At 51.3% G+C, this 69984-nt stretch overlaps 2 protein-coding genes and 1 pseudogene across 2 annotated transcripts; all 3 read left to right on the forward strand.

Annotated features, from left to right (window-relative positions):
- The first annotated feature begins 5265 nt into the window (after nucleotides 1–5265).
- Nucleotides 5266–18610, forward strand: KRT8 (keratin 8). Its single transcript, XM_073318533.1, has 9 exons — nucleotides 5266–5679; nucleotides 9079–9287; nucleotides 9864–9924; nucleotides 10016–10111; nucleotides 10757–10921; nucleotides 12917–13042; nucleotides 14214–14434; nucleotides 15779–15834; nucleotides 16728–18610. Exons 1-9 carry the CDS (start codon nucleotides 5341–5343, stop codon nucleotides 16916–16918), a joined length of 1464 nt encoding a protein of 487 aa, XP_073174634.1. The 5' UTR covers nucleotides 5266–5340; the 3' UTR covers nucleotides 16919–18610.
- A 6868-nt stretch (nucleotides 18611–25478) lies between these two features.
- Nucleotides 25479–42821, forward strand: LOC140901039 (keratin, type II cytoskeletal 8-like). The gene is made up of 9 exons (XM_073319207.1): nucleotides 25479–25811; nucleotides 30988–31196; nucleotides 33415–33475; nucleotides 33707–33802; nucleotides 36067–36237; nucleotides 37041–37166; nucleotides 39298–39518; nucleotides 40816–40994; nucleotides 42778–42821. The coding sequence occupies exons 1-9, from the start codon at nucleotides 25479–25481 to the stop codon at nucleotides 42819–42821; spliced, it is 1440 nt and encodes a 479-aa protein (XP_073175308.1).
- A 24664-nt stretch (nucleotides 42822–67485) lies between these two features.
- Nucleotides 67486–68159, forward strand: LOC140900934 (lipid transferase CIDEB pseudogene; annotated as a pseudogene).
- The last annotated feature ends 1825 nt before the right edge of the window (nucleotides 68160–69984 follow it).

Below are 69984 nucleotides of genomic sequence, written 5' to 3' on the forward strand. Positions count from 1 at the left end.
AAAGGGAATGGGTACTTGTCGGACCAGTCCCACCCCGTTCTAGGTGAACTGTGCCTGGCCAGGCTCCAAGGCCCCACTCCCTCTGCAGTATCTCAGCAGGAGCGAAATATTGTCGGAGTGGCAAATTCTTTCCTGATAAGAAAGGAGGGGATCCCCATAGCAAACCTCTTCCCCTGACTTTTATGAGATGTGAAGGGGAGAGAGAGGAGGGAAGCCCGCAGGGCTTCTTCCTGGGCTGGGGGCCTGGGTGTGTGGTTTCGGGCTGCAGAGCTTTCTCAGCAAGGGAGGGGTCTGGGATTCTTTAGAGCCATTGTCCGTGCGCTGCAGGGCATGACAGAGGGGTCCTCCAGTCCCCGGCGCTGCAGGGCATGACAGAGGGGTCCTCCAGTCCCCAGTGCTGCAGGGCATGAGTGCAGGGGACTGGACTAGATGACCTCTCAAGGTCCCTTCCAGTCCTATGATTCTATGACACAGGGGTCCCCTGGCGCAGCAGTGCATGACAGAGGGGTCCCCCATTGACACTGCAGTTCATGACAGTGGGGTCCCCCAGCCCCTGGTGCCGCAGTGCATGACAGAGGGGTCCCCCATCCACTGGCAAAGGCACCTCTTTCCTATAGATCTTCAATGCTTGGAGCCTCTCCCTTCCCAAATCCTCAGCGCTGTGTAACTCTCCTGCTGCTGCTGCTGCTTTCCTACCCTGTGGCCTACAGCAGGTTCTGTAGGGATAGACCTGTACATGGCTGTGCATGAGGGGCCCAGTGCTCCAAAGTGCCCTGCACCCAGCAGCTGCCATTGAGAACGACTCTGTACCCCCACCCCAGTTGTTCTCAGTCTGTCTATTATCAGGCTGTCTGTCCATTCATCCGTCCCCGCCTTGCAATAACAATCTCCTAAAACAGGTCTTTATCCCCCACTTACTACAGGGTCCGTCCCCTCCCCGCCCCCCAGGCCGCCCAAATCCACTGCAATATACAAACAAGGCCCATGTAGGTCCCTGGTTTTTATCCTCCGGCCCTGCGGTTTCAAGCTCAGGGGCAGGGGAGGTGCTTTGGGGCTGGAGGAGACATGGATGTGCAGATCCATGGTGTTAGCGTTATGTTGTCATAGACTGAGGCTACTAGGGAGAATCCCAGTTCAAGGCAGACCCTGGATAAACTAATCAGTAGAGGCCCACAGACACCCCCCTCCCCGATCTGAGACTCGCATGCGAATGAACAGCCAGCTGTAAACAGCCAACAGGTGGGAGGCAGCCATGATTTCAACCCCTTGCCCTGGGGTGTGGCAACTGCCCTGCTGAACAATGGCTGTGAAATGCCTGGCACAATTGCTGGGGAGCCAGGCTTCCCTTGCATGCTGAGTGTAAACAGGGCTTGGACCTTAAAGGGTGTGTCTACACTGCGGTAAAAGACTCGCAGCACAGCTGGCCCACTCACCTGACTGGGACTCAGGCTGTGGGGCTAAAATATGCAGGGTAGCCGTTCGGGCTCAGGCTGGAGCCCAGGATCTGAGACCCCACGAGGAGGGAGGGTCTCAGAGCCCAGGTTCCAGCCCCAGCCTACGCTGCGGTTTTTCGCTGGGCAGCCTGAGCCTTGCAACCCCGAGTCAGTTGAGCTGGGCTCTGAGACATGGCGCCGCAAGCTTTTGATGACAGTACCCGTAGATTCTTCCTTAGTTTGTAGCCAAGGATTTCTCCAGCGATGACAGCAGACTCCCGCTAACCCTGTGTGCGCTGAAAGCCGAGCAGGGAGTGGCCACATGCCCGACTGGGGATCAGGACTTGTTCTAGGGGCCCGTTATTGGGGGGGTATATTGGGGACCAATGGGTAATTTTGGGGCCCCCTGGATCTCACTATTTAAAAAAACAATCAATCTTCCAGGAACCCAGGTGCTTGTTAGGCCCCTGGAAAATCTGGGATTTGCAGAGTTTAAAAAAGTAACATTTGGCTACTGGGTCGTTATTTTGCTGTGATTTGTCATTTATATAATAGACGAAGATTCTCCAATCGGTGGCTGTTCCATGCTTAACATCTGATAATGGTACATAGTTTGGGCTTTCTGACAATAATTTGGGGGCCCCTTGAAGTTTGTTTTCAGGGTGCAAACGTCCCCGATAATGCTGGGCCAGCTGAGGATAAAAGCCAGGCAACCTCATTCTAACAGAACTTCAGTGTCTCTTGCTTGTATGTAGCAGTGGCTTTGGGGGGCATGGGAGGAGGGGAGGGAGAACTGAGCCTGTAATGTGTGAGGCATAAAGATCTCCCTTCGGAGACCTTTATTACATGGCAAAGATAGATAGATGAATATGGGGTTGGATAGGCATGGATGGGTACACAGATAAATGTATATGGGGATGGATGGATAGATGCATCTGAGGATGGAAGAACAAAAGAACGGCCATACGGGGTCAAACCAAAGGTCCATCTAGCCCAGTATCCTCTCTTCTGACAGGGGCCAATGCCAGGTGCCCCAGAGGGAATGAACAGAACAGGGATCCATCCCCTGTCACCCATTCCCAGCTGCTGGCAAACAGTGGCTGGGGAAACTTCAGAGCATTGTTTTGCACCCCTGCCCATCCTGGTTAAAAGCCATTCATGGACCTATCCTCTATGAATTTATCTGGTTCTTTTTTGAACCCTGTTATAGTCTTGGCCTTCACAACATCCTCTGGCAAATGTGTACAGGCATAGGTGCCAACTTCTGCTGGCGCCGGTGGGTGCTCAACCCCCCTCTGCCCCCAGCCCCACCCTGACTCCACCCTCCCCACCCCTGCCCCGCCCCACCCCCATTCCAACCCCTTCCCCAAAGTCCTTGCCCCAACTCCGCCCCTTCCCTGCCCCTATTTGACTCTTTCCCCAAATCCCCACCCTGGCCCAGCCCCACCTCTTCTTCACCTCCTCCCCTGAGTGTGTTGCATTGCTGCTCCTCCCCACCTCCCTCCCAGAGCCTGTAATACTGCAAAACAGCTGTTTTGTGGCGGCAAGTGCTGGGAGCTAGGCAGAGGAGCGGGAACCTGGCGCGCTCAGGGGAGAAGGCAGAGGCGAGGTGAGGTGAGGCGGGGAGAGGAGCTTGGTTGTCGGTGGGTGCAGAGCACCCACTAATTTCCCCAGGTGGGTGCTCCAGCCTCGGAGCACCCAGGGGGTCAGCGCCTATGTGTTCAGGGATGGATGGATAGATAGATTAGATTTGTATGGGGATCCATAGATGGATCTGTATGGGAATGGATAGATAGATATGGATGTGGATGGATGGATAGATGTGCATGGACGCAGATAGATGGATTGGATAGATGTATATGGGGAGGGATGGATAGATGTATCTGAGGATGGACGGATGGATGGATGTGTATGGGGATAGGTAGACAGATGAGTTTTCTCCAGTAGAATCCAGCTGTTTTCTCCAGATTGTGACTTTCCATGTGTAATTTGTGAGAAGATCAATTCCTGGCAGACCATCAAAAGCAGATGCCTCAATTGCTGCCACTTAAAGGAAAGGGGAAAAGCCCTGCCTGAGGGTGCCTCACCCTCACTCTCCTACCCCGGTGCAGTCGTTTCCTTTAATGAGGGACAAGTTCAGCCCTGAGGAGCCTGCCTCATTATCCTTCCACTGTCTAGGCTCTAATCCTGGTGTTCACCAGCTGCCAAGAATGTTCCAACCTGCTGGTTGCAGTCATCCCCGTTAATGAGTGGGGAGCCACAGGTGCAGAGGCCCTGCCCCAGGCTTAGTAAAATCCCTTGCTAGGTTCTGCGTGTGTGTGTGTGTGGGCGGACCAATGATCATAACATGTGCTATGGGCCAGTTTTGATCCTAAGCTACACTCCATGCAGGCTAATGGCTCTGGGTTGTGGGGGAAGGCTGGGAAGAATAAGAACACAAGAACGGCCATACTGGGTCAGACCAAAGGTTGGCATTTTCCAAACCAAGAATTCCAATTTGGAATGACTTATTGTTTCGCAGTGTAAGCTAACTCAAGTAAGTCTGTAAGCCAAAAACGTGGTCTGGATGAATGGAAAAGCTTTGAGAATTTGGAACAGGCTCAGTTGACCCAACTCAATGATTTTTTTCCAGATTTTTGGTTCATGAAAAATTCTCAGTATTTTGACTTTTTTTCTCCTGGATTTGCGACGAGAAATTTAAAAAAAAATCTCATAAATTCTGATGAAAACTTTCCCCTGACCAGCTCTCGTCCTGACCTGCAGCCCCCATGTTAGTCTAGCCCAGGACCCTGCAAATCTGCCAGTAACCCCCAAGGCTGGCCTAAAGCACCTCTGCCAGGCCAGCCGTGCATACGAGCTTGCACAAGTCTGGAAGTGCACATCTATCCTGTGTTGTCTGCTATGCATGCTGTGTCCATGCGTGGATATTTTTGCCGCTTGTGACAGGTCACCACTGTTGCAACCACTGGGGGACATTTACCCCCTCAGAGCATGTCTGTGTGACCTGATGCTTCCAACAGCATCCGCACTACAGCGTATAGTCTTCACTAGTGCTCCCGGTACTGCATTTGCTGGTGAAGTTATAGTGGTGAGGACAGCGTAGCATCAATTCCCTGTTGCACAGAAGCCCTGAACCTCATGTGAGAAAGGACCTAGGACCTCAGGTACCTGCCATTGCAAAACTCCTTATTGTCTATCTCTCCTCGGCTTTTTTCTTTTCCTTTTATTTTCTGGGCACCCGCTGATAAAACAAGCCTCAACTCATGCATCTTTGGTGGCTTCCCTAATGATGCGCAAGGTTCTGGTGGTGCAAACCCGGAATGTCTCCAGCAAACCCACACAGTGGTGGTGCTGGCCCATTGGAGGCCCTGAGAAATAATAGTTTTTTTTTGCCCCCCCAACACATAATAAAAAGCCAATAGGGGGCCTCTTGGAGCTGCTAAGCGATTGCTTAATCTGTTTATGCCTAGTGCCAGCTCTGGGTTCACCCCAGTATAACTTAGACCAGCCTGATAGTTGCATTTCTTGCTCTCTCTGGGTGGATCCTGGGTGAGTTCATGAGGCTGCCGCCCCCCTCTGGTATTTTTGCCAGGTGCTTCTCCAAATGGCCGGTCTCCATGCTTCTTGGAGCTGGGCCGGTGCATTTGATTACCCCTCTCTGGCTTTGAAAGAGTTAACTAGGTGCGGCAGGGTGGAGGGAGCAGGTGTTGGCCTGGCTCTGTCGTAGCCCCACCCCTCCCGAGGCCCGTAGCCAGTCGGTGCTCCAGACATGGGATCCCCGCCCCCTGATGGTGAGGTATATAAGCCTGCACACACCCCACTCAGCTCTCAGCCTCCAGAGCCTGTCCTTCAGCTGCTGAGCTTGCTCAACCAGCGTTTCCTGTCTTCCTCCACTAGCCTCTCCAAAATGTCTGTCAGAATAACCAAAAATACCTACAGGAGCACCACCTCTGCTCCCACTCGCTCCTTCAGCAGCCGTTCCTACACAGCTGGCCCCGTGGGCAGCACCAGGATAAGCTCGACCTACTCCAGCTATGGTGGGAGCAGGTATGGAGGAGGCAGCATGCGGGGACCATCGGTGGGCTACGGACTCGGTGCCGGGGGTGGCATCGCCGCCGTCAGCGTCAATCAGACCCTGTTGTCACCCCTCAACCTGGAGATCGACCCTACCCTCCAGCACGTGCGGAAGCAGGAGAAGGAGCAGATCAAGACCCTCAACGACAAATTCGCCTCCTTCATTGACAAGGTGAGTCCTGGCACCGTCCGGGTGCAGCTGGCATCCGCAGAGCCGGGTTGGCAGGGAGAGAAGTGGGTGTGTTCCTTGGGGATGGGCAGAAGTCAACCAGACTTGTCCTGTTGCTGTAACACCTGTAGGCTGGAAGGAGAGAGCAGATTCCAGACTCGGTTACGCCCCATGCCACCCACAGTGACTTGAGTAGGGTACAGGGGTGTGTGCAGTAAACATCTCGGGGTCTCTCCGCCACGTAGCATATAAGGGGAGCAGTGATCTGCCAGCCAATATCCCTGCAATCGGAGGGGAATCTGAACAGCTCTGTAGCCAGATCAGATCCCTCTGAGCCACTCCTGAGCCAAAGGCTCCTCCTACAGGTGCATGAGAACATGGAGAAAAATTTCCTCTGCTTGTCTTAGTTACAAAGATTTCCGGTCACTGCACTACCTGGTGGGTTGAAAAAGCCCCTCGCCCAGAGGTGGGGGAGCAGAATGGAGAGGAGGCCCAGAGGTTCCCCATTGGGACGCCTGCCAATACAGCCCCGGAGCGGCTGTCAAAAGCATAGGCACCGGAGAGCAGCTTTAGAGCTAATGGGGAAGTTGCCCGCACCTGGCGGGGAGGAAAATGTGCCACCTTGCAAAGCACCCCTGCTACAGGGCGTGGCTGGGGGGGTTCTCCATTGCTCTCAATGGGGGCTGCTGGGGGCTGAGGTCAAAATGGGGCTCCCGAGCTAAAAGTGGGGGCTGATTCCAGGTGCCCAACTTGGTGCCTGGTTTTCAGAGGGTGCCAGGCACGGGCAGCTCCCGCTGAAACCAGCGGGGGGTCAGCACCTCTGTAAATCAGGCCCCCAAAATGGAGCCACCCAAAATCTTGGGGCCGAACATACCTACAGCCGGGGAAACTCCAGAGCTGGGATGAGCCAGAGGGAACGCAATGGCTCTTTCCCATCCTCATGCGCCCGTGATACCAGCCTGGAAAAAGATGTAACCCCTGCATGCGGTAAGGCCGAGAGGGGCTGCATCAAGGCTTCTTCTCTCCTTCAGTATTTCCAAGGCCCTGCAGCACAGTGGTCCCCACTTGCAGGGGACAGGTGTTGACTTCCCTTCCCCCCTGCTTGCCCCACGGGCAGCCTGCATCTGTTCCTGTTCCACCCTCACCTGGGCTTTTGCTTCAGAGGCTAGTGCCCTTCTGCCCTTTCCCAGCGTTGGGCTTAAAAAGCTGTGTGTTTTTTGTTTTTTTTTAAATGTCGGAGGGGTAGCCGTGACAGTCTCTATCCACAAAAACAATGAGGAGTCCGGTGGCACTTTAAAGGCGAACAGATTTATTTGGGCATAAGCTTTTGTGGGTAAAAAACCCAGATTTATTTGGGCATCTGGGTTTTTTACCCACAAAAGCTTATGCCCAAATAAATCTGTTCGCCTTTAAGGTGCCACCGGAGTCCTTGTTTGCTTGTGGGTTTTTTTAAAACACACACTGGCTGCCAGCTGGAGGAAATGCTTAACTAAAGGCAATGTAACAATCTAACCTGAAAGCCTCTCCCACCACACCCATCTAGGGCAACTGTGTCGGGTTTGGATTTAAACAAACAGGTTTTATTGCCGGTTAGCAGAGGTCTGTGTTTACATCTCTTGTTATCTAAGGCTGGGCCATTGGTAGGAACAGCTGCCTCGCCCTGCCCTCCAGGAGTCCAAGGGTCCTGGCCCCTCCTTTGGCTCAAGGCCTGTTACAAATCCTCTTGTACCCCCTAGCCCAGATCATCCAGGCCAGGTGGCATCCCTTCCTCTGTACAGTGGACCACCTGGTCATCTGACGCTGGTGGCAATCCAGAGTAACTCCACTGCGCCCGATTCTTCTCCCTCTTACTAATTCGACACCATTGTTATGCCATCAGCTTCAGTGGCATTACTCCTGGTTTCCACCAGTGTGGCCAGAGGGCTGCATCATGCCCTTAGCCCGGCCACACGCTAAACTGGACAGCTTTTTGCACATGGTCCAGCAGCGTCCATGGTTCTTAGTGGGGGCCGAATGCTTTGGTAAGTCTAACCCCATGTGCTAAATCATGGGGAGTTTTGCCAGCGAGAGACCTTTACTTCAGCAGCTCTAAGTCTGCAAATAAATGCTAAAGGCATTTGTAGGCCTGTGGGCTAAATCCTGCAGTACCTGTGTAACCCACTGGGGGTGTGTGTGTGGGGGGGGCATATGTTACAGGTCTCCCCCTCCCTGTGCCCTGAGGGTATGTGTTGTGGCAGCCCCATTTAAGCAGCTTTGACTATTTAGCTCAAGCCATGGCTGCTTGCCCTTTTAGCTCAGTTCAATCCCTCATGTGTCTGTTAAGATGGCAGCTGTCACACCCACTCAAGCGAAACCCCCTTTGCGGTGAAGGGCAGTTACATCAGTGTCAATCCACTTACTCTGACTGGGCCTGTTTCTTGTCTACACTAAGGCTCCTTCACACCCCCAGCATAGGGATTGTGACTTCTCTGCTGTGGCGTATGGTAGGAGGAGTTGTGACCCTTGGGCCCTGTATAAAAGCAAGGTGGGGTGGGCTCCGGTAACTGACTAGATCAGGTGGCATTGGTGTAAACCCTGTGATGTGTCTCCGTTAGGGGTTTGCACTGAGGGAACAGTCTTGATGCAGACAAGTCCCAGCCTTTTAGACTGGTTTACCTTCACTTTTCAAGAAAATTAATACCAAGGGCCAAATCCTTCCCCTCCGTTACATAGGTGTCAATGCACAATGACTCCACTTACTTTCTCTGGCTTGTTTCTCATTTACACTGAGGCTGCTTTACACCCCCAGAGTGGGGAAAATGGGCCTTAGTGTAAATAAATCAGACGCACTTTATTGCAGTCCAGATTCTGCTCTCTGTTATACTGGTGCAAATCCAGAGTCACTCCACTGAAACTAATGGAGTGACTCTGGATTTACTTTGAGAGCAGAGTTGGGCTCAACAGGAAAAACCACTCCTTCCGATACCTAGACTCATCTCTCATTGAATTAAACGGTGCACACGTCCAAAGGCAGAATAAGTCTCTCTGGCACAGAGTCACTTACACAAGGGGAACTCTAATTGCTGTGAAGCTACTTTGGATTTATGAGTGGAGGTGGGAGCAGAATCCGGTTTGGTGAGTTCTGTAGGTCTGGTTGTCTTCTCACTTACACCTGATTCTACCGGGGAACTCCATGGGGAACTCCACTTACTTCCACGGAGATACTCCTGATTCACACGGGTGAGAGAACGATCAGGATCTAGTGGGAGGGATGGTAGGTGATTTCAGGAGCATGAGTGGGAAGAAGCTATCCATGCCCAACAGGTTGTAATTCTCCCAGCAGGAGATTCCTGCCTCCCATGGCCACTGAGCTCTGCAGGTGTAATCAGCAAGGCTCTGCTTCTCTGCCTCACCTCCCACTAGGTCCGCTTCCTGGAGCAGCAGAACAAGATGCTGGAGACCAAGTGGAACCTGCTGCAGGGCCAGAAGACCACCCGCAGCAACATGAACAGCATGTTCGAGGCCTACATCAACAACCTGCGCAGGCAGCTGGACGGCCTGGGCCAGGAGAAGCTCAAGCTGGAGGCTGAGCTGGGTAACATGCAGGGCCTGGTGGAGGACTTCAAGAATAAGTGAGTCCAACTAGGGCCAAAGCAGGGGTGGGAGGGGACACACACCTTCCCATTCCCTTCAAAAGGAAGTAGAAATCCCAGGCACACCGAGGTCTTGGATTGTACCCCAATGTTCTAACACAAGGAGGCTCTCCAAGGCTACTCCAAGGCTACGTTCATTATCAGCATGGTGCTTCCTTCAGGGCATTCACTGGATCTGGCCAGGTTATCAACACCTGCCCGGCTTGTGTGCTCCTTGCTTCTCTGCACAGAGAGCTTCTCCTGGGAGGGGATGGTTCTCAGCTGCTCTTGGTGGGGAGGGGGTGGGATGGGCATCATTAGGGGTTTTCATCCCTCACTTCACATATAAACCCCAATGCACAATCCTGTCCCACCCAACCGTTTCCCAAACACATCCTGTTTCGCCTTCCAGGTCTGGAAGGTCATTGGTGGGTGTCTGGCTAGGGGTCTCCCTGCCTCCTGGCATCCCCTAGATGAGTCCATCTGCCCCCATGATGGTAGCTACGCCTTCGTAGCATCCATCAGAGAATGACTTCCCAGCCCTGCTGCAGACCTGACAGTTTCCCCCTCCCTCAGGTACGAGGATGAAATCAACCACCGCACTGAGAAGGAGAACGAATTTGTCCTGCTGAAGAAGGTGAGTCCACAGTGCACCTGGGCTCGGCTGCGCGTTGCAGGCAAAGAGGGCTGGGGGTCTCTCTAATGGGGTCTGTGCTCTGTTCCTGCAGGATGTGGACGAGGCCTACATGAATAAGGTGGAGCTGGAGTCCCGGCTGGAAAGCCTGACTGACGAGATCAACTTCCTGAGGCAGCTGTATGACGAGGTCTGTGATGTCTCCCTTTGGCTCAGTGCTATAGCCCTGGCCTTATAAATTCCTTCCTGACCTGCAGGGGGAATCCCATTGAATAACACTGAGTTCCTGCAAAGACAAGTGTCTTCTTGCAGGAGACATGGGATTTTTAAAGGGCTGGGACTGCTTGCACATAGGGTGCATGGTGACACCCCTCTTCTCCCCTCCCCGGATAGCCAAGCCATCAAGGCATCTGCTGCTGCCCTCTGGCCCTTTGAGGTTGGTGAGTGGAAGGAGGGGGATCTCAGCCAGCTGCTGGCAACATCAGCCCCAGTGGATTCAGTGGCTGGGTCAGTCTGGGCTAGGGTTACCATTGGTCCTCCAATCTCCATCCGGGCGGATTTTTGAAATCTGAACGAATGTCTGTGATTTGGTACGATCACCCTTAGTTCTGCGCTGTCTTCAGAGCTGGGCAGCCGGAGAGCAGCGGCGGCTGCTGTACCCCCTCTCCCATTCCTCCTCCAGCTTCCCCTCCCTTCAGCAATGTCTTCTATTTGGGAACTTGAAATATGGTAACCCTAGTCTGGGAAAGGAGCCAACTGCAAGGCATTGGGAATGCTGGCGAGTGCACCGAGTTCTCCATGCTGACAGATGATCCTTATGCTTACCCACACCCAGGAGCTGCGTGAGCTGCAGTCCCAGGTCTCTGACACCTCTGTGGTCCTGACCATCGACAACAACCGCAAGCTGGACCTGGACGGCATCATCGCGGAGGTTAGAGCGCAGTACGAGGAGATGGCCAACAGGAGCCGGGCGGAGGCTGAGAACATGTATAAGATCAAGGTGAGTTGCCCATCTGTCCCACAGAGCTGCTGGGGCTGCAGCCAGCCTGGTCTCTGAGCTGACGCGGGCGGGTTAGGGCGTGAGGCACTGCCCATGGGAACGTCTGCTAGGTGGCAGCTGTCCCATTCCTTCCCTCCAGCTGGTGAGCTGAGCACATGAAATATCCCCGGCAGGAGAAGCCTTCCTTAGCAGGCATTGCAGATGCATGCGTAACTCTCCAATGCAGTGGGACTCATTGACCCCCTCTAGTGGCTGGAGTCACAGTTCAGGGCAACTGCACCTGTGTTCCCCTTTTGTGGTCCAGCAAGGACACCTGCTCTTAAACTCCCGGATCCTCAGCCGTCCCCTCTTTTGGGCGGAGAACCCCGTCTCTCTCCCTCCTAACTGGGGTTATCCAAGGCTGCCCAGGGCCCTGCCTACCCTCAGAACACTTTCCCATGTCTCCTCCCAGAAGAAGTTACAGCCAATCCCCCAATAATACATCAGCTTTGCACTTAATACAATGGACTCCAAAGAGACTTAAGCTCAGCTGAATAAAGCTTTTCAAGGCTATTATGGGGATTACCGTATCCGCCACAGCTGGGTCACACGTTCTGAGAGTCTCAGGCCGCAAGGAACCACTGTCTGTCCTTCCTGCGTACCCTAGGCCATAGCCTTTCCCCGCAGGAAGCCTGCTACAGCCTTGGCTTCATAGACCTACCTTCTCTAAAATGGGGCACAAACAACCTAACGCTGAAATCTGAGGCTGTAGAATCGTCTCCTGGGGGAAGCTCCATAACTTGGGAACATTTGAAACCAGACTGGATGATACAAGCCATATTCTAGCATAAGGAACAAACCTGTCCTGGCAAGAAGATGGGACTTACATAGACAGTTGCTAGAATGCAGTCCACATAGACATGAAAGCCCAGGCCTGAATTTCCTTGTCTATCTAAGATCCTCCAAAGTTTCAATACATTTATCCTCACCACATCTCTGGGAGGCAAGGCAGGGCTGTCATCCCTCTTTCATAGATGGGAAACTGAAGCACAGAGGGGCTGAATGGCAAGCCAGGAACTGGATCCAGGTCTCTCGTCAGTGCCCTACCCATTGGACCAGACTTCCCTTCCCTTTGATTGTCCCAGGTGGAAGCCTCACTTCCAAGGAATGGCAAGTGCTTCTGACGCGCCGTTGGTGCTTGCCACCTTCCCCTGGCAGTCCAGCCTTGGGCTCCCATGCAGCTCATGCATCATTCCAATCCAGACCAGAAGCACCCCATTGTTAGTTCTGTCCCGAGCAGCCTCTCGCACCTCCCAATCAGCCCTACCTGCAGGACCGGTGCTGTTCCACCCCGGAGCAGCTGTCTCTAATCCTGCGGTGGTTTTGCAATGTGCACTCTGAGTCTTTGCACAGAGAGATTCCACACTGGTTCCTCCGCCCCTGGAAGCTGGGATGACACCCTTAGCTGCAGAGCTGACTGCAATTTGCATAGCCATATACACAGGGCTTTCTAAGCAGCACTATTACGTGGTTTTCATTCTGATTTCCTTCTGGCTTCCCTTCCTGACCCATGGAATTTAATCCAGCCTTGCAAAATCCCATTTCCTCCTGGGAGGAGGATTTGACTGAAGGGGAAGTGAAATGCCACCAGTCTCTTCATTTGCAATCTCTGAACCAGGCCTGGTGAATTTTCCGGGCAAATTTGCAAGGCTGATTAAAGCTGTTAAAAATGGAGCCTTCCAGAGCTGGGACAATTGTGACAGGACCCCTGGTTTATACTGTTTCCCTGGTGGTGAAGAGCCAGGATTCAGCTGTAATGATAAGGGGATTCCTTTATTGAGACTGCTGGACACAGACTAACCCTGGGTGTCTCTCTAGCTCCCAGCCTGGGCTGCCATCTCTCCCCACACAGGATCTCCCTAAATCCTGGCCTGGATCCTGCACTCACGGAAGTGGGACAGCTGATGACACTGTGCGCTCTGTTTTGAATTCTTTGTCTCTCTCCTTCTCACGCAGTACGAGGAGATCCAGGCGGTGGCGGGGAAGCACGGGGATGACCTCCGTACCACCAAGACCGAGATCAATGAGCTCAGCAGGATGATCCAACGGCTACAGTCGGAGATTGATTCTCTGAAAGGCCAGGTCAGAGAAACAACCGCTGACTTCTCCAGAATTGCACCAGACCCTTGGTTTCTCCTTTTGCAGTTATTTGGGGGCACGGGACCTGCCCCCGGAGACCTGGGGAAAGGATTCCCTCTTACGATTCTTAGCTTGCCAGTCTACAGATCCCTTTCAATCCACCTCGTAGATCTTGGTTTACAACTGCAGCTATGGGGCAACACAGCCCCATTCTCTAGTGTAGGTGGGGAATTTCCCATGTGCCCCTCAACCTGTGGGCAGCACAACTGTGGTTTGAAGGCATAGTTAATATCTGTGTCTCTGGACCAGTTTTTCAGCTGGCATAATCAATACAGCACCACAGAAGTCAAGCTCTGTCTTGACTAGACAGCAAATGTGAAAAATCAGAACAGGGGGTGGGGGGGTCATAGGAGCCTATATTAGAAAGAGCCCAAAATCAGGACATCTGGTCACCCTATCTCTGCCTATTTACTTCAGCTGATGATCTGGCTTTTCTTTCTCTTTAATCTCACTGACTCTTGTCGCTGTAATCAATCAATCTCTCTCTCTCTTCTCCCCCCCCCCCCCTAGTTTCTTTTGCAGCTCTCGGGACTTTAGCAGCTGAGCACCTCACCAATCCCACAGGTCGCCCTGCACTGCAGAATGGGGCAGTGCTTAGAAACAGGATCAGGGGGCATGTGTTGTGACAGTGACATGCTTGCAGCCATGGTGTAGACAGGAGTCTGCTTCCCTTTCTTCCTGAGGGATTTTCACTTCCCTGCTCCCCAGTCTCCTTTGGAGAAGCCTGTATGATGGGAGAAAGCAAAATCTGAATAGGATGCAAGAGCTCAGGGCTGGTCTATATTTTCCATCCGTTGGTGCAGACTATCTGCCATGGGTGCAAAGCAGGGCATGGACCCACGTAGTTTACTCTGGTTTGAAATGGGGGTAAACTGCCCAGTTGCAAGCCCCTGCTTGGCCTGGGTGTAGTGCATCTACATTGGGAGTTTGCATTGGTGCAAAAATTTAGACCAGCCCTTAGTGTGTTGGATGTATAATGCCCCAGCAGATTTCTCCTGGGAGCTTCACCCTCCTCCTCTGATAAGGATACTGGGAGAGGCCCCTGTTCTGGGAGAAACCATCTAATGCTCCCCATCTTTCCTCCTCTTCTCCCCCTACCCCCCCCCCCCCCCAGCGTGCCAGCTTGGAAGCAGCCATTACTGAGGCCGAGGAGCGTGGCGAGATGGCCATCAAAGATGCCAACGCCAAGCTGGCTGAGCTGGAGGCTGCCCTGCAGAGAGCCAAGCAGGACATGGCCCACCAGCTGCGGGAGTACCAGGAGCTGATGAACGTCAAGCTGGCGCTGGATATAGAGATCGCCACCTACAGGAAGTTGCTGGAAGGAGAGGAGAGCAGGTGGGTGTGGGAGGCCGGCATCGTGTGTCATGATTGGACGGCTTCTCCCTCTCTCCGGAGGGAGGACCAGTGAGAGAACTGAGGACAATAGACCCTCCCCGGGGGCTGGAACTTGGCTCCAATGTGGTGCACGTCTGTCTCGGAGCAAGGTCTGTAGATGAACCCCTTGTGTGCTGAGCCTTGCTGACTTCTGAGTGCTTCAGGATTCGGGTGATGTGATTTTTACAGGGACAGTCCTGATATTCGGGGCTTTGTCTTATATGGGCACCTATTACCCCCCTCCTGTCCCAATTTTTCACACTTGCTCTCTGGTCACCCTAATCAGGATGTCCTGTTAGTGCCCGCTTTCCAAAGAGCACCCTCAGTTGCTGGCCCTGTAAGGGGCTTCTTTGTACATCCACCATCACTACAGCCTCCCTTCAGACCTCAGTTTTTCAGGGTGACTCCTGCGAATAATCCAAGTAATTGAGTCACAGGCAGACGGAGCTTAGTTATGTGGGGGGCGGGCCCGTTAAGTGGGCTACTGCAGTCCCATGTTCGTCTGTCTAGCGCATCCATTGGTGCCTCCTCGATGATGGTGTCCGCACACGGATGCGGAGTCAGCCCTGCTGCAGCGTGTCAGGCAAAGGCCCTGTCGGCAGCTGTGTGAGGACGGGGGGAGGGAGCTCGGGGCAGAGAGGCTGGGATGTAACTCGGCTCCTAGCAGCGAGTCGGCACAGTGCAGCCAGGGCCGTGAATTCTGAGATGCAGCGGGGGCAGTGTTTCCTAGTGATCAAACCCTTTCCACACACTCACCCATTTTCCCGTACCGGGATATCCCTCCCCCCATCGCATTTCACAATACGGAAATAGCAGGCTGGTCACGACCCCCTGACATCTGTTTGCAGCGCAGCCCCCTGCTCGAGACCCCCTTGTCTATATAGTCAGGAGCCAGGAACGCCTGGGTTTTAGTCCTGCCTGTGCTGACTCACTGGGTGGCCTTAGCTAGGTAAGTGGATAATCTGCAAAGCAAGGGTAATGATATTAGTAACAAACCCTCTGCTTAGGGCTTCACTCTTGTAAACTTCTGGCAGGCTGCAGATGCTCAAACGTTCCCAGGGGCAGCCAGGATAGAACCTGGATCCTTCTGCTTCAAAAGTAACAGGGCCTTATCAATAGAGCTAAAGGAGAATCTCTGCTGTTTAGCTGTATTGGGTCTATGACGCACAGATGAGCTGTTCTGATGCCACATTGGCAGTGGCTTACCCATTCCACGCCGCCCTACATTTGTCCTTCTCTGTGCCCCATCCCCATTCGACACCGTCCGGGCACTGATAAGTCGTGTGCCTCTCTTCTGCTTGGCAGGCTGGAGTCCGGGATGCAAAACATGAGCATTCAGACCAAGATGACTGGCTATTCAGGTAAATGCATTTCATTTTGGGGGTGGGGGTTGGTAATGTGGGGCAGCAGGGCAGCACTCCGAGCTGGGGCAGAATCCGGCCCCCCCACCACCCATGGTGAGGGTGGACTCTGCTACTCGGCAGGAGTTTGACACATATTGGGAGAGCAGAACCACAGAGCCAGGGTCGGGGCTTGGGGAGGAGAAACTGGCCCCTTGCAACTCACTGAGGGTCCTAATTTTCACTGACTTCAGCGGGAGCTGAGGGTACTCTGCACCTAGCAGAGCTGGGCCTGGTCCACCTTCCCCATGGTCGCTCAGTCTTACCGGCACCGAACCAGATGCGTTGGGGGGGTGATTCTTGCTCTGCAGCAGTGGGGATATGTGGGGGCGAGGGAAGGGAAGAGGCAGACAGAACATGCCTAAGCCCTAGCAGTGGGATGGTTTCTAGTGCCAGGGGCTTCTTTTTCCAAGGCTGAGCTCCTGACCTAAAGATGAGGGAAGGAATCATTGCAGGGTTAGATGCGCTGTAATGACATCCCTTTCTGCTTTTATAACGCGGTGTTTGCGAGAGGCTGACTCATCCTGCCCATGCTCTCTCTGTCCTGGGGGAATCCAGTTAACGATTCAGGACCATAGGTTGCCTTCACTCCGTCCTGGCAGCACCTAGCCTAGGATTTCGCCTCCCCGGCTTGGTTCTGAAGTACAGAGCTGCACAGCTGACTCAACTGTAGGAGAGATCTGGGCCAGGTTTTGTAGCAGAGATCAAGCATTGTAGCCTTCCAGGGTCCGTAGTGCTCGGGCCCACAGGATGTGGGTTGAGCCATCCATGCGGTCAGCATTGCCGTTGGCTGGGGAGTCACCAGCACATCCTGTGTGGTCTTACTGGTCCTCTGTCTCTCTCCTCCTGTCCAGGTGGGCTTGGCAGCGCATACGGTGGTTATGGGGGAGGATACAGCAGCTCATACTCGAGTGGCGGCTACTCCCTGAATTCACCCACACTGGAGAGCTCGGCTCTTGCCAGGTCAAAGGCCATCGTGATCAAGAAAATTGAGACCAAGGACGGGAGACTGGTGTCCGAGACCTCCAACGTCCTGTCCAACTGAGCAGCCACCAGATGAGCCTCCACAGCTTAAAAGTACCTTAAGAGATGAGCCTTTCCTGATCAGCTGGGCCACTCGGACTCTGGGGGAGACTGGGACAAGGGCTGGAGCCCAGGATCCCCCCCCCCCCCTCCAAACCCAGCAGCGTTTGCAAATTCTCTTGTGGTAATCGATGAGTCGTCTGATGCCCCAGATGCTCCCCCTGCCTGTCCCTCTCCTTCACGCATGAGGAGGAGGAGCTGAGAACCCACCCATTAGAGTCCAGATGGCCAGGTTTCCATCCCTTGCTCCTTTCTCTTTCCCTTGCTGCTCCATCCAGCACAGTCTCCACTTGGAAGACTGGCTCAGGCCTGGACCAAGCATTTTAATCGGTGTCTCCCAGAGCTCTTAGATGCAGAGAGTCACAAATGCGCCCCGTGGTGCGAGCCCTGTGTGGGCACAGACTTTCTCTTTTCTGGGGGTGTGCGACCCCCCCTTCCCCCACTCCACCCCTTCCATGAGGCTCCACCCCCACCGTGCCAATATTCCAACTCCTTTCCCAAATCCCCGCCTCCTCCCCTGAGTACGTCATGTTCCTGCTCCTCCCCACCCCTCCTGGAGCGTGCTAATGCTGCCAAACAGTTGTTTGGCGGCGGCCGGGCAGGAAACGCTGAGAGGTAGGCAGAGGAGCGGGGACGTGGCGCACTCAGGGGAGGAGGAGGTGGGGCGGGGGGGTGAGGGGAGCTTGGCTGCCAGTGGGTGCACAGCACCCACTAATTTTTCCCCTTGGGTGCTCCAACCCTGGAGCACCCACAGAGTCGGCGGTTATGGCCAGAATGCCAACAATGTGGCATCATAACGTCCCTGCGGCATGATACCAGCCTTACTCATTGGTCTGGGCCCCAGCATCCCCAGGCTCTGAGGTTGTTGGAAAATGGGGTCTTGATTATTACAAAAGGCCTCAATCTCATGGCAGTGGTCCCCAAACTGTGAGGTGTACCCCCCCCCCCCAGAAGGGGTGGGGAGGGAGTGCTCCCCAGCCCCGTTCTGCCCCCGGCTCCATTCCAGCCCTGCCCCCAGCTGCAGTTCTGGCCTCGGCCCCCAACTGTGGCCCCACTCCCGGCCACAGCCCCTGACCGCAGGCTCACTTCTGGATGCAGCTCCTGGGGGGCCGCAAACCAAGTAAGGAGGTGGGGTCCAAGTTTGGGGACCATCGTCTTACGGCCACATAATGCCAGGACCTTAACAGTCAGTCCACTGCTTTGTGGCTCTCTTCATTGCCATAACATGAGATCTCCTTCTCTCTGGGTGGCTGGGAGGGAGGAAACGGGTGGTTCCCCCCCTCCCTCCCCCCCAGCTATCTGGGGGAGGCAATGGTTGGGGGAAGTTGCCAGTTCTGTTCCCAGTGGGTCAGCAATCCAGGCTCCTCTCCAGCTTGGGCATCCCCGGTTCAATGCTTGCTCAGCACAACTGATGGTGGAACTAAAGCACTGAGGCCAACTCTGTGAAATGTGTGATTCTTCCTTTCTCTTCCACCCCCTCAACTGCCTTGTGTGCGGGGGGGGGGAGGGGGTGTTGACATTAAGCAACATTATCTCTCTCTTTCCTCCTTCTGCAGTACAATGTTCAGATGCTAGAGACTGAAGCTGTGTGTTGTGGCCTTTCTCATGGAGAGCCGTACCATCTCCATTTCCTCAATAAAGCTGTTATTGATAACGGCGGTGTCTGTCTTGTGTCCCGTGCTAACTTTTGCTGAGAGATGTCTGCGTTCTGTTCTCCTGGTGATATGGAATCAGCCCTTGTCTTCCTCTTGCCTGACTGCAGGAAGACCAAAGGAGGCACAGAACTGAAGCTTGCCAGGCGAATGCATCAATATGGCCCTTTTTTCTTTTTTTTTTTAGAAACAAATGGGAAAAAGTTTTGAAAAATGTTTAAGAATGTCAAAACCTTTCGATTGCGGGGTTTGAAATGGTTTTCCCATTTGAAATTTTAGTCGTTTAGTTTAGTTTTAGTTTTTTTAAGGTCACAATCAAAACATTTGGAAAGTATCAAAGCAAAATGTTTCAGCTGACCTGAACTAAACATTATTCATGATCCAGTCATCTGAAATTTTCAAGGGTTTTGACTTTTTGTCCCAATTCAGGATGGGGGAAATTTTTTTTGAACTCTTGAAAATCTCATGAAAGGGGAAACCTGTTTCCAGCTCTCCCCATTGTGCTAGGCCCTGTACAAACCCAAAATAAAGAGATGTCCCTTGAGCCAAAAAGCTGACAGTCTAAAGGTAATTTATTTAAGTTGACACTTAACCTCCCATTTCACAAAGTTGATGCTGCGTGTCCCCACTATAGAATCATAGAATATCAGGGTTGGAAGGGACCTCAGGAGGTCATCTAGTCCAACCCCCTGCTCAAAGCAGGACCAACCCCAACTAAATCATCCCAGCCAGGGCTTTGTCAAGCCTGACCTTAAAAACTTCTAAGGAAGGGGATTCCACCACCTCCCTAGGTAACGCATTCAAGTGTTTCACCACCCTCGCAGTGAAAAAGTTTTTCCTAATATCCAACCTAGACCTCCCCCACTGCAAGTTGAGACCATTGCTCCTTGTTCTGTCATCTGCTACCACTGACAACAGCCGAGCTCCGTCCTCTTTGAAGCAGCCTTCAACTACCTGAAAGGGGGTTATCAAATCCCCCCTCCCTCTTCTGCACATTCCGCTGGCGGAGTGCATCCTCAGGACTATGGCTAGCATGGCCTCACGGAGCGATTCACTGTGGGCAGCTATCCCACAGTTCCTGCTGCCGACTGGAATTCTGGGTTAGGCCCCCAATGCCTGATGGGACAAAAACATTTCCGTGGGTGGTTTTGGGTCCATGTCACCCTCCCATGATGCACTTGCCTCTTTCCTCCATCTCCAAAAGCAACAACAAACAATCATTTTCATGCCTAAGCCTGGGTTACCTGTGCAGATGCCATACCATTACAAGCATGGACCCCGCTCAGCTGTACACTGTTGTGAGCATCGCAAGCACTTCCCGCATCAGCCTGTGGTATTTGCAGAGCCTAGCCAGGAGCCGCCACGTGGAACAATGTGATGCCATGCAAATAGCCATGCAGGAAGCCATAGAATGGAGCAATTTGCACACGCAGGCGGTGGCAGGTGGGCTTGTTGACGTGGTGGAACGCCGCTTCTGGGCCCGGGAAACAAGCACAGACAGGTGGGACCGCATCATGATGTAGGTATGGGATGAGGAGCAGGGGCTGCATAACTTTCAAATGCGTAAGACCACTTTCATAGAACTTTGCAAATTGCTTTCCCCAGTCCTGAAGTGACGAAATACCAAAATGGGACCTGTTCTGACAGTTGAGAAGTGTAAGCCTCCATGCATTCAGCTGGGCCCTGTCAGTCTTGGAGGAACGCATCAAATTGCAGAACATGTCTTCCCTTGTCCCCTTTTTTCACCTTCTAATCTGGGACAGCCTTTGTGCTGGTGTGGAGGGAGCACCCGCAGACAAGGTTGCAGCTGCAAGGAAAAAAACCCCACCAGGGTAGCCTTACAGAACATATATGGTTGAAAACAGGTTAACTCTTGCAATGAACGAAACACTTTACAACAGTAAATACATTCCCTGAGGTACACAACCACATTTTGTCTTTTAAAAGGAGGGCCTATCAGTAAGGTACAATGCACGGCAGAGCACTGGGCAGCAGATTTCGGTTTACAGGCAGGCATGGTAAGCACTCAAGAAAGGATAGGTAGTGTCAGGCCACACCCAGGGAGAGATTTTGGTGAGGAAACTCTTGGCACATAAACAGGCTTTTCTGGGGGGCACCCTTTGCGTAGCTGGACTGGTAGCCACTGTTTCCCAATTGTTTTCCTCAGATTAAGCATTAAACACAATTGCATTTAACCCCTGTAGTGTGATTATAAGGGTGCACTCACCAGAGGTGCCTTCCCCGCCGTCATGGTCCCACAGCGATAGGCCCTGAGCGGGGATTGGCTCCAGAGTTAGGTAAAGGTCCTGGCTGGGGGGGAGAATGGATCCTTCCCTTGCCTGCTGTGCATTCTCCTCCTCCTCCTCAACAATGTCCTCCTCATTGTTGCCCATGGCTGCCTGGGGCCCCTGGGAGGTATCCACAAAGAGTGTTGGGGTTCTGGTGGGGTCCCCACCTAGAATTGCATGCAGCCGTTCATAGAAGCAGCATGTCTGTGGCTCAGAACCAGAGTGACTGTTCACCTCCCTTGTCTTCTGGTACACTTGCTTGAGCCCCTTTATTTTCATGCGGCACTGCTGTGTTTCCCTGGTATAGCCTTTGTCCCCCATGCCCTCTGCGATTTTGGCATCGATGTCAGCGTTTCTTCTGCTGGTTCGGAGCTCTGCCTGTATAGACTCTTCTCCCCACCCAGCAATCAGATCCAGTGTCTTCTGGAGCGCGTTTGCAGCCCCGGGCAGGCATGGTTAGCTGTGCTGGTGAGCTTTGCATGCTGCTCAAACAGGAAATGAAATCCAAAAGTTCCCGGAGCTTTTCCTGTGCACCTGGCTGAAGTGCAGTGGAGTTGAAAGTGCTGTCCAGAGCGGTCACATTGGAGCACTGTAGGACACCTCCTGGAGGCCAATCCTGTCAAAGTACACAGCGTTGTGTCTACATTACCCCTAATTCGACCCGGGAAGGCCGACTTTAGCACTACACCTCTCACCGAGGTGGAGTACAGGCATTGATTTTAGATGCCCTTTAGGTCAGTGGAAAGGCCTTGGTAGTGTAGACTCGCACATTATAAATTTGACCTAACGCGGCATATGTCGATCTAACGCCGTAGTGTAGACCAGGCTTAAGTAACAAACTGAGACTGTAGCAAGTTGGAAAAGATTTTTCTTCCTGTTAAAACTTGATGAAAATGAGACTTTTCACTGCAACGTTTCTTGGGCTTTGTTGAAAAACTGAAAACCTAGAAGCCAAATGTTTTTTGGTAACCCCAAACCAAAAAAATCCTGGCCTAAAACCAAAAAAAAAATATTTTTTTTTCAAGAAAATCCCCCAAATTTAATTGAAATGGGACATTACCTATGGAACTTTGTGTTTTGTTGAAAAAGCAGGTTTTAACAGAAAATATTCTGAACAAAAATTTTCAACCAACTTTAAGCAAGACCTTGGTTCTAACATACCTCTCATGGACAAAAGAGTATGGGAACTCCAGAGCTAAATCTAGTCCTGAGAATTATTTCAAGCAGAGAGAGCAAGAAACACAGGGGACAGAACAGGCATGAATATGTTATGGGGGATTTGCTGTGAATCAGGCTGAGTATGGGGAGGATTGGGCTCCGCTCTTTCAATTGGCAGAAAGGTGTATTGAAAACCAAAGGCTCTTTGTTGTGTCACAGTTCTTGCAGTAGCTGTTTAAGGCTCCACTGGATATCAGGTTCACTATTCAAATAGAAGCAGATAACTGAGCAATACACCCAGGTTATTAAGAATACAGGAAATGATAGTACACTGCATAGCTAACCTGGATCATTGCTCCTGATGTGGGGTGAAGTGCAGGAGCTGCTAGTGGGCAAGATGGAAAGAGAAACAGATCATGTGGGATCCAACACCCAATCAGCTGAGGCGAGGGGTATGCAATGTCCCATAAAGGTTTGTAGCAAAGTACTCTTCATTGGAGCAAGGTTATGACTCTGAAACACTCCTTCCACCACTGTAATAGTCATAAACTAGCCCTCAGTCAACATTATTCATTCATATCCTACTACATTCCTGGGAGATGAATTAATAAGAGATTAACCTCATTCTCAGGACAAAGATTAACCCAGAGTAAATAGGAACTAAATTACCTGCAGGATAAGGTAGCTGAATATCATCAACAGAATCATCGCATTGCAGCAAAATGGCCATGAAAATTCCCCAGCTTTGGCACAAAACTGATTTGCCCACCATCTCCGTGATTATAACAATGAGAAAGCGAACTGTATATTACTGGTCTGCCATAAAAATAAAGCTTGTTCTAAGCAAGTGGGGAGGTAGAATCTTGCACAATGAAATTAAGTCTTTGGATTTCTAAAGGTCTTTTAGCTACAGTAAGATAAGTAGAGGGTCCTTTAATAAAGGTGAGATAAGGTGCTATAAGAAAGATAAGGTGCTACTACATGTATGATTATTATTTTTTTTTTTGCAGTTCTTTGTGGTCCAGTATCTAGATTCTACAAAGATTCTGCCAGAAGACTGATGATAAGAACTGCATTTAAACTAGTGCTGGTTGAACTTATTTTTGTTCACAATGTTTTTCAATGAAGAATGTTTTTTCCCCTCAAAATGGAATTGTCTGGTTTTGATTAAACCACAGGAATGTCCATAAAAATGCTGGAAAATTTTGGCCATAAACGGCAACACTTTTTTTGACCATTCCCCCAATTTTTTGATGGAAATATATATTTTTTTCATTTTTGTTGAAATTTTTAAAGGGAACAAAACCCATTTCCTGATTAGCTGTTATTTAAGCACATTTGTGGGCTAATCAAAAGCCCTTGAAGTCAATGAAAGATTTTCCACTGAGCACTGAATTAGTCCCTTAAAAGGTAAACAGATCTGAAGAACATGAACTCAGTGTTAGTTCAGAAGATTTCTTTTATATGTGACACAAATTACAAAGCCCAGCTGATCAAACATGATTGTAAGATACTGGTGAAAATTCTGACAATGCCTTTAGGATCTGATCCAAAGTTTATAGAAAACCATGGATTATTTCTGTTGAATTCATTGGGCTTTGGATCAGCCCCTAGAGAGTTGATTCATTCTGCTATTCTTCTCCATGCAGGTTCCTGTGCTGTGCCAATCGCTGTGGTATCTTGGTTCATCCCAATCAGTTTTTAAAGATACAATTGCAGATGCCACAAAATGCTTTTAAAATAGTGTTAATAAAAGCAACTACATGGATGTATCTGTTGCAGCATTTCCTTAATGGGATAAAAGGCATCTGACAGTGTGGAGTGGTACTAAAAACTGATTCTGAAACAGGGAACTTTGAAGCAGAGATTCACATTCTCTGGAAGGGACAGATATTATTTTCACCATATATTCTGATTACTCTCCTTAACCTAACACAGATTGCTTTCTCCATCAGGTAAGTCTCTAAGGCACCATATAGGGAGAAAATTTCTGATAGCAGAGGGCTCTTTATTTTAGCAGACAAAAGCATACTAAGATCCAGCAACTGGAAACAAAGGGCAAAGATATAATAGGGAGGATAATTAGCCATTGGAACAAGAAACCTAGAAAGGTGATGGATTCTTCATCATTTGAAGTCTTTAAATCAAGCCTGGGTGTCTTTCTAAATGACATGTTTTGGGTCAATTACACTTTAAAGACTTGATTCAGGAATCACTTGGTGAAATTCTAAGGCCTGTGTAATGCAGGAGGTCAGACTAGATGATTTAATGGCCCCTTATGGCCTTCAAACCTATCAATCTAGCCAGCATCACCTCTGCTTTATCTTGGTGGAGCCTCAACCAGCTTGCCTTCATCCATGTCACAGTCTAAACCAGAATCCAGGAAAAACACCTGACTGAGTGATCTGGTTTGGAGAGCTATAAACTTCTCAAGACTTCTCAGAGTTCTCAAGACTCTGCACCCCATGCTTCCTCCCTCTCCCTCCTCATGGCTTCAAACACATGCTGAATAAGTGACAGAGTGGACCTGGCAGAACATCACATGGGACTGGAGTGTCCTTCTGTAGAATGCTCAACATTCCCTTCCAGTGTCTGTCCAAGAGATAAGAACAAAGCCACTTCAGAGAAGCTCCTTGCAAGATCTGCGGGTAAAGGAAGCCAACAGGATCGTATTATCAAAACCAGGATTGACACTTGGTTATCTTCTATCACTGTCAACCAATGAAACAATTCAGCACTGTTCCCCATATCCTCACTCCTGCTGTCTTCTTGCTACATCCACCACAGATCTTCTATCAACCAAGGTGACCCCTGAGAAAAAAATTGGGAAAGAGGACACTTAGGGAGGCAGCAGATAAAAATTAAGTACAAAATTTGATATAGTGATATCTATATATATCGTTGACTATGCAAATTATATTGTCATAGAGTTGTTTGAAAAATGCTAATTATTTTTCATGGGAAATTTAGAAAATAAATTAACTTTTTAAAGAAAATTCTCTCAAAAATGTTCCCTTTTTTGTTGAAAACCCAAAGCTGTTTTCAGTTTAGGCTAAAAATTATTGCTATTCAAAAATAAAGAACCAAAATTGGTTACTTAATTAAAAGAAAAAAGAGAAATTGTACCAAACCATGAACATTTTTACTAAACAACAAACTAAAAAATACTTTTAAACTGGTGTATAGTTTTCTCTTTGCTGGCTCTGAAGAAGTTAACTAGGTTGGGCCCATGTTGATGAAGCAGATGATGAACTGGGTGCACTGAAGCTCTGCCCCTCCACCGCTCCACAGCCACTCAGGTGTATCCCTGCCCCACGGCCACCCTGGATTTAAATCAGCACTGACCTCATACAATTCTCAGCCTTTACAGACCTTCCTCCAGTGCCTACCAAGCACTTCCTCATTCTCCACCGGTGTCGTCAAAATGTCTGTCATCTCCGTCAGTAAGAAGTACAGGAGTTCCCCCCGCAACTTCAGCAGCCAGTCCTATGCCTCCACTGGCTACTCCAGAATGAGCCCCCTGACTTATGCCATCTCCAGCCCAGGTGGCAGCAAATTCAGAGGAGCCAGGACCCCCCTGGGGCTGGGGATGAGTGGTGGGGCCGGCATCAAGGGTAGTCTTGTAGCAGTGAACTTCAACCGGAGCCTGATGAGTCCCATCAAGACTGGGCTCGACCCAGAGATCCAGCTCGTGAAAGCTCAGGAGAAGGAGCAGATCAAGACTCTGAACAATAAATTTGCCCACTTTATTGACAAGGTAAGCCTTGGGTCTTCTAATACTGAGCATTCTCTCCTTGGCAGATGGATCTGTGTTGTGAAGAACTCTGTTGTCCTCCTTTCCTATTACGTTTTAACTCTTCTAAGAATTGGAGAGACCAGCGAAAACTGTGATGAAACAGCCCAAAAGGCAGTGGTGGCAAGTTGCTAATGTCATGGTAGCTGTTGTCAGTGTAATAAGTAAAGGCAATAAAGAGGGTTTAGTCATTGTGCAACCTTTAAGAAATCGATATGGTACAAAGGATAATCAGCCTGAACGGCTCTCACAACCAACACCAGAAGCTAGCTAGGCCTTATCTGATGCTCCAAAGGTTACACTAAATGGGACGCTTTCAAGCAGACCCACGCAGTATCACAATTGCTGTCTATATTTTCAAAAGCAATGAGACCAGTCAGTTTTGGGGTGCTCAGCTTGAAATGCCTCAAAAAGACTTGAGTTCCAGAGGTGGGCGCTTGGTGATTTTGGATAAAATCAACCCCCTTTAAGGGGTCTTAAGTTGGGCATCCAAAATCACTATTCAGGCTTAGGTCTTCTAAACAGATTGGGCAGGATCAAGACTTTATAGGACTTAACTTGGGAAACAAAAGAGGCTTCCCCAAACTCGTCAATATGTATTTTGGTTCATGCTTGGAGTAATCAATGAGCAACCTACAGTAAAGGCCAACCCTCTTTAATGCTTCTTTCTTATTGCTCCCACAGCCCAGTGGCTGTATTGGCCTTTGGTTTTCTAAATTTTTTCTCTCTTAAGGGCTTAGAATGGGGTGGGCAACTTGACTCTGAGAAGGAGCCAGAATTTACCAATGTACATTGGCAAAGAGCCACGGTAATATGTCAGCAGCCCCCCATCAGCTCTCCCACCCCGGAGCCTCCCACCCACCGGCAGCCCCACCGATCAGAGCCTCCCCCTCTCTTCCGCACCTCCTGATCAGCTTCGTGGCGTGCAGGAGGCTCAGAGGGGGAGGAGCGAGGGCACGGCAGGCTCAGGGGAGGGCGTGGGAAGGGGTGGAGTGGGGGCAGGGCCTGTGGCAGAGCCAGGGGTTGAGCAGTGAGCACCCCCTGGCACATTGGAAAGTCAGTGCCTAGACAAGGAGCCACATGGAATCATAGACTTTAAGGTCAGAAGGGACCATTATGATCATCTAGTCTGACCTCCTGCACAACGCAGGCCACGGAATCTCACCCACCAATTCCTGTAACGAACCCCTAACTTATGTCTGAGCTGTCGAAGTCCTCAAATCGTGGTTTAAAGACTTCAAGGTGCAGAGAATCCTCCAGAAAGTGACCCGTGCTCCATGCTGCAGAGGAAGGTGAAAACTCCCCAGGGCCTCTGCCAATCTGCCCTGGGGGAAAATTCCTTCCCGACCCCAAATATGGCGATCAGCTAAACCCTGAGCATGTGGGCAAGACTCACCAGCCAGACACCCAAGAAAGAATTTTCTGTAGTAACTCAAATCCCACCCCTTCTAACATACCATCACAGGCCATTGGGCATATCTACTGCTAGTAGTTGAAGATCAATTAATTGCCAAAATTAGGCTATCTCATCATATTATCTCCTCCATAAACTTATCAAGCTTTGTCTTGAAGCCAGATATGTCGTTCGCACCCACTGCTTCCCTTGGAAGGCTGTTCCAGAACTTCACTCCTCTGATGGTTAGAAACCTTTGTCTAATTTCAAGTCTAAACTTCCTGATGGCCAGTTTCTATCCATTTGTTCTTGTGTCCACATTGGTACTGAGCTTAAATAATTCTTCTCCCTCCATGGTATTTATCCCTCTGATATATTTATAGAGAGCAATCATATCTCCCCACAACCTTCTTTTGGTTAGGCTAAACAAGCCAAGCTCATTGAGTCTCCTTTCATAAGACAGGTTTTCCATTCCTCAGATCATCCTAGTAGCTCTTCTCTGTACCTGTTCCAGTTTGAATTCATCCTTCTTAAACATGGGAGACCAGAACTGCACACAATATTCCAGATGAGGTCTCACCAGTGCCTTGAATAATGGTACTAAAACCTCCTTATCTCTACTGGAAATACTTCGCCTGATGCATCCCAAGACCGCATTAGCTTTTTTCACGGCCATATCACATTGGCGGCTCATAGTCATCTTGTGATCGACCAGTACTCTGAGGTCCTTCTCCTCCTCTGTTACTTCCAAGTAATGCGTTCCCAGTTTATAACAGAAATTCTTGTTATTAATCCCAAAATGCATGACCTTGCACTTTTCACTATTAAATTTCGTCCTATTACTATTATTCCAGTTTACAAGGTCATCCAGACCCTCCTGTAGGATATCCCGGTTCTTCTCTATATTGGCAATACCTCCCAGCTCTGTGTCATCCGCAAACTTTATTAGCACACTCCTGCTTTTTGTGCCAAGGTCAGTAATAAAAAGATTAAATAAGATTGGTCCCAAAACCGATCCCTGAGGAACTCCACTAGTAACCTCCTTCCAGTCTGACAGTTCACCTTTCAGTGTGACCCGCTGTAGTCTCCCCTTTAACCAGTTCCTTATCCCCCTTTCAATTTTCATATTGACCCCCATCTTTTCCAATTTAGCTAATAATTCTCCATGTAGAACCTTATCAAATGCCTTACTGAAATTGAGGTAAATTAGATCTACTGCATTCCCTTTGTCTAAAAAATCTGTTACCTTCTCAAAGAAGGAGATCAAGTTGGTCTGACATGATCTACCTTTTGTAATGCCATGTTGTATTTTGTCCCAATTACCATTGACTTCAATGTCCTTAACTACTTTCTCCTTCAAAATTTTTTCCAAGACCTTGCATACTAAAGATGTCAAACTAACGGGCCTGTGTTACCCGGATTGCTTTTTTTACCTTTTTTAAAAATAGGAACGATGTTAGCAATTCTCCAGGCATACAGTACAACCTCTGAGTTTACAGATTCATTAAAAATTCTTGCTAATGGGCTTGCAATTTCATGTTCCTTTAATATTCTTGGATGAAGATTATCCGGGCCGCCCGATTTAGTCCCATTAAGCTGTTCGAGTTTGGCTTCTACCTCGGATGTGGTAATATCTACCTCCATATCCTCATTCCCATTTGTCGTTCTACCATTATTAACTTCTGAAAAGCCGCATGTGGCTCCGGAGCCACAGGTTGGCCACCCTTGTCTTAGAAGATCCCTTAGGGGCAGATTATTCCACATCTGCTCATTGTGGAGTTTCTTGCACCTTCCTCTGAAGTATCTGATACTGGCCACTATTAGAGATGGGATACTGGACTGCATGGCTGTAGGTCTAATCCAGTCTGGGAATTCTTATGTTCCTAACTGTGGGGATAGTCTTATCCTGGAAAAATGCTCAGTTTTCCATGAGGACCAAGTGTTTTGTCCAAGTGGATGTGTCCTGTAGCCATCTGTGGAAGTGAGTGAGATTTGTCCTGTTCATAGAATCATAGAATATCAGGATTGGAAGGGACCTCAGGAGGTCTTCTAGTCCAACCCCCTGCTCAAAGTCGGACCAATCCACAATAATACTTCCTGAAGCGGAGAAAGATTAGTACATAGGGTATACGTAGGAACAGGTTCTCCTCCCAGGGAGTTATGGGTTAGCATAGAGGAGATAAATTATCCTTTGTGGCTAACAAATAAGGAGATGGGCCCAGTTCTCTAGTGTCAGAGTCATAGACTTTAAGGCCAGAAGTCAGACCAATGTTCTGATCAAAAGTCTCCTATGATCGGTTAATGAGACTGTCAAGAGGGCTATTTTTGCTCTTAATTTGTTTTGAAAGGCAGTGTCTGTTTCAGCACAGTTTAATGCAGAGACGCCGATTTTCAAATGTGCCGGGGGGATGCTCCACCCCAGGCCCTGCCCCCACTCCACCTCTTCCCCAAGGCCCCAGCCCCGCTCTGCCTCTTCCCACCCCATTCCGCCCCCTCCCTCAAGTGCACCCCACCCTCGCTCCTCTCCCCCCTCCCCCCAGCACCTCCTGCACGCCACGGAACAGCTGATCGCGGGAGGTGCTGGGAGGGAGGGGGGGGAGCAAATTGGTGGGGAGGACAGACAGGAGGCGCTACGGGGCAGGGGGGAGGCGCTGACCCACGGGGCTTCCAATGGGTGCTGAGCAGCCACTAATTTTTCCCGGTGGGTGCTCCAGCCACGGAGCACCCACGAAGTCAGCGCCTATGGTTTAATGGTGGAAAGCACTTTTCTCAGCCTGCGTGCAGATTCCCTTGACCATGGACACAGCTGCTCAGAGAGCACAAACAATTCTGTTGGGGCATGCGTCCGAAACTGGGAAAGTGAAACGGTGAAAGTGAAGAATAGTTGGCATAGCTTGGATAAAACTGGAAATCTTGTGGCACAAGGAAAATGTACCTGTGGCTGGAGTTGGTTGAACGCTCTTATTTACATTACAATAAAACTTTCAAGATCAGGGCCCTAGCGTGTCAGGTGCTGTACACACTAGAGCGGAGAGAAATTTTTTAGCAAAAAGAGGCAAGTTCAGTGATGCCAGAACGTTTTGTTAATTCATGTTGATTTCACTGAATGGTTTGTTTAAAAACAGAACAAAACAATTACAAAAATTGGTACCAAGCGATTTGAAGTTTCTGTTTGAAATGACATTTAGTTGCAAAACGTCCTTTAGTTTTATTTAAATTTTTTTTAATGTTTACAAATGGTCAAAAACATTTTAATTTTGTAGAAATTAGACTTCTTGTTCAATCCAGAATGAACTTTTTTTTCCGACTTTTCGATTAGCCAAAAATTTCCATCTGACCCCAAATTAATTTTTTTCGACCCTTTGAAATTGGTAATGAACCAAAAAAAAAAAATCGTAATTTGCCCAGTTCTAGTTCAGACACACAGCAAGAGATAATGCCCACCCCACTGAGCTTACAATCTAAATAATGAGACAGACACAGGTCGGGAGGAGACACAGAGAGGGGAAGTGACTTGCCCAAGTTTACCCAGGTGCCAGCTGTCCACAGTCCTAAACCAGTTGCTCAATCTACTGGAGCACACTGGCTCTTGTAAATCGCCAGTTATATTTACACTCATTTTAATGATGCTTTTTCCCACTGCTGAAGTGAAGCAAAGGGGCTTTAGTGCAGCTGAAAAGTCTGGCCTAAGGTCTCCCATGTGCATAGTCACACCAGTCTGAGGACGCAAACTCCTTATCTCCCCAGGTTCGCACACTGGAGCAGCAGAACCAGGTGTTGAAGATCAAGTGGAGCATGCTGCAGGGCCAGAAAACTGGGCCCATTAACATGGAAAACATGTTCAAGGCATTTATCAACAACTTGCAGAAGCAGCTGGAGGACCTGGGGCACCAGAGGGTTAGGCTGGAATCCGAGCAGGGCAACACGCAGGACCTTCTGGAAGAGTTCGAGCGAAAGTGAGTCCAAACTATGACGCAGCCAATGGGGACTTTCTCACCAGGATTGGGTAAAGATTCCAGGCTAGGGTGCTTTGCACATCCAGGCCTATATCCATTAGCTATGGAAGAAGGTGGTCCTAAAGCAGAGGTGGGCAAAGTATGGCCCGTGGGCCACATCTGGCCTGTGGGACCATCCTGCCTGGCCCTTAAGCTCCCGGCCGGGGAGGCTCGCCCCCAGCCCCTCCCCTGCTGTCCCCCTTTCCCCGCCGCCTCAGCTCACCGTGTCGCCAGTGCTCTGGACGGTGGGGCTGCGAGCTCCTGCTGGGCAGTGCGGTGGCGTAGCTGGCTCCAGCCGGGCGCCGTGGCGGCCAGTCCTGCTGCTCTGAGTGGCATGGTAAGGGGGAGAGGAGTGGGGGGGTTGGATAAGGGGCAGGGTTCCCGGGGGGCAGTCAGGGGACAGGGAGCAGGGGGCGGTTGGATGGGGCGGAGGTTCGGGGGGGGCGGTCAGGGAACAGGCAGCGTTGGATAGGCATGGGAGTTGCGGGGGGGACTGTCAGGGGGCGGGGGTGTGGATAGGGGTTGGGGCAATCAGGGGACAGGAAGCAGGGGGGGTTGGATGGGGGTGGGATCCTGGGGGGGCAATTAGGGGCGGGGGGGTCTCAGGAGGGGGTGGTCAAAACATGACTTTTCAGAAGAACTTGGTCCATTATATCAATGGGCAACATTGCAGTGCGGTTGGTGTCTCCAGGCTCAGTGGGGTAGGGGATCTTTTGCTCCTAGTCACCTCAAGTCTGTGCCAATAGACCTGGGAGAATATTTTTGTTTGAAATGTGATTTGGAGAAAAGGCAGCTTTGGCAACAACTAACTGTGCTGTGAATTTGTGTTGGCTTCATTGAAGTTTCCTTGAAACACAATGCCAACACGTAAATAAAAGCCCAGTCGAAGCGAAAGGTTTCGTTTTGGGTCCAATGGAACGTTTCATTGGACCCAAAATGATCTTATTTTAATTTGTACTATTAGATTCTCCAGAAATTCTGAAAATTTCCCTTTTCTGTGTCCCTGAAATGACCCCCCCCCGATTTTTCGGCACTGTTAGTGAACTGAAAAATGTATAATTTGCACAGCTCTAATTCTCACCTCTATCGTCTCTCTCAGACAAAGGTGCCAACTTTCTAATGAGCTGGGGGTGCTGAACCCCTGCTCTGCCCCAGGCCCCGTCCCCAGTCTAATCCTTCCCCCATGGCCCCACCCCTGCCCTGCCTCTTCCTGCCCCACCTCGCCCCCACTGCACTCCATCCCACCCCACCCCACCTCTTCCCGCCCCCTTCTTCCCCCTCCTCCAAGCACACCCCACCCTCACTTTTCCCTCTCCGCCCCAGTGCCTTGTGTACGCTCGGAACTGCATGGGACAGCTGATTATGGTGCTTGGAGGAAGGGGAGGCACTGGGAAGGGTGGGAGGCGCTGATCAGTGGGGCTTCCGGTGGGTGGGAGGCACTGGGGGGAGAAGGAGGAGCTGATCGGGTGGGGGCTGCCGTTGGGTGCTCAGTACCCACCATTTTTCCCCCTATGGGTGCTCCAGCCCCGGAGCACCCATGGGGTCGGCACCTATGCTACACCTCTGCATATCCAGACTAACTCCATCACGCCCTTGGTGGGTTTAAATCAGGCCCAATATCTCAAAGCCAGGCCAGATTTATATCCCCATTGCGCTTACAGGCTCCAACTCTGATCATGGCCCTATTATGCTGGGGGCAGTGCAGTCGCATTGTAAGATGCAGTCCCTGCCCTGAAAGGCTCATGGTGTAAACAGAGAAAAGGCGGGAGGGGAAATGACTCATCCATGATCACACAGCAGGGCAGTGGCGAAGACAAGAATAGAACCACTAGGCCACACCACCTCTCTCTTTTGCAAAGTCCCAAAGTGCCCAGCCACAGTTGCAACAGCAAGGGCCTGATGCAACAGCACCCAAAACCCCAGCTGAAGTCAGTGGGAGCTGTGGGTGTTCCCCTCCCGCACCCAAAACCCCAGCTGAAGTCAGTGGGAGCTGTGGGTGTTCCCTTCCCGTGTCGGGAGGGGAACACCCATAGCTCCCACTGACTTCAGCTGGGGTTTTGGGTGCTCTTCAGAACATCCTCTGATGGTCCCCACATCTTTGTAGCTTCCGTAAGAGAATTAACTCCCAGCCACTCAGACGCACCCTGCAATGAACTGATTCCCTCCCACCTGCTCACAGGTACGAAGAAGAAACCAACAACCGGACTAGGAGGGAAAACGAATTTGTCCTGCTTAAGAAGGTGAGTCCATGCTTCTTCCAACTGGGTTTAGCGCTAGGCATCGGGCATGATTATTTATTTATTATGGGTATTGTGGGGGTGCCTGGGAGGCCCAGTCATGGATGAGGATGCTATTGTGCTAGGCGCTGTACAAACATGGAACAAAAAGATGGCCTCCTACCTCCGAAGAACTTCCAATCTTAGTAAACAGGGTTGGAGTCTGACTCACAGGTGCCTGGACTCTTTTCTCAGGAGGTGGACGAGGCTTACATCAAAAAGGAGGAAATGGAGGTCAAGTTGCAAAATCTGACCGACGAAATCAACTTCCTGATAGAGCTTTATGCCAGGGTAAGTGGCTTTTCTCTCCCTTGTCTACACTTTGTGGCAGCACATGAGGTGCGGGCTGCGTCCACACTGGGGTGCGTGGCTAGATGCGGCAGTGAAAGGCTCTAGCAGGTGGAGGCAGTGGGACACTACACGGCTCATTCTAGCAGTGTAGACGGGGAAGGCACTGGTTGGACGCGTAGAGAGCTGGGCAGGGTACATGCCCCAAGGTTCTGGGCATAGGTGCTGACTCCGTGGGTGCTCCGGGGTTGGAGCACCCATGGAGAAAAATTAGTGGGTGCTCTGCCCCCCCTCGCAGTCAAGCTCCCCTCATCCCCCACCCCACCCCGCCCCTCCTCCTCCTCTTCCTCCCCCCGAGCGCACCGCGACCCCGCTCCTCCGCCTACCTCCAAGCTTTTCCTGGCCGCCGCCAAACAGATGTTTGGCCGTGTTAGCACACTCCGGGAGGGGGTGGAGGAGTGGGTATATGATGCGCTCAGGGTGGGCGGGGGGGAGAGGCGGGGTCAGGGCAGGGATTTGGGGAAGGAGTTGGAATATTTGCAAGGGGGGGGATTTGGGATGGGGACTTTGGGGGAAGGGGTTGGAATGGGGCTGGGGAAGGGGTGGGAAGAGGCGGGGCAGGGGTGGGGCCTCATGGAAAGGGTGGAGTGGGGGCGGGGCCGGGGCAGAGGCGGGAGTCGAGCACCCACGGGAAAGAGGGAAAGTCGGCGCTTATGATTCTGGGGTGTCTTTACCTGCCTAAGCAGTGCCTCACCATCTACACTGCTGTTTATACCCATGCTAGGGGTGTGTGCAGTGACTGTAAGTGTAGACGTAGCCTTAGATTACGACTACAGTTCTAAATTTCCTGGTGAATTCCATTGAGTAACAGAGTTTCTGTAATGAAAGATCCTGCCAGTCTAGAGAGCCAGAGAAATCGTCTTTTTTTTAAAGGGGCAGACCTGCCTCCACAGTTCACTTTCTAACTAGCTGCAAAATTCCAGGCCAGATTTCAAGCCCCACAATGGTCAGGAGCTGTTTGGGGTTTGTTTGGGGCCCACAACTGGGATAAATAGTCACCAGTTGATTCTTACAAAACTCCTCTGTTGTAAGTGTTATGACTCCCATTCTACAGACAGGAGAACTGAGACAGAATGACTCATCCAAGGCCACTTGGCATGTAAGTGGCGGAGATGGGATCAGAACTCAGGAGCTCCTCCACTCAGCCTCTTAAGGGGTTGTTTACACTGCAAAAAAAACCCTGCCACATCAAGTGTCCAAGTCCGGATCTGCAGACTCGGGCTCACAGAGTTCACCTATGGTGCTAAAAATAGCCTTTTCGGCATTCCCATCAAGGCTGGAGTGCAGGTTCTGAAAGCCGGCGAGGGGTTTGTGTCTCAGACCCTGAGCTCTAGCCGGAGTGGGAATGTCAATACGGCTATTTTATAGCGCTGTAGCTACAGTCTATAGCCCCAGGCTCTGACACTTGCTGCCACAGGTCTTTTTTTTTTTGCAGTGTAGACATACCCTAAGACACTAAGCATATAGGGACTTCCATATTCCACTATCCTGTTTCTAAGAGTAGTCAGCACCAGCTGCTTCAGTGTAAGAAAAACAGAATTAGCAGAGGTGGAATGATCTACCTTCCTCTTCGGGCCCATCCTGACCTCTGACAGACAGAGATAGGCTTCCCACCTGAACGAGGAGGTGTTAAACCCCTCCCTAAATTTGTCAGCGTTAACTGTTATAACTTTGGGTATTCTTCTCATCCCATCCCTTTTGGAATCTTGAGACTTTCTTGGCCTCACTGACTTCCTGTGGCAGTGAGTTCTACAGGCGAATGACGTGCTGTATGGAAAAAGTATTTTCTTGTCTCTATTTTGAATTTGCCACCCTTTAACTTCATGGAACGTACACTCGTTCTTGTGTAAGGAGACACCGATCTCCCTTCTCTAGATGTTCGTCATTGTATATACTGTTATTGTGTCCCCTTTTAGTTGTCTCCTCTTGAAGAGAAACCATCCCAATTTTGTCAATCTCTCTTCATAAGAGAGTTTCTCCAGCCCCTTAATCATACTTGTCACCCTTCCTTGAACCCCTCTAGTTCTGCAATATCCTTTTTGGAGGTGGGGTGACCAGTGCTGCATGCAGAATCCAGAAGAGGCTGAAGCATTGATTTATATCAGCCTGGGGAGGGAGCTTCCATGGGAGCCGGCTGCAGGGCTTATGGGATGCAGTTCAGTTCATTGTCCTTCCTGTAACGAATGAGGGTTTTCTTTCTCATGTAGGAGCTGCGTGAACAGCACACCCAGGTAGAGGTGTCCAACACCCCCATGGTCACAGCCGTGGACAGCAGTCCCAAGCTAGACGTGGACAGCATCATTGCGGAGGCCAGAGTGCAGTACAAGGAGATGGCTGAGAACAGCCGAGAGGAAGCTGAGAGCAAGTATCGGATCACGGTGAGCGAGGCCCGTCTCGGCCCTGAGTGGCTGCTGTTTAGAAGGGCAGGGCAGTGTGTGAGGCCTGGTCCATGTGAGAGAGAAGTGACAATATGGAACAGGGTGAGCCAGGGCCCTAGACAGCTTCCTGGTTCCTTTGCCAGGTGGCTTCATCCTTTGCTTGGGGTGGTGTTGACAGCAGGGGTCCACCACCTAAGGCCCACTTCTTTCCGCCACTCCTAGTCAGATGTGCTGTGGCCTTCCTCATCCCTGACTTACAGCCATCAAGCAGGTAGGGGTCTATCCTGGGCTTTGTGTGCAAGGCCATCACCGTGGTGGAGGGGCCTTCCTGCCACATAACCCCCTACGCTACCCCAACCAAAGAGCCTTTCCTGCCACCCCAGCTGAAGGTCTTGTGTGTGGGGTTCCCCTCAGACACCCGTCTGAACCCTCTGAGCGCGCAGAGGATTTAGGGGCCTGCCACAAAGGGTGGGAACTTGGTCTCACTCCATTGGGCCCCCTGATCCAGGGGGATGGGAGAAACTGTTCCCCCACCTTCCTTGGCCGACCAAGAAGCAGTGCTGGAAGATGGAGCTGTTTTCTCCCCACCCAGGACAGTGGCTGCATAGATGACAATTCTGAGGGGAACCCTAATTTGTACGTGCCGACCTCTACACCCTTGCTGGCAGTGAGGTGACATTACATGGCTAGCATGAGGCTCTTCACTGAGGCGGTATATCTCACTGGCTCCCAGACTCGTGTTTCTCTAGATCCTGATCTGGACTCAGCATCTCCTTCTCTCTTTCCCTTTCTCCCCTATGCAGTACGAGCAGATCCAGGAGAAAGCAGACAGGCACGGGGAAGAGCTCCGTGCCGCCAAGGCCGAGCTCAACGAGCTCAACCGGATGATCCCATTGATCCGGGCGGAGATTGCGGCTCTGAAAGAACAGGTCAGCGAGGAAACAGCTGGGGATTCACATGTGGATGGAGGGGGCCACATCCAGCCCTGGGGGGGGGGAGCTCTGCTGAAGTAATTCGGTGCCCACAGGGCCAGATTTTCCAAAAGCTCAGTGCACAGAATCATAGAAAAGTTGGCCTGGAAAGGACCTTTTGAGGTCATCTCGTCCAGCCCCATGCTGAGACAAGACCAAGTATACCTAGAGCACCCCAATAGGTGTTTGTCTAAACCTGTTACCTCCCTTGGCAACCTGTTCTAATGCTTAACTATCCTTACACGTAGAAAGCTTTCCCTCATCTCTAACCTAACTCTCCCTTGCTGCTGATCAAGCCAATTACTTCTTGTCCATGCTGGATTCCTGGGCTCTTTTGAAAACCCAGCACTTGAAAATCAGCACCTCCTTGTCATTTTCTCCATCCATTTTTTCAGAGAGACCTTGAGGCAGGAGCGTCCGAACGGGGTGGAGGCCAGGGGGCCATGGCCCTCCCACTTTTTACCGGCCATAAGGGCGAACAATGGGGGGAGGGGGCAGAGAGGAGCAAGTGGGTGTTGGGTTCTTGGGGGAAGAGGTGGTGGAAGGGCAGGGACTCGGAGCGGTGCAGTGTTTTGGGGGGAGGGCCACGGTTTGGGCATCTGTTGCTCCCCCCACTTTAGGGTGCTTGTGCCACCCCTTCCTTGAGGCCATGTGACCAGGGGAAGGGACTTCCCTTTAAGCTTCTTGCCATGTGTCCAACTTTCTCTCTAATGACAGTTGGGCTCGGGGACCAGTCACAATGTGATTCTATTCTGTAGTGCGGGTAGGATGTTAATTGTGTCCTGAACCCTTGCTAAAGCCATGACCAGTGTATGCATTGGTTAGGAATTCAGTCACTGTCCTATCTATCTCTTCAGGGGTGACTTGATTACAGTCGATAAGTATCTACATGGGGAACAAAGATTTGATAACGGGCTCCTCAGTCTAGCTGGTAAAAGCTAACCATATCCAAATGCTGAAAGTTGAAGCTAGACAAATTCAGACTGGAAAATAAGGGGCAGATTTTTAACAGTGAGAGCACTTAACTATTGGAACCATTTGTGGTGGATTCTCCATCACTGGACACTTTAAAATCAGGATCGGATGTTTTTCTAAAACATCTGCTCTCGTTCAAACAGGAATTATTCTGGGGGAGTTCTACTGGGCATGTTATACAAGAGGGCATCAGACTAGCTCAGTGGCCCTCAACGCAGTGCCTGTGGCCACCATGGCGCCCACCGGGGCATTTTTGTGTGTCCGTAGGACACCCTGCTGCCGAAATGATGCCACTGAGCGCGGCCGCTGGAGAATCGCCAGCCAAAGTGCCGCCGAGAAGCGTTGCCGTTTCTCAGAGGCATTTCGGCGGCGGGGCAATATGCTAATCCCACAAGAAAGGTTGGGGACCACTGGACTAGCTGATCAAAATGGTCCCCTCTGGCTTTTGAATATCTGTCTCTTTCTGTCTCTCTCTGACCTGTAGTTCCACACTCTAGCCAGCCTCGCTCTCTCTCTCCAGTCTCTTTCTCCACGTAGCAACTTTCCCCACTCTCATTGCCGATGTATCTCAGCACCTTACAAACTTGGTTACGGTGCTGGACCGGGATTCAGGAGATCTGATGTAAATTCCTGGCTCTCCCGCATTGTAAATGTCAAAACCAAACATTTGGGCTTTTTCTGTTGTTGCTTTATTGGTTTTCGTCTGAAGCAATTCAGTGAATGGATTCCAAAATATTTCAGCCAATGTGAATTTGCATTTTGCAGTGAAAAATAAGTTTTGGATGAAAAAGGGTCACCTGCCTCTCATCTCCTCCTGATCTCTAAGACTAGAGACTGGATTAAGTCCTGATACGTAAGCCTTAATACCCCTTCCAAAATGTGTGTTGTCATTAATTATAAGGGCCCTACCTCTCTTCCCTTGCTTACTTCTTTTCTTGCTGGGAAATTTCCACTTACGCAGTAACTAGCTCTCTTTGGAGTTGCCCACGTGTTTGGAGAGTTGGCCTTAGAATGTCCTATCTGATTTCTGCTGTCAGCTGAACCCTTTCCTCCATAGATGGCTCCAAAGAAAGACTGGGTCTCAGTGGAAATCTGTCAAACGTCTGTTTTGCAGAACTCCAAGCTGGAGGTGGACATTGTCCAGGCTGAGGAGCAAGGCAAGATCGCTGTGGCAGATGCTACAGAGAAGCTGCAGAAGATGGAACATGCCCTGCAGAAAGCCAAGCAGGACATGGCGCTCCAGCTGCAGGAGTATCAGGCGCTGATGAGCCTCAAACTGACGCTGGATATTGAGATCGCCACCTTCAGGAAGCTGCTGGAAGGAGAGGAGAGCAGGTGGGCTTTGGGATGGGGATGGCATGAGTCATGATTGGATGGCTCTCCACCACACCCAGCAATGGGAGAACCAATGAGAGAGCTGAGTACCATAGGCCAGCCCCCAGTGCTAGAAAGTTGGCTCCTGACATGGTGCACCTATCTGTCTCTGAGCTAGATGGATTAACCCTTTGATTGCTGACCTCTCTCTGGGAAAGAAGCTCAGGTGGGTTTGGAAGGGGGTCGGGTGGCACATGATGTGATTGGATGCCTCCTGCTGGTGGGAGGGCTAGTCAGAGAAACCAGATGAGCCCAGCGCTGATGCACTGGCCCCAAAGGCCAGTCCAGTGCTAGGTTCATTGTGACCAAGGTTGCCACATCATCGGAGGAGACAGGTTTGCGACTGAGCAGTACAGATTAAGAACAAGCAGACTGGAAATTAATGTAGCTGTGCGGGACAAACTGGATGCTGTGTGTGTGGAGTATCTTTGGAGGAGCCACTTGGTCGGCCTGTAGATATTCTGCTTCTGTTTCAGGGTGACTTCCCCCAATAAACTGTACTTGACCCTTAATTATCTCTTAACCCGGGTTGCTGGTCCTTTAACTGCGGGTGCACAAGAGTGTTCCGATGTGTGTGATTACAACCAGACAGCTTTCTATGGAAATCATTGTTCATGCAGAAGTGGGCCAGCCGCTTCCCAGCTGAGCACAGCCTCTGAGCTTGATTCACCACTTCTCCACGCTTTGCCTTACGCTGGTATGTCAGGCAGGCAGCCTCTGTCTGCGGCTGTGCTGAGGCAGGGGTGAAATGCCTTTCGGGGGGGTGAGTCATGGAGTCAACAAGGTGTTGAATGGCTGGGCTTTAACTCGGTTCCTAGCAATCTATATCCTAGACAAGCCAGCCTCATGCAGTGGAGGAAATGGAGTAAAGCATCTGGGATCTCCTGTGTTCTAGTCCCAGATTTGCTGCTGGCTTACTGTGGGCTTAGGGGAGGTCATTTAACCTCTCATTAGTACCATAAGGATAACGATCCCATAAGAAATATTTCTACCTCCGGCTTCACTGTGGTTGCTATAGCATGCTAATTTTCCGCTCAGATCTTCTTGGGTAGAGCCCCGATCCTTCTGCTTCACAATACAGGCCCTTATTGACTGAGCCAAAGGAGAATCTCTGTTAGTTGCGAGCAGTATGGGGCTCGTGACACACAGACGAATTGTTCTGAGTCTGTGTTGACGGTGGCTTGCACGCACAGCACTCATTGTGTCCTTCTCTGCATCCCATCTGCACTAAGTTTTGTCGCTCTCTTCTGCTTGGCAGGCTGGAATCCAGTATGCAAAACCGGAGCATTCAGACTAAGACAACCGGCTATTCAAGTAAATATATTTCATCGGGGGCACTGGGGAGGAGGTGGGCAGCAGGGCAGACCATAGAACCAGGACAAAATCCCACTCCCATAGCAGTGCTGGACTTCACTAGCCAGTGGGAGTTTGGCACGTGTAGGGAGAGCTGAATATGAGAGACGGCTTCTGTCACATGGGTCAGAGAGGAGAAATTTGCCCCTTGTGAGTCACTAAGGTCCTGATCCTGTAAGCTGCAGAACATACCCCACTGTCGACAATCACATCCAGTGCCATAGGCGTGGGAACTATGGGAGCAGGGGGGCTGCAGCACCCCCAGGTTTTGCGCAGGTTTTGTGCCTGTGGTCCCGGCTGCTGCCACTGCACTCGGGGTCCCAGCTGCTGCCCCGCATCCAGGGTCCCAGCTGCTACCCCATGTCCAGGGTCCTGGCTGCCTCCCTGCGCCCAGCATCCCGGCTGCTGCTCCGTGCCTGTGATCCTGGCTGCCACCCCGTGTCCAGGGTCCCAGCTGCTGCCCCGTGGCCAAGGTCCCGGTTGCCGTCCCTGCGCTGGGGGCTCCATGCTGGCCCCGCACCCAGGGTCCTGGCTGCTGGCCCCATGCCCGGGGGCAAGGGGGCTGGCTTTCAGCACCCTCACTATTAAAGCGTTCCAGCACCATTGTCCGGTGCCAGGACCGTCGGCTAGATTCTGACCTTTTCTGGCCTCGTGTTCGCTTAAACTCTCATTCCCGGGGCAATCCGGTTAATGACAATAAAGGGCCATCTACTGCCTTCAGTTTCACCCATGCCATCGCATTGGCTGAGATGGCAGGATGTAGACAAAGGCCCAGCCTGGCTGGTGGCTGCTCCTTGTTCTCTGCTTCACTAGAATGGGTCTGAGGTGTCGTCCACATATTCACAGAGCTGGGAAGCTTCCCGGTGGCTGAAATTTCATGCCCTCCTTTTTTTTCCGGGCAAAACACTGTTTTTGACCAATGTGTACATTTTCCATGGAAAATTTCCATTCTGGCTGAAATTTTCTGGTTTAAAGAAACTGAAAAATTTGGGTCAAGGTTTTGGAGTTTTGTAAAAAAAAAAAAAAAAAATCATTTTTTTTTGGGTTCAGTTTTCCGTACATTTTGTTTGGTTTGTTTAGAAAACTGAACGTTTGTGGCTTTGGAAAAAAAATCAAACATTTCTGTGGTTTGAGTTGGTTTTTTGTTTTTTCTTTTAAATTTAAAATTGATTTTTAAATTGATTTAGTTGGGGATTAGTCCTGCTTTGAGCAGGGGGTTGGACTAGGTGACCTCCTGCGGTCCCTTCCAACCGTGATCTTCTATGATTCTTTGGAAAAGCCTCAAAATGTTCCATGGGAAGGTCTGAAAAAAAAATCATAAAAAGAAAAGATTTCCCACAAAAAAGAATGAGTGTGTTTCATCCCGCGCAAGTCTAAGTGTAACGCTAACAATTGTCGGTGGGCGGGATCGAACCTGGGGCCTCTGGAGCTTAGCGTGTGAGCTTCTACAGCATGAGCTAAAAGCCAACTTCCTATTAGCTAAGGCTGTAGAGCAGACACATTTTAGCTCTCTCTCTAAGTGGTCTCAGTACCACTAGATAGGCCAGAACACCACACCTAGAAGGTGTGTGGGTTACAGAAGCAGAGTGGAGCCTGTAGCAGGGAGCAGACTGTCACCTGGTAGTGGCTGCTGATGTAACCAGTACGTGGTGGGTAATGCATATAGACCACATTATGGCCCATCCCTCTGACCTTGCATGGTCACTGTCCCGGACTGTGATCTGGGATGGTGGGTCTGTCTCCTACTGGTGCTGTCCTTGAGCATGCTTGATTCTTCCCCTCCGTTGCGCTGCCCTGATCAGTTGCTTCTGGGATGCAGGGTTGGAAGCCCGTGAGCTAATGCGTCCATCTCCCTCTTCTCTTCCAGGTGGGCTGAGCACAAGATTTGCTGGCAAATTTGGCAGCTCGTAAGCGTTGGTGCTGCCCCCCCAATTCCTCCCCCCGGAAAGCTTGACTGAGAAAAATAAAACCAGGGATGGAAAATTGGTGTCCGACGTCCTCTCAGATGAGCCTCTGTTACTTTAGTGCCTTAACAGATGGGCCTTCATTGATCAGCTAAGCCAGTAGGTCTCTGGGGGAGACTGGGACAGGGGCAGAAATCTGAGGACCCCCCTCCCGCCCCAAATCTAGCAGCGGTTGCAAATTCTGTTCATGATAATAGAGGAGTTGGGTGATGGGGTGAGCGTAGGCAACAGTGGGGTAAATGGTTTGCCAGTGTCCCCTGACATCAGCGTTTGGTCCCTATCAGTCAATGCTTTATTCCTTCTCAGTGGCTGCGGAGCAAAGCTCTGTTATGTTTTTCCTCTTTCCCCTGCCCAGAGGGGGTCATTGTTCACTCAATGAACTTCTTACCTCCGATAACGACATCTCTGTTCTCTTTACAAGACAAGTGGAACCCACTAGTGAGCGTGTATTACAGGTCCCTGATCCACAGAGGTTGCTTCTCTATTGCCTATGCTAAAAGACCCAGTTGTCAGGACCGAGGTGTGGGCGGTCAGGCCTAGTTGTCCGAGCAATGGTGGTCAAGCCTAGTGGTCAGAGCTGGAGATGGAGGCCAGGCATAGTTCTGAGGTCAGAGCTGTAGTCAGGAACCAGGTGACGGAGCCAAGGGTCAGAGCTCGAACCAGAAGTCAGAGCTGGAGTCAGGAACTGAGCAGAGGAGCTGGTCTGTGATTGTTTTGGGATCAAAGACCCACTTGATGTTACTGAGCAGAGCTGGATGAGTGGGGTGCATTGGGAATAGGGCTGGTCATGCTGGCCCATGAAAAATTTGGGGATTGTGAAAAAAAATTCATCCTGAACTGGGGTAAAAAGCCAACGCTTTGAAGTTTTTTGCATAACGAAATTCCAAGAAAATTCTAGTTGGTAGCTGGTATCAAGCGGAATGCCCCAACGGTCGGTCCTGGGGCCGGTTTTGTTCAATATCTTCATTAATGATCTGGAGGATGGTGTGGATTGCACCCTCAGCAAGTCTGCAGATGACACTAAACTGGGAGGAGCGGTAGATACGCTGGAGGGTAGGGATAGGATACAGAGGGCCCTAGACAAATTAAAGGATTGGGCCAAAAGAAATCTGATGAGGTTCAACAAGGACAAGTGCAGAGTCCTGCACTTAGGAGGGAAGACTCCCATGCACCGCTACAGACTAGGGACCGAATGGCTCGGCAGCAGTTCTGCAGAAAAGGACCTAGGGGTTATAGTGGATGAGAAGCTGGATATGAGTCAACAGTGTGCCCTTGTTGCCAAGAAGGCCAATGGCATTTTGGGATGTATACATAGGGGCATTGCCAGCAGATCGAGGGACGTGATCGTTCCCCTCTATTCGACTTTGGTGAGGCCTCATCTGGAGTACTGTGTCCAGTTTTGGGCACAGATAGTAGGAAAAACTTTTTCACTAGGAGGGTGGTGAAACACTGGAATGCGTTACCTCGGGAGGTGGTGGAATCTCCTTCCTTAGATATTTTTAAGGTCAGGCTTGACAAAGCCCTGGCTGGGATGATTTAGTTGGGGATTGGTCCTGCTTTGAGCAGGGGGTGGAACTAGATGACCTCCTGAAGTCCCTTCCAACCCTGATATTTTATGATTCCATGATATTTTCAGGCCAATCGGAACAATCCCTTTCCACGTTGACCCTTTTTTATTCTTAATTTTTTAAAATATAAAGTAAAGAAAATTTCAAACCAAAAAGTTGTCCCGAAACAAAAAAATCAAAACCGTTTCCCCCCCAATTTTTTTTCTAAAGGAAATTTCATAGAAATGGAGACAATTTTGCAAAAAAATTCCGATTTGGCGAAACGGCATTTTCTGACAGCAAACTAGTTTGACCTAAGTATTCCAACCGGCTCAAACTGGGCAGGGACGAGCGTCTGGGATGGGCGTGGCAGAGGATTTGAGGGCAGGGAAAGGGCTTTTATGAGCAAGGCATCATAGGAGCAGAGAAGAGTCCAGGATGGGGTCAGGAAGGGAATAAGCTGGATCTGGGGAAACCGGAAAGGGGGGGAGACATAGCAAAAAAACCGGTGTAAGAGGAGGAATGAGGAAGGGAATGAAGAAGAGAAATGAGCACACAGGGCAGGAGAACATGGAAGTGTTTGCTTGCCATGAAGATTTAAATTTCTCTCCCCTGCCAGCTGGGACAGGAGCTGGGGAGTGCAGAGCAGATCATATCTCTGTGAAGCTTTGGCAGTTGATATATTGGGGCACAGAAGCTGAGTAAAGGTTTACCCTCCTGTTCTCCAAATGGGTCAGAGATTCCCCGTCTTCCCTCGAAATATCCCCTCTCCTCCTGCTCTGCAAGGACACTGGGTCTCACTCCAGAGCCTGTGCCAGCTGTTGTGAGTGGAGCTGGTGCCCCTACCTGGTTGATCAAGGGAAGCTGGCCTCTTCTCACTTTTGGCACTTTGCATGGGGGGGAAAGTGAACGCGAGCGAACGCGAGAAATGCCTCAAAATTCGGAGCCCCGCCGCTGACACAAAGAACAGCCCGTGCTGTCCACCCAGCTCCGATGTTGGGCAGAACCAAAAATGTTGGTGGAAAACCCTGTTTCAATTTAAAAAAACCAAAAAAGTGCAACTAATTCAAGTAAAAAACCCCGGGGAAATGGAAATAGCTTGAACGTTGCAAAGCTGCCGCAGCGAAGGCGGTGGCAAGGGGGATGCCAGCTTGGGGATGCCATGTATGCTGCAATCACACCTTTGATTGCACTGTAGATGTATCTTCAAGTCAGGTCTGTCAGGAAGCAGGGCTTGGTAGAGCCATCTCTTGCCAACCTAACAAGCGCAGCTCTGGAGTTGGCTGCCTGATTGGCTAGACAGCCTGATCGGTGGGAAGGATAAGCAGAGCAGCTCTTAAGCTCAGCAGCAGGTTATACCTGTTTGGATCCAGCCTGGCCTTACTCCAGGGAACTTGGTGCTGACCCCTGGTAGCTGGTCTGTGATTCTGGTCTTTTATTTCTGCTGATTGACTTCTGCTCCCAACACTAGGCGTGGCCACCCATGTCCTGCTTGTTGATGAGATCGACCCCAGGCCCTTTTGCTGGTGCAGTAATATTGCTAAGGGGTGCGATATTGCGGCAAAGCTCTAGTGTAGACGCAGTCGTATTGGCAGCAAGGTGCCAGCATAGCTTAGCTCGTTGGGTGAGCTGGTATCTGCTATAAGCACTCTAGCTGCTGTAAGCTGTGTCTACACTGGTGAACTCTTTCTAGTATGGACTAACTGCCCCCTATGGCTTAATGAGGCATTATCGCCAATCCTGAAGCATTTGGACCTGGTAGCATTCTACACCAATATTGTACGTCCACTTGAGGCCCTGATACGGCCCTTTACCATAGCATGGGAGCACCTCACAGTCCTTGAGTGTTTAGCCTCATAACCCGTCTGTGAAGCAGGGCTATTACTCCCATTATGCAAGTGGGGAAACTGAGGCACAGAGCGGCTAAGTGCCTTGTTCCAGGTTAAATGAGAAGCCTGTGGCTGAGCTGGGAATTGGACCTGTGTTGCCTAAGGCCCAGGCTAGTCCCCCATCCTTAGGAACAGGTGTAAATGACTAATGCAAGGTGCAAGGCAAATTGAGGATGGGGTCCTGGGTGCTCCAACCCATCCAGGTTTTCCTCTCAAGGGCACTGCATGCAAGTTTCTCTGCTAGGTGGCCCTGTGCCCCCTGCTGGAGCATGGGGGAATTGCTTCAAGGGGAAAACTGGCTCGATTCTCCTGGCTGCTGCTCTTGAGGGATAAGAAATGTCTTTGTTTTTCGGAGAGCGGCTGGACTGCATCCAACAGGCCTCCCGCGCCGGCAGCTCTAACCTGCCTTCTCGGCTAGGGACGCGCAGCCGTGTGGGCCTTTAAAAACAAAAGGCTGCTGAACCACGCCATGCACAACTCCCGCTCCGGGGACAGAGCCTGAGGCACGCATGACAGATGTTAGTCGCGTCACTTAGTGCATGACTGGAAGGTGCTCAGATCCTACAGGGATGAGACCCTATAGAGGACATATCAAGCATCTAGTTCCTTCCTCGCTGCAGCCAAAGCAGGCTGAGGCACTGGGGTCTGGGCTCAGGCTGTAGGGGAAACATTTCTGGTTGAGGCTCCTTGGTTAGCATCTCGGTGGCCTGGCACCGATTTCTATTGCCAGATAGCTGAAGGGAACAAACTTCAGCCTCTAGGCAGCTCACAGACTTTTCACTTTGCCAGTTTACTACTGGTCATGAGTTGATTGGTTACCCTAGTCATATGGGATGGCTCTTGCTCCTTGAGTGGATGACTGGAACTTTTAAAATGGTGACTGAAGGACAAAAAATGAAGAGCAAGTGTGACATGCTGTATTATCTGGGATCTGCGTAGAGGATAAGCGCCTACTACTGCTGGCAGCCATCAGAGTTACTACTTCTGCTCAAGTGGTAAAGTTCTGCTCTTTGCATTTGAGTGGCCTGTGTTTTGAGCCCTGCTGGGGAGATGTCCAGTCAGCAGTCAGTGTGCTAGATGCTGTACATTATTTATTAGGTGCATTATGGTAGCACCTACATGCCTGTCATGGACCAGGACCCCACTGTGCTAGGCACTGTCCAAGCAGAACCAAAAGACTCGTCCCTGCCCAAAGAACTTACCCAGCAGATGTCAGAAGCCCAAGCCCACAACTAACAATAGAGTGAATGCCCCTGTTTATTCATGAGGGCCCCAATCCTGCAAGCTGATCCTTGTGGGCAGATCCTGATGCCCACGCGGAGCCCCATCGACTTCAACGGGACTTTGCCTGGGATCCAGAGTCTGTTTCTGTGTGGGCTCCAGCCACAGATGTTGTTTTAGGAGCTCAGTGGAACACTGGGACCCTGTGGGATGAGTGCAAATGACCTGCTGTCAAGGTTCCTCCCCCACTCTGAATTCTCGGGTACAGATGTGGGGACCTGCATGAAAACCTCCTAAGCTTACTTTCACCAGCTTAGGTTAAAACTTCCCCAAGGTACAAATTAATTTTATCCTTTGTCCCTGGATCTCCACTGCCACCACCAAACTCTAACTGGGTTTACTGGGAAACGTAGTTTGGACACGTCTTTCCCCCCCAAATCCTCCCAACCCTTGCGCCCCACTTCCTGGCGAAGGTTTGGTAAAAATCCTCACCAATTTGCATAGGTGACCACAGACCCAAATCCTTGGATCGGAGAACAATGAAAAAGCATTCAGTTTTCTTACAAGAAGACTTTTAATAGAAGTAAAGAAATCACCTCTGTAAAATCAGGATGGTAGACACCTTACAGGGTAATTAGATTCAAAACATAGAGAATCCCTCTAGGCAAAACCTTAAGTTACAAAAAAGACACACAGACAAGAATAGTCATTCTATTCAGCACAGTTCTTTTCTCAGCCATTTAAAGAAATCATAATCTAACACATACCTAGCTAGATTACTTACTAAAGTTCTAAGACTCCATTCCTGGTCTATCCCCGGCAAAAGCAGCATAGACAGACACAGACGCTCTGTTTTTCTCCTTCCTCCCAGCTTTTGAAAGTATCTTGTCTCCTCATTGGTCATTTTGGTCAGGTGCCAGCGAGGTTACCTTTAGCTTCTTAACCCTTTATAGGTGAGAGGATTTTTCCTCTGGCCAGGAGGGATTTTAAAGGGGTTTACCCTTCCCTTTATATTTATGACACCTGCCTTAGGCTGCAGCGGGACAGGTTCGCTTGCCATATGGTGTCTTCGTTTTTCCACATTACCCTGATGGTTTGTAAATTATGGATGCCCCTCCCAGGGACGCTGCTGGGATCCACCCAATTCCTCTCCCATTGCGTTTCGTTTGTTAGAACATGGAAACCCCAGTCCATGTCTTTGTCGGGTCAGAGCCTTGCTTTGCTTCTTGGGGTAGTGCGGCTGGAAGGGCAATGGGTGTTTCTTGTCCTCTTCCTCCTTCTCTTTTAGCCTGGGTGTCCCTCCATGTGGTCCCTGTTATGGTAGGATCTCAGCACCTCTACAAAGGCAGGCAGTGCCTCCCAATGTATTCTGGGAGGTTATCTCCTTCCTCTGGAGCATCATCAGGCATGGCCATGGTTGGAGATGGGATGGGGATGGGCCAGGGCTCTGAGGTGTCACTGAGCAATCTCTTTCAAGTGCTTGACTGGCTGGTTCTTGCTCACCTGGACAGGGTCCAGCTGATGGCCAAGTGTGGGAATTTACCTCACGGATTGGCAGTGACCTTGGGGAGGGGTCTTTTTTTTTTTTTTTTTGCCTTCCTCTGCAGCACGTGGGTGCGGGTTCCTTGCTGGGATTATGGGGGTGTATCTCAATCCTTTCCCTGCCATTGGGCACTGGTGCAACTCAGTCTCCCCTATTCTCTGCCTGTGGCATGGCAGTCTAGTGTCCAGAGAGCTGAAATACTTGAGTTTAGTGTGTGGGTGCTGGTTGGTGTTGGTGGCCTGGGATATCCAGGAGGTCAGAGTAGATGATCGAGTCCCTGCTGGCCTTAAACTCTACAGCATTGTGGCCTGCTAGGTTCATTCCTGGGTTCCATTCCTGGCTTTGCTGCTGGATTGCTGGCTGAATTTAGGTAAAGCACTTTCCCTCTGTGGGTGTCCATTTCCCCAGCAGTAAAGTGGGGATGGTGATACTCCTTTGTAAAGCATTTGGAGATCTATGGATGAAAAGCGCTCGGTATTCCTAGGAAGGTTGGAAAAAGAACGTGAAGCTGATATTGGAGACAGCCCAAGTCCGAGCCTTGTATCTAACCGCCATCCCCTTCCAGTGTCAGTGGTTCATGAATCCTACAGTCTTGCTTTTGAATCAGAACAACGTCTGGCAGGTGCTGGTTTTGGTTCCAGATCAGCTGAGCCGGGGAGGTCTCCATTAGTCAAGAAGTGGAAGACTGGCAAGTTATCAGCTATTTTGAGGACAGAACCTTGGTGGAGCAGCAGACTGGGCCTGAGTCTTGATTCAGCCTCTAACCCAAACAGTAGCCTAAATCTGGACCAGGATACAAAAACCATCTCCAGGAGAAATCAAACCAGCCCTTTACCTGGTGCTATGCTAAGAAGAGGATGAGCTCAAACTGTTGTATTTCCTGATGCATAAGAGGCTGGTGATAGGGTAATGCAGCCAGATCTTTGGGGAATCAACCCCTCTCGTGGGCGGCTGTTAGCACTGACAAGGCGGGTGAGATAATGTCTTTTATTGGATCAGCCTCTGTTGGCGAAAGAGACCAGCTTTCGAGCACCTACTGTAAGATCAGGAACAAAAATGTTGCTTAAGGAGAGTGACTTGTTCTAGTACAATGTAAGGGAGACCTCTGGTGGGCAAAACACTTTGACAGGCTGCAATACATTATTTGTGATATCTCCGGGGCTGACTAATTGTCTGCTTCTTGCGTGAGGTCCCCTGTTGCAGGGATTCTGCTGCAAAGCCACCCCTGGCTAGGTCATCTGCAGGGACTGAACCCTGCCTGGACCCAAAAGTATTGGCTTCCTTTGCCATAGCAATAAAACCAGGTTCATGAATAGGGCCCTATTAAATTCACGGCCATGAAAAATGCGTCACAGACTGTGAAATCTGGTCTCCTCCCATGAAATCTGGTCTTTTGTGTGCTTTTACCCTATTTTGTGGGGAGACCAGCATTTCTCAAATTGGGGGTCCTGACTCAAAAGGGAGTTGTGGGGGGGTTGCAAGGTTATTTTAGGGGGGTCGTGGTATTGCCACCCTCACTTCTGAGCTGGGTGGCCGGAGAGCGGCGGCTGCTGGCCGGGCACCCAGCTCTGAAGGCGGCACCCTGCCAGCAGCGGTGCAGACGTTAGGGTGGCCATGCCATCCCAGGCCACCCTTCCTTCTGTGCTGCTGCTGGCGACGACTCTGCCGTCAGAGCTGGGCTCCCGGCCAGCAGCCGCCACTCTCCAGGTGCCCCGCCCTGAAGGCAGCGCCGCCGCCAGCAGCCGTGCAGAAGGAAGGGTAGCAGTATCGCAACCCCCCCACAATAATCTTGTGCCCCCCCCACTCCTTTTTGGGTCAGGATCCCACAATTACACCACCGTGAAATTTCAGATTAAAATAGTTGAAATCATGAAATTTAGGATTTAAAAAATCCTATGACCAAGAAATGGACAGTGAGTTTAGTAGGGCCCTATCTGTGAACTCCGATGCAGTAGCAGAGGCCTGCATGGTCATGCCACGAGAGGGAGCCAGAGAGCCACACAGTGGGTTTTACTGGGGACAGCAGGAAATTAGCTGCATTAATGCAACACTTTCCATCTGGAAGGCTCCTACGACAAGGTCTGATGCTGCACTTCTCTATCTCCTTGCAGAGTCCTCTGGTATCGGAGTCTCCTGCACTCAGGAGGGTGGGCTGAGTTCCATCCAGCCCTGCCGATGGAGGCTCTGGACAGGTAGGCGAGTCTTGCCTGGATACTTGTGAATAGTACCCACTTTTCCATGAGCTCTTCCAGTGAATCACAGAATCATAGAATATCAGGGTTAGAAGGGACCTCAGGAGGTCATCTAGTCCCACCTCCTGCTCAAAGCAGGACCAATCCCCAACTAAATCATCCCAGCCAGGGCTTTGTCAAGCCTGACCTTAAAAATATCTAAGGAAGGAGATTCCACCACCTCCCAAGGTAACGCATTCCAGTGTTTCACCACCCTCCTAGTGAAAAGTTTTTCCTCATATCCAACCTAAACCTCCCCCACTGCAACTTGAGACCATTACTCCTTGTTCTGTCATCAGCTACCACTGAGAACAATCTAGATCCATCCTCTTTGGAACCCCCTTTCAGATAGTTGAAAGCAGCTATCAAATCCCCTCTCATTCTTCTCTTCCGCAGACTAAACAATCCCAGTTCCCTCAGCCTCTCCTCATAAGTCATGTGTTCCAGTCCCCTAATCATTTTTGTTGCCCTCCGCTGGATGTTTTCCAATTTTTCCACATCCTTCTTGTAGTGTGGGGCCCAAAATTGGACACACTACTCCAGATGAGGCCTCACCAAAGTCGAATAGAGGGGAATGATCACGTCCCTCAATCTGCTGGCAATGCCCCATGTATACATCCCAAAATGCCATTGGCCTTCTTGGCAACAAGGGCGCACTGTTGACTCATATCCAGCTTCTCGTCCACTGTAACTCCTAGGTCCTTTTCTGCAGAACTGCTGCCGAGCCTTTCGGTCCCTAGTCTGTAGCGGTGCATGGGGTTCTTCCATCCTAAGTGCAGGACTCTGCACTTGTCCTTGTTGAACCTCATCAGATTTCTTTTGGCCCAATCCTCTAATTTGTGTAGGGCCCTCTGTATCCTATCCCTACCCTCCAGCGTATCTACCTCTCCTCCCAGTTTAGTGTCATCTGCAAACTCGCTGAGGGTGCAATCCACACCATCCTCCAGATCATTTATGAAGATATTGAACAAAACTGGCCCGAGGACCGACCCTTGGGGCACTCCACTTGATACCGGCTGCCAACTAGACATGGAGCCATTGATCACTACCCATTGAGCCCGACAGTGTAGCCAACTTTCTATCCACCTTATAGTCCATTCATCCAGCCCATACTTCTTTAACTTGCTGGCAAGAATACTGTGGGAGACCGTGTCAAAAGTTTTGCTAAAGTCAAGGAACTACACTTCCACTGCTTTCCCCTCATCCACAGGGCCAGTTATCTCGTCATAGAAGGCAATTAGATTAGTCAGGCATGACTTGCCCTTGGTGAATCCATGCTGACTGTTCCTGATCACTTTCCTCTCCTCTAAGTGCTTCAGAATTGATTCCTTGAGGACCTGCTCCATGATTTTTCCGGGGACTGAGGTGAGGTTGACTGGCCTGTAGTTCTCAGGATCCTCCTTCTTCCCTTTATTAAAGATGGGCACAACATTAGCCTTTTTCCAGTCGTCCGGGACTTCCCCCAATTGCCATGAGTTTTCAAAGATAATGGCCAATGGCTCTGCAATCACATCCGCCAACTCCTTTAGCACTCACGGATGCAGCGCATCCGGCCCTATGGACTTGTGCTCGTCCAGCTTTTCTAAATAGTCCTGAACCACTTCTTTCTCCACAGAGGGCTGGTCACCTCCTCCCCATGCTGTGCTGCCCAGTGCAGTAGTCTGGGAGCTGACCTTGTTCGTGAAGACAGAGGCAAAAAAAGCATTGAGTACATTATCTTTTTCCACATCCTCTGTCACTAGGTTGCCTCCCTCATTCAGTAAGGGGCCCACACTTTCCTTGACTTTCTTCTTGTTGCCAACATACCTGAAGAAACCCTTCTTGTTACTCTTAACATCTCTTGCTAGCTGCAACTCCAGGTGTGGTTTGGCCTTCCTGATTTCACTCCTGCATCCACTTCTTGGAATCATGGAACTGGCTGGATAATAGTTATGCTTTTTGGTCCCGGGGTCAATCCTGACAGACCCACCCACCCTGAGGGCTGCCACATGCCCACCTTCAGACCTCTGGATTTTCCACAATCTGAGGGACTTCACGTTGGTGGAGAAGGGAGGCTTGTGTGTTGCAATGACTATGGCATGCTGGTGGGACCTTTAACTCTGGCTAGGAGCATCGAGCAGGGTAGAGTCCAAAGTGTGGACCACGAGCCCTCCAGGCTGGGGCTAAGGGAGAGCTCAACAACGGAGCCTCAGAACTTTATCTTTTTTTTAAGTTACAGAAGTACAGCTAGGCAGCTGTGCCAGCCAACAGCACATTAGACAGGGCACACACCAGGCCCCACCATCCTCATGTGTCTGACAAAACTCTCAAAGTTGGGATGCAATGTGTGTCAGAGTCACAAACTGAGGGGGACACACACAGGAAGTATTCAGACCAGTAGCCATATTAGTCTGTATCAGCAAAAACAATGAGGAGTCTTTGTGGCACCTCAGAGATGAACAAATTTATTTGGGCAGAGAAAGTATTCACCCTGAACACGTAAATCCTGAGAGGTTCCTTCCTACCGTGTCCATAACTCCTCCTATGAAGAGGAAATCAGGTGTAAATTTTTAACAGTGAGGGGGGGAACAAACCATTGGAACAACTTACCGGGGGCAGGGGTGGATTCTTCCTCGCTGGCAACTTTTAAATCTAGACTGTCTAAAAGGACCATAAACCACACGACTGACTGAAAGGCGGTCCCTTGATTCGAGGATGATCTCTGCCACGGATTTACATATGGGTTCTGAGATGATTCAGGAGTCTCCGCCCGCAGTAGAAAGTTTTCTTCTCTCTTCAGCTTCGAGGGCAAGGTGCTTCTCCTCGAAGTTGGCCACTGCCGGATGGAGGATATGGCGCCATTGGGGTCAGTTGGTGGCTTGTTCCTTCCAGCTGGTGATGTCCACATCAGTTTTCTGAAGATACGCTTTGTGTTTCTTTGTAGCGTTTACTTTAAACACCACAAGATCTCTGATCATGGGTGAGCTGAGAGTAGAGGACTTGTTTTGGGAGGCGAGAGTCAGGCTGGACATTGTGTGCGGATGCCAAGCGAAGTTGGTGCAGGAGGATCATTGCTTCAATGCTGGTGACATTGGCTTCAGCGAGGATGCTGGCGTTAGTGTGGTGATCTTGCCTCTTGACATGAAGGATTGTTGGTGGGACCTCTCCAGACTCTTGAGGTGCTGTCGATAGGTCACCCAGGTTTTGGCTTCATAGAGGAGCATAGGAACAACAGTTGTCTTCTAGACCTGGATCTTCGTGTCCTGGGTCACAGTCTGTGAAAACACGTCAGAGCAATTTCCCAAAGGAAACACTTGAGCATGGGATCCGGGGCTGGATCTCACAGTCAATGTTTGCGTTTTGAGACAGTTGGCTACTGAGGTAGCAAAAGTGCTCGACTGTCTCCAAAGTCTGACCCTCGATGGTGATTTCTGGTGGGTCATGTCCAAGGCCAGAAGCAGGTTGATAGAGAACTTTAGTCTTCTCCATATTGAGGTGAGAGTCCCTATCGGCTGTATGCAATGGTCAGCATCTTTCTAGCAGCCTGTTTTGGAGAGCTAGACAGGTGGCCATGGCAGTTTGAGCACAGGACATAGAGCGAGCCAGGAGCTCCTGGCTCTAATCCTGTATTGGGTTCTGACTCTCTCTGTGGTCTTGTGCGGTTTTTCAGCTCCAGCGCAAGGGGCAATGAGATCAATTATCTAGAGTCTAAAACAAGGGTGGTCTGAGCCACATATGATGATCTTCAGAAGTTTGAGAGCTGCAAGACACACACAACCTGGCGTTGCCTGCTGGGGCACAAGACTAAAGCCCTGAGACCCTCCTTCCCCGCAGGGCAGAAGCCCCATGGTCTCACCACCCTGCTGCAGGGCAGAAGCCCCAAACTCCCCGCCGCCCAGTCTGGAATGGGGGGAAGTGGGGGGAGGGGTGCTCCATGAGCCGGACTTTAACTGCAAAAGAGCCCCATGCAGCTCACGAGCTGTGGTTTGGCCATGCCAGGTCTATAAGGTGAAAATTATCTAGGGTCTGCAGGGTGAATAACTAAGAGCTTGCGGCTGACATTAGCCAGGGAGCTTGTGGGTGAAATTAACTAGGGACAATAGATTAAAATAAAGGCGGGGGGGAATCTTTGCTTAACTACCAGGAAGGTCTCCCTGACCTGGAAACACATGAGCCTGGGGAATTGGCCCCTGGACAGGGAGCCCCCTACCAAATCACAGGGGAATGTGATGTAGGGAACAATTCTACCCTGTCCAAGACACTTGGATGGACTAGGGGACCTAATAGGCCTTGCCCACATCTCTGACTTGGATTCTTTTGATTCCTCTTGGTTCTGCCCCCCGTGGGTCAGTGATGGGATGTGGGGTCTGTGAGACACTATGGAGAGGCTGGGATGAGCAGCAGCGACAAGAACTGGCACCAGCCACTGGAGGGCAGCAAAGGAACAGAAATGAAACGGGTGTTTTCCAGCCCAGAGTAGGATTTTTCTGGCTGGCAGGTTAATCTGTGACACTCCTGTGGGTACTTTCCTCATGCGGAGTAGACGCCGGCTGCCAGAACTGCTGGCGAGCTGGCCCTGGAAACTGTTATAAGGCCAGTTGCATCTGCAGGACCAAGGACTCTTGCCAACTTTTTTAAAGCCACCAACAGGCTGGGAGCAGGACTCCTGGGTTCTATTTCTGTCTCTGGGAGTTTGCGGTCTCAGTGTTAAGAGCAGGGAAGTGTGGACTGGGGCTTTTGGGTTCTCCTCCCAGGTCTGAGAAGTGATTAGAACAGGGGCAGAACCCAGGAGAGAAGGAATCAGGGCCTTCTATCCCCAGCTCTGACCCTGACTTTGTGTGAGTGTAGGCATGATCTCCGTAAAATGGTGATACTTAGTGCCTTGATGGAGGGATGGCAAGCAGCTTAATAATAACATTTGATGGGGCACTGCTAGTTTCCAGAGGAATCCGGTGCCATCAGGTCTCATGAACTTCCCCTGGGTGTTCGGTGGTCCTGAAAATCCGAATTAGCAACTCTTCCTTCAGCTGATGTTTAACCAGGGTGTGCAATCTTAAAAAAAAAAAAAAAAATCGGTGCACAATGTCCCCGCATTTCAACGCATCGTTCCAGCAGAGGCTGAACGGGCCACAGTCTCGGGCATTAACATGGCGCTCAGGACGACTGGGTTTATTTCCCTGCTCTGCTACAGGCTTCCTGTGTGATCTTGGGCAAGTCACTTAGTTACGCTGTGACTCAATTGCATCTGTCCAGTGGCACGGATGGTGCTTCTCTGCAGTAGGGTTGGAAGGGGGCTCAGATATCTGGGCCTTGCCTGCATTAGGAAGGGTGCGCCAGTCAAGCTAGGCCAGCAAATGCTCTGAGAGGCGGCATTTTCCTCTTACCAATGTAGCTTTTGGCTGGTGTAACTGTGGGGATTTTGCTGGCACTGCTATGCCCACTAGTGGTGTCTTTCATAGATATGCTGGCAAATCTTTTCAGGGTAAGGCCTGGACTAAGGTCTGGCCTAGCTCGCACAGGGTGCTGGAGCTGATGCATCAGGCTAGAGTGGAATGATTCAGGAGTGAAAAAGTTATAATGACACTATCTTAAGTTATGGTGCCTTGATCCCTAAGCAAATAGGCAGGGATCTGCTCTAAAAAGCAGCTTTCTCTGGGCTGGAGGGCTGCAGGCGTTCCATGCTATTACTCACCAAAGTCTTTCCCCTAAGGACCTCAAAGCCCTTAGCAAGCACTAATTAGTTAAGTGACCCCTGTGACTCACAGAGAAAAGCCTCTTAGCTCATCCCAGGCAAAATTGCTCCTTACGGTGTATCTTCAGCCATGGGCATGAGATGTGGATAAGTCTCTCCATTCCCCAGATGTGGGAAGGTTAAGTGATTCATGCAGGGCACACACTGAGTCAGGAGCACAGCCAGGAATAGAACCCAGGCGTCCGGTGGCCCGGCCCTAGCCGTGTATCCCCCTGAAACTGTGTGTGTGTGTGGGGGTGAGTTGTGGGGTAGGCACAAAAGGCCATTTTTCCAGCTCATTGCCCCCCGCCGCCATGCCCTGGGGCCCTGGTTCACGGCCAGCTCCCCCACCGCCACTTCTTGTGGCTCAATTCCCCCGGGTTGCCTCCCTCCCAAGGGCTGATCTTTCAAGTCAGGAAGAGATCACAGCCTGAGGAAGGACCGCACGCTGCCAGGATGCTTTGCACCGCTTGTGAATGCAGCCCTTGCCCAGGCTACGGGAGACTGGGGCCTTGCCAGGATATATCAGCAGGGGCTCACGCTCAGCCGGCTGCTGGGAAACCGCGTGCATATTGTCCCCCCGCCCCCAGATTCTGCCCAGGGAAGACCCGAAGCTGGCTGGGCTCGCAGGCTCCCCCTACCTATCCTGCACGGGCATTGTTTGCTGCTACCTGCATGGTGCTGCAGATATCAGGGTGGTGGTGGGGAGCATCGCTTCATTTGTCCCATGGGCTGCCTCGGGCCAGAGCTCCTGCAGAGGACAGAGCCAACAGCTTTCTGCCTCTTGGGACCGCTCTGCCCCTGGTGCTTGCTGATCATTGTTCCTTGCAGTGGGGCTGCTGAGGGGGGCAGGGAAAGAGACTCCCCCCCCCCATGCCCGCCTTGCACTGATTTGCAGGCTCTCCCGGGAGCTGTGATAGGAGGGAGACTGCAGCCCTGGTCTCAGCTTCACCCCATCTATGCAGCACAGCTCCCCCCTTCCCCAGCAGCCTGTCTGTCCCATCTCAGGCAAGGGCCCTGCTGCACCTTGCTAGCTGACGCTACCCCAGGGTTACGTCTGAGCCACGGTGCCCCCACCGGAAAAGCTAAGGGGAGGAGCTCAGCCAGGGAGCCCTGCTGGACCCTGCAGTTCTTGGCTTCGTTCTTCCAGCTGGTGCCAAGCCAGTGCATGCCTTAAAATCCAGGAAGAAGACACAGCCCTTTGCTGATCGGCCTGGCTGTCCCTGTGCAGGACTCCCAGTACTGACCGGGCTTTCTGTGGTCAGTTGTGCTGCCAAGGCAGCAAGCAATAAAGCGTATCTTTTCCCTGGACATTCATTTTGAGGGGTGCTACTCTTCGGGTGCCTGTTTTTTTTTTTTGGTACCCCACTGACTTAAGATGGGGGTTATGGGGGGGCTAGACGTGAACTGAAAGTCTGGCCTCTATAAAGGTCTCAAGAAATTAGCAGCCACTTTTGATCTCACTCCTTAATCCTCCCCATGCCTGGTTGGGCAGGATCACTGTACCCCTCCAATTTAACAATGGGGAAACTGAGGCACAGAGCGGGGAAGCGGCTTGTCTGCAATCTTGGAGCACCCAGGACCCCTAACATTGGCTGTAGTTGCTGGATGATGCAATCTCCCCCTTAAACCCTGGATGGGATCCTCAACTTTGTTTAAATGGGGGACTGACTGCTACTGAGTTTAGGGTGGCAGCGAAGGGATTGACAGAACAAGGAGTAACGGTCTCAAGTTGCAGTGGAGGAGATTTAGGTTGGATATTAGGAAAAACTTTTTTACTACGAGGGTGGTGAAACACTGGAATGCGTTACCTCGGGAGGTGGTGGAATCTCCTTCCCTATAAGTTTTTAAGGTCAGGCTTGACAAAGCCCTGGCTGGGATGATTGAGTCGGGGATCGGTCCTGCTTTGAGCAGGGGGTTGGACTAGATGACCTCCTGAGGTCCCTTCCTACCCTGATATTCTATGATTCTATGAAGCAGGGAGACTGAATTGCTGGGGAGCCTGTCTCTGCACCAGGGGCCAGGCAGCTGTCTTCAGGCTAGCAGAGAAAATCCCCCAGCTTCTGGCAAGCTGGAGCTGAATGTTCTGTACCTGTCCCAAGCGCCCACGTTGGGCTGAAGCTTGTAATTTATTTTAATTAAAGGGTTGATTAAATATCCTGGTGCCCTCCCATTAAATCCTGCAGCGAGGCAGAGGCAGAGGGGTGTGTGTGTATTTGTCTTGCTTCTAATTCATGCTAGGAGATAGGAGCTTGGCAGCTATTTCCCCAGGGTCAGACCACTTGTGTGGTCAGACCCCTCCAAGTTCTGGCTCTCCTGGATAGCTGGGAAAGCTCCCTCTTGGAGCTGGGGAGTATAGAGAGAAGCACATGCTGCTCCTACCCACTGCATATGCCCTCACTGAGTCTAGAGGCTGGAGCAGGGGGATCTAGAAGGCCAGATGCCCAGATTCTCTAGTTCTGGCACCGACATTGGACAAGTCACTTCTCTCTCTGCCTCAGTTTCTCCAGGTGTGAGTAGCTCTCAGCACTCACCTAGTGAGTTTAATGCATAGCTCTCAATATGCTGCCTGCAGATCGGTTGGTATCATTGTCCCCTCTTTTACATCTGGGGAAACCGAGGCACAGAGCAGGGTAGTGATGCAGCAGCTCCATGGCCGGGCTGGGAATAGAACCCTTGGGTTGTGGCTCCTAGGTCTGAGCCACTCGGCCATGCCGCCGTACCTACCTGTGGTTCAGAGAGTTTGTGTGCTTTAACGAATGAGGCTCTGCAAACCACTTGGCGCCCTGCAGATGAAAGGGGGCGTTAGATATGCTGAAAGGCCAGACCTTGGGGCTGGGGGGGTTGAATTGAGATGGCAGCGATTGAGTTGGCTGGGTTTGGATATTGCAAAAATCCAAAGCTGGGGTCGTTTGTCTTCTGATCCCCCTAGGACCTGAGCCTCTCATGGTTTGTGTGTGTTTGTGTGTGTGTTTTCAGATAAATGAGCCGGCTTTGGCCCATCTCAGAGGCCTTATTCTGATCACTGATGACCCTTTGGATCAAGGCCTTTTCCAAAGCTGCAATTTGAAAAGCCAGTTAATGGCAGGGGAGGGTCCAGTTCTCCGCCCTGCATCTCCCTGCCTTGCTGGGGGGATCTGGAGCCCACAGCAGTACAGCTGGCTCCTCCTCCCCCCCACCCCCCCAGCCTGGTTGCACTGACGAAAGCCTTGGGAGCTGCTATTTTTGCTGAGCTTTCTAAACGCTGGGCTTGTGGTTCCTGGCGGGGCTCCAGGCAGCTGGGTTGCGGGCGGGGCGGCCCCGCCTGGACAGGCCCGGGCAGAGGGCTGGGAATGCACTGGCTGCATAAGAGCGATTATGGGTTTTGGAACAAGGAAAGGGCTTTGTCAGAGGCGTGGTGCTGGGAGTGCAGCGCGGAGGCCTTGCAAGAGATAAGAGGTTGGCATGCCGCTGCCCTGCAGGGCTGGCGAACACAACTTCAGTGTAGGGGGCTGCAGGGTTGCAGAGAGAAAGGAGGAAAGCAAGGCCAGGAGCAACTTTAAATGAACTGCAGTGAGGAGGCAAGTTCAGATCTGGCTCTCCCTGCGCTGTAACGGTGCACTGGCTTCTGCTGCACAAACCCATCATTGTTAGGGGTCTTCTCATCGGTCCGGGTCTTCTGCAGAGCAGCTGGCTGTTCCAGTCTCCCTCTCCTTTGCAGCAGGGGGTTCCCCTTGTTTATACTGGCAGTCCCCGCTTTGCCCTGTCCAGAGTTCTCACAAACACAAGGCCTCAATCGCCTCTTGCTCCTGCTAAATCTCCCATTGGTCTCCTGATTTGTAGTGTTGCCAACTCTTATGACTCCATCATGAGTCTTGTGCACTTTGGAGCTTTCCTTAAAGCCCCAGCTCCTGGAGTCAGGTGAGATGAGAATGTCAGCTAAAAAAAAAGTTTCCACCCTTGTGGTTGTGGCTTAAAAACACAACCTGAAGGCTCCTAAACCAAAGAATATGGAACACCATATAAAAACCCCATGATTTTAAAGCAAATTTCAAGCTTTGAGGCCTGACGCATGCTCTGGAAGGCTTGGGATTGGCAATATTGGCAGAGAGTGGCTCTTTTAGGCAGCTAAATGGAGCAGTTCAGGCAATAGACCTAATACTGGATTATAGGGCTAGGCCGATTTACGCTGGCTGAAGGTCTGGTTCAGGACTGTGCAAAGGGCTTGATTTGCTCTGTTTCCTTTTTGGCATTTGGGGCAGCTAGGACAGTGAGAGCCAGTCAGTCAGTTTCACTCTGATTTCTAGTCCCTTTCACTCTTGACAGCTGGCCAGCTTTTGCACATGGCAACCTCTGTTTGGATGTGAAGCCAGTTCAAATGGAAACAAACCCAACCAAAACACCCGCGGTTTCCCTGCGAAGAAAAGAACCCTCAGAACCACCATGGCTGTGTGTTGAAACCCTAGTTCTTGGACTCGCTGCTTACGATACCCCGGTCCCAGCTACCATTCAAGGGGCTGATCTTGCCAAGTGCTGACGACGCCACCTCTCGGATTGGCAGAGCGTTAAGAACGTGTGTTGGGGGCACTGAAGGGCTGACCCACATGCCGGATGCAAAGCACATGCTAAAGTGCGTTGCTGGATTGGGGCCAGAGCATTCGGCACTCTTCGGAATTGAGCCCTGGGTAGCTCGGGGAAGTGGCCAGATATCCAAAAAACACTCGCAAGCTGGCAGCTCCGGTGGGGAACGATGGAGATCCGCCCCCCTCCCCAGACCTTGGCCACTTCCCATTGAGAACAACAGGAGCTGCTGGCTTGTGGATCCTCTTGGGTATCTTGAGCATTCCAGGGCTTTCCCCACACTTTCCCCACATGGGATGCATATGTACGACATGCACCAGGGAGTCCCAGGTGCCACTCCCGGTCCCTGCGGAGCCATCGCCGCTGGCCCGTGGCCTCGCTCACTGAGTCTGTGCCCCACCCGGTGCCCACTGGGTTGACGTGTGACGGGCTCACTTGCGGGGGCTGCTCTTGTTGTGCGGAGCTGAGCCTGGCTCTCCCCGAGCTTTGCGACCTGGTGCCCGGGGCTGCTGTGTCGCTCAGGTTTGGCCCGTCCGCCCCTCCAGATCCCCGTGCCATGCTAGCTGGTGCGGGGTCCCTCTCAAACAGGGGGCCCAGAGCAAACCGCCCCTTTTGCCAGTGCTACGCACCATGGGTAGCTGCGAATTTCTCTCCCAAGCAGCTTTTGACCCAGCTGCGACTCCGAGAGCAAATCCCCTCGGGCTCCTCCATCCCTCTGGGCGTCTCCCACAGGCATTTGGGCTCGTCTTTTGCACGGCTTTGCAAAGCGCATTCGCTCCCCACTGACACAGTACAATGGAGCCGGTTTGTTCTGGCTGCACGGGGAGGGTGGGTGGGGGGACAGCAGAGGGAGGCTCCCAGAGTCTGAGAGAAGCCAGAAGTTCCTGACTCAGCTTGTCCTGGCGCGGCTGGGCGGGCCGGGAGAGGAGAGCGGTGGCAAGCGGCCAGGTCTCCTGAGTCATTGAGGGATTCCGTACAATGCCCGCTGGGGCAGGGCGTGCTAGCCAAGGACAGCGCTGGGTGCTAATCCACGGGGGAGTGGCGGAGTCCTTTGCTGATGCCCCATCACCCAATCGGCTGGTGCCAAGTGGCTCCTCGGTCGGAGACGTGTTTCACACGCCAGGCCTATGCTGCGCCCTGGCTGACCTGTGTTTGCACTGGGCCTGGCTCTGTCACATGGGGGGCTTCCTCCAGCAACGTACCCCCAATGTGCTTCAGTCTGAGTCCCCAGGCCTGGGGCGTCCCTGCCCGCTAGCACCTGGGTGAAGGGCTTTGCCATGCCCTGCCACAGATTGAGCTTTAGGGGGTTTGCTCGACTGCTGGTTGCCTTGTCTTGCGGAGTATAGGCAGTCAGAACTCCTGGGTTCTTCTCCCAGCTCTGGGAGGGCGTGGGGCCTAGTGGGCAGAGCAGGGGACTGGCACTCAGGACTCCTGGGTTCTTCTCCCAGCTCTGGGAGGGCGTGGGGCCTTGTGGGCAGAGCAGGGGACTGGCACTCAGGACTCCTGGGTTCTTCGCCCAGCTCTGGGAGGGCGTGGGGCCTTGTGGATAGAGCAGGGGACTGGGGGTCAGCAGTCCGGGGTTCTCTTCCCAGGTCTGGGAGGGAGTGGGGCCTAGTGGGTAGTGCAGGGGACTGGGGGTCACAGGACTCTGCGATTCAAGGCCCAGCCCTGTCCCTGTGCATGCTCGGTCTTCCCTCTACCAGTGATTTCAGAGCCTGCCTGGCTGGAGATAGGCCGTCTCCCCCTTAGGCTGCTGCTCCACTTTTTCCCGAAGTTAGAATTCAGCCCTGTGTGGAGGGCTTGGCTGCGGCTCTGTCTGCAGGGAGAGGTGGTGCCTAGGCCTGATGGGGGCGCTGTTCATGTGGCAGGGTGAATTTCACCCCCACGCAAGGTGGAAGGGGCAGCGCGATTGGGGTGGGAGGAGGAGGAAAAACAAAGATTTCCTACAAAAGAAACAAAACTTGTTGTTCTGGGAGGGTGGAATTTTCATATGCAAAGTGGCCTGGTCTGGCTGCCGTCCTCTGAGTGACTTTCTGCACTAGGTCGGGACTTCCTTCCTGTCTACAGACACAGCTTTCCAATCCTGTGCTTAACCTTGGGCAAGTCACTTGAGCTACCTTGTGCCTCAGTTTCTCCATCTGTAAGATGTGGGGGCTAATACTGCCTTATCTCCCAGGGATGCTGTGAGGCTGACTGGCCTGGGAGTCGGGAGAGCTGGGTTCTGTTCCCAGCTTTGCCACTGGCCTGCTGGGTGACTATGGGCAGGTCATCCCCTCCCGTGCCTCTGTTTCCCCATCTGTAAAAATGGGGATAATGATCCTGACCTCCGTTGAGATCTACTGATCTCGGGAAGAGCTGGTGTGAGGTGCTCAGACACTGCAGGGATGAGGGCTGTGTCACTACTGAGATGGATGGTCTCACTTGCAGGCAAGTTTTTTGTTCCTAGCCCTGCATGTTAGTGATTTGCTTGGAATGTTTACAGGAATTCCACTAATGCAGCAAAGAGCGGGTGGCTGGAAGGGAGAGGGGGGGAAGTACCCCAAAGCCAAAGAGCCCTCAACCTGTCCCCCTCCCGCTCCGATTGCTTTCTTTCGATGGCAGTCAGCAGCTGCGCTAGGGAGTGGCGGGGCCGGCTGCCAAGCATCATGCCCGGTTCTGAGAGCGGCGTCGGGGTGTGGTGAGAACCCAGCACCCTGCCTCCCACTCAGCCCATGAGGAGGAGACGCGCCCAGCCGTAAACAAAACAGTGTGTAAGAAATCCAGGTCGCTTCCTGGGAGCTGGGCTGTCTGCAGCCCCCAGGGACCAGGGTGTTCCTTGTTTCGCCCGGTCAACTTCTTTAGCCTTGGGATAGCCTACAAAAACTGCCCACTCTTCTGTTGCTAATGCCGCAGCGGAAAGGGTAGTCGTAGCATCACTGTGTAACCATCCCTGACCGAAGTCGGGGCCTCCACTGTGGGCTGTCAAGAGACACAGTTCCTGCCGCCCAATGAGCTAGAGAGAGAGAGGATAGGTAAATGGGGAAACTGAGGCAGAGACGACCGGTAAATGGGGAAACTGAGGCAGAGCAATGAAGTGACTTGCCCAAACTGTAGAACACAGGTTTCCTGATTCCCATGCTTGTGCACTAACCATTAGGCTGCTTTGTCTAGGCCAGCTGGTCCCTTTCCAGCACTGAGTTAGGTCTAACCCAGCTCAAACACATCGGAGGGTTGGGTCGCTTGTTGCTGTTGCCATTCGACTATCAGAAGCAACCGGCCCTTGCACCCAGCTGTGCTCTTCCCCAGGTCAGGATGGTCACTACCAGAAGTTTTCCCCTTTTCTGTCTCCTCCAGCAGACTTGCCCAAAAGGAGGCGGGATTGGAGGCCGTGTGGCTGTCTGGGTCAAGAGTCTTCCATGCAGACCTTAAGCAATCTCCGCGGTGTGCGATAGTCCAGCTCCTCATCGTGGATCTAGCCGCAGCCCCATGCAATGTCTATCCCCCTTGTTGCACTCATGGGAGGCTGGCTTGCTGTCCCCCCACCCCTCCAACTGTGCACCCTTCGCATTTTAGCTATTCACCGCTTAACAGGTGGCCGAATTCTCCTCTCAGTCATAGAATCATAGAAGATTAGGATTGGAATAGACCTCGGAAGGTCATCTAGTCCAACCCCCTGCTCAAAGCAGGACCAACACCAACTACATCATCCCAGCCAGGGCTTTGTCAAGCCAGGCCTTAAAAACCTCTAAGGAGTCCCGCCCGCGCAATCTCGTTGATTTCACTGGGGGAGAATTTAGCCCAGCGTCCCCCCTCTCTCTCTCCTTGCTGCAGACTGAATAATCTTGCAGGGACTGGTCCAAAGGCTACGGAGGTCAATGAGAACCTCTCCGTTGACTTTGATGGCCACTGGATCAGGCCCTGGTAGAGAGATCAGAAACCTGGGTCCAGTCTTGCTGGAGTTTCTTTGGAGCTCATCAGTAATTGGAGCGTAGCCCCGCAAACCGGTTTCTTCTCTGTTCTTTGGCTTTTCACTGTGCATCTGTAGCCCATATCAGAGCTTTGTACTTTGCTCTCTGAAAGATTTTTCTACCCATCTTCCTCTCTCTCTCTCTCCACCCTTGGTCCCTGTGATCCTTGATCCACCTAGCAGACACCTCTCCAGCAAAGAAATATCTAAGCATTGTCCGTCTAGTTGATCCATCTGTTTTCTTTCAAAATCGAGGGGGGACGGTACTGATTTTTATGTGGTCTGTGTATTATTATTATATTTGGATTATTTTTTTTCATGCATTTCAGGCTATGCGTTCCTCCATACGGTTTGTTGGCTGTCAGGTAAAGGGGTGTGGTTTGGCCGTCCCTTGAAAAGCAAGATTTGGCTTGCCTTGGAGTTTTTCCAGTTGAAAATTATATCTTATGCAGGCCCCACCCAAAGCTTGTCTCTTCACATTTTCACACGCACACCCTTTGATTCCTTCCTGTCCTCAAACCGACTGCAGACAGGGGCTCTTTGTGCAAAACAGTAACAAGAACAAATGCTGGATTTTTGCCTTTTTCAAGCCAATACCAAGGTTTTGCTTTTAGATTAGAGGTAGATTTCTATTCTCCCCCTTCTGGCATCTCATGACTTCAGCCAAAAAGGCGATAAAACTTGTAGCATATCTCAGAGGGGTCATTGCTTTCTGGGATAATATTACCCAGGACGTGACATGACGGTGTAGTACAGCATCCAAAGGGAAGCTTTAAAATTCTTGGCTTATAAAACCTGGAATGAAAATGATATCGGAGAAAGCTGCATTGGGGACTTAACTGTGCTTCGCGGGAAGCATCATCCTGCAATAATGTCTGTGCCCTCTAGAGGTCACACTTACCTACTTCTTTTGAAGTGGCGCGCTGGTGCAGGGCTGTTCAGACTAGATTGGACAGAGCTTTGGAGAATGTGCTGCAGGGGGCAATCAATCCTGCCCTGGTGCTTGGGGTGGATGGAGAAGAGGGCAGCTCCTCTGTCACCTGATTCATGGGGCCACCTGGCCACCGGGGGACATGGAGCGTACAGTCCAGTCTGTTCCCTCCGTCCGATTCTAGCTGCAGTTTGTTTTAACATAGGCATGGGCTCAAGATGCAAAACGGCAAGACTCTTGAATGATTACATTTTTGGGTTCTTGGGCGCCTAGGGAGTTGGCTGGGCCTGGTTACGCTCTGGGGGGGGGGGGGGTTGCAATTTGGATCCGGAGCAGGGTTCATATTTCCACCCCCTTCCCCCACCTTGCCATTCAGAGGTGTTCGGGGTTTGAAGCACATGCCTATGGTAAAGGCTATTTTGGGTTGGTCCCTTACGTAACCCCTTTAAAAAGGGTGTGAGGTGATGGATTGATTCAGGAGCAGAACCCCAGGTCTGGATTCTGATCACGCTTCCTCCCGTGTACAGCTGTTGACTTGGAGGGAGTCGCTCCTGATCGACGCCCGTGGAATCAAGATCAGACCAGATTTATTCCTGAGATTTAGAGGACAATATTTTGGGGGGGGGGGGGGAACCAAAGAGCCTAACGGTGAGAAACCGAACCTAATGACCGCCCCCAGTGGAAACTTCCCTTTCCAGAGGCAGTCTGTCTTCTCTGCTTCCAGGTAGATATTCTTATAGCCCATCCCCTGAGCCCCCGTGTAGGGGGAGGGAGAAGATGCGCTGAAGTTAACCCCTTGTTCACTGGAGACTGTCTCATGACTATATGTTGGACACACTACAATCCTTGCAGCACATTGATGTTTGAATGGCTGAGTTTGCGAGGCCAGCGGTGTTTGTTAGCATGTGTGTGAAGGCAGAACCATGGACATGAAGCTGAAAAGGAAAAATCTGGTTGTGAACGGGGGAGCGTAACACCACACAGATGCCCTGACGCCCCAGGACAAGGACCCCACCCGCACCCCTCTGACGCCATGGACTACGTCAGCGCCCTGGCCCCCTCCTCCCTGCTGCAGTCGGTGGTCCGGCGCCGGCTCGGAGCTGACCCGTCGGGTCTGGGCCCCCCGTGGCTCCCCCCCCAGCGCCCTTTCCGTGTCTGCGACCTCCAGCGTGGGGGCCGCACGGAGCTGATGGCTGGGACCCTGCAGGAGCTGCTGGCCAAGGCTGTGGAGGCTCTGCTGGTGGCGGGCTGGTAGGGCTGGTGCTGGAGGAGGACGGGACAGCGAGGCCTTTTTCCAGGCGTTGCCCCCCGACACGGCCCTGATGCTGCTGGGCCCCGGGCAGAGCTGGAGCCCCCCTGCGGGGAGGGGCCCGGGCCTAGGGGCGGCAGCTCCAGGGCCAGGACCTCGCCCGCATCACCTTCGACGTCTACAAGCTGGGCCCCCGCGACCTCTTCGGGAGCCTCCACGTGAAGGCCACGTTCGACGGGCTCTACTCCATGAGCTGCGACTTCAAGTGCCTGGGCCCCAAGAAGGTGCTGAGGGAGGTGCTGCGGGTGGCCTCGGCTGTGATGCAGGGAATGGGGCAGCTGCTGCTGGGAGCCTCCAGTGACATCTGGTGCCTCCTGGAGGGGGTGGAGACCTGGCACCAGCCCGCCCGGCTCAGCCACTATGAAGACTGAGGCCTGGGCCTGGCTCCATCCCTACCCTGTCCCTGGTGAACTCAGTGCACCCGCGAAGCTGCTGCTATTACAATAAAAAGGCTATTTAAGTCCAAAAAAAAAAAAAAGAGAAGCAGGGTTTGCTGGTGGAAACCTTTCAGGAGTTTCAGTTGAGTCCGGAGATTGTGTTTGTGTTTTGTGTTATAATGCAGCAGGGCGAGCTTGTTCAGCGGTCGTATTTCCTCCCCTCTCTGAAAGTAACCAGAGGCGTCTTCGCTCCGGGGTCTAAAATTGCCACACAATCCTAGGGGATTTAGATGGGAGCAGTCACTCCGTTTCCCCTGGAGGGCCTCCCCTATCTCCAAATGTGAAACCGACAAAGGCAGAGGCGTTGGAACAATTTTTATAGTGGGGTGTGGAAAGCCATTCAACAAAACTGGAAACCCCTTTAAGCCAGGGAGTGCTGCCTAGCTTCACCACCCCAGGGCAAAGATAGTTTCTGTCCAGGTACAGAACATTTCCCATTCACTTTCTAGCCTGGATGTTCTGATCAGTTTCTTCCTGTTGCCAGGCTGTATCACACAGCTCTTTGCTGACATGGATTGGCTAAATCCGAGCAGCTACTCTGAAGAGGAAATACTCCCCCTCTATTCGACATTGGTGAGGCCTCATCTGGAGTACTGTGTCCAGTTTTGGGCCCCACACTACAAGAAGGATGTGGATAAATTGGAAAGAGTCCAGCGAAGGGCAACAAAAATGATTAGGGGTCTGGAACACATGACTTATGAGGAGAGGCTGAGGGAACTGGGATTGTTTAGTCTGCAGAAGAGAAGAATGAGGGGGGATTTGATAGCTGCTTTCAACTACCTGAGAGGTGGTTCCAGAGAGGATGGTTCTAAACTATTCTCAGTGGTAGAAGAGGACAGGACAAGGAGTAATGGTCTCAAGCTGCAGTGGGGGAGGTGTAGGTTGGATATTAGGAAAAACTTTTTCACTAGGAGGGTGGTGAAACACTGGAATGCGTTGCCTAGGGAGGTGGTGGAATCTCCTTCCCTGGAAGTTTTTAAGGTCAGGCTTGACAAAGCCCTGGCTGGGATGATTTAATTGGGGATTGGTCCTGCTTTTGAGCAGGGGGTTGGACTAGATGACCTCCTGAGGTCCCTTCCAACCCTGATATTCTATGATTCTATGATTCTATGAAAGTCCCTTCCCCAGCTGATCCTAGGGGTGAATTTTGGGGGGAGTGAGAACATGCAGTTACTGAGGAAGGCCTAAATGTAAGAAGGCAAAGGAGACTGCCTTGGATTCTGTGTGTGTCCGTGTGTGTGAGAGAGAGAATATAGGAACAATGATCCAATTCCTTTGCATCTTTTGTATTGGTTGCTAAAGCCTAGAGGCTCCTAACTATTATGCACCTCATTACCGAAGATGTAACAGCATCACTGTGGTCTAGTAGTTCCCGTCCTAGTTCTCCCACTAATTACTTTAGACAAGTCACTTCACCTCCCTTGCCTTGGTTTCGCCACCGATCGTAAGTTACCTGCTCAGAGGATGGCTGTGAGAATTGCTTTCTATAAAGCACTCCGAGGTAAGACGCTAGTGTGTGTTAATGCAAAGTATAATTATGAAGGTATTCAGAGAGTTCATGGGTAAAGGAAGTTATTTAGCTCATTGAACGTGGCCGAGCTACTCTAGATCCTACGGTGGTAACTGAAACCAGATCCTGGGTTGGTGTAAATGATGGTAGCTCCCTTCAAGTCAATGGAGCTATGTTGAATTATGCCAGTTTATTGTCTGGCCCGCCGGTCAGGCTAGATTCCAACCTCATGCTGGTTTTGAACCATTTTCACTCCAGTGATGCCCATGGAGTAAC

The sequence above is a fragment of the Lepidochelys kempii genome, chromosome 20 (assembly GCF_965140265.1).
Source record: "Lepidochelys kempii isolate rLepKem1 chromosome 20, rLepKem1.hap2, whole genome shotgun sequence".
NCBI classification, from domain to species: Eukaryota; Metazoa; Chordata; order Testudines; family Cheloniidae; genus Lepidochelys; species Lepidochelys kempii.

Excerpts from the sequence above, each read along its gene's own strand:
- KRT8 (XM_073318533.1), top strand. The coding sequence starts at position 5,341 with ATGTCTGTCAGAATAACCAAAAATACCTACAGGAGCACCACCTCTGCT. Across the intron at positions 10,922-12,916 it reads AGAACATGTATAAGATCAAG|TACGAGGAGATCCAGGCGGT; the intron begins GTGAGTTGCCCA and ends CTTCTCACGCAG. Across the intron at positions 14,435-15,778 it reads CTGGAAGGAGAGGAGAGCAG|GCTGGAGTCCGGGATGCAAA; the intron begins GTGGGTGTGGGA and ends TCTGCTTGGCAG.
- LOC140901039 (XM_073319207.1), top strand. The coding sequence starts at position 25,479 with ATGTCTGTCATCTCCGTCAGTAAGAAGTACAGGAGTTCCCCCCGCAAC. Across the intron at positions 33,476-33,706 it reads AATTTGTCCTGCTTAAGAAG|GAGGTGGACGAGGCTTACAT; the intron begins GTGAGTCCATGC and ends CTCTTTTCTCAG. Across the intron at positions 36,238-37,040 it reads AGAGCAAGTATCGGATCACG|TACGAGCAGATCCAGGAGAA; the intron begins GTGAGCGAGGCC and ends TCCCCTATGCAG.